A 72,089-nucleotide genomic window follows, 5' to 3' on the forward strand; every position below is an offset into this window, starting at 1 on the left:
CTAATTTATTAGAGAATAAGAAGACAATAGAAGACTTAAATAAATGATATATTGAAATCTTAAATCACAAAACTAATTTAGACATGGAGAGGTTAAAATAAATTCTTATGCCACCTCTCCAAAACACTTACATAACATATCTGTTAAAGTTAAAATGCAATCTAAAGCTAATATTATTGTTAATATACTACATGAAGAAAAAGGTAAGAAAGTTTCGGAGATAGGAGATATTCTAGATGCTTTCAAGTGTCATTTCAAAAATCATTTTAAAAATAACAATAATTTACCAGAATATCCCCTTTTAGAAAATGTGTTTTCAAATACTAAACCAATCCCTGAAAGTTTACAAAATAAATTACAAAAATCCATTACGCACAAAGAAGTCATAGATACAATCAAAGAAAGTAAAACTAGTAAATCTCCCAGAATGTATGGCTTAATCACAGAAATTTACAAACTATTCCCCAAAAATATAACTTCATTACTACATAAAATATTTATTGAAATTCAAATTCATGCATTAATTCCACTTTCATGGAGATCCTCCTTAATCATACCCATTTTAAAAGAAAACACGGATGATAGTCAATGCAGCTCATATAGGCCAATGTCATTATTAAATAATGATTATAAAATATTTATGTCTATATTGGTTAAAAAAATAAAAAAATCATATGAATGAAATTATCAAGTATGACCAAACTGGGTTTATTCAAAATAGACATCCACATGATGACATTAAAAGAATATTGACATTAATTGTTTATTTAAACAAAGAAAATATAGAAACCTTAACAATTGGACTAGATATTGAGAAAGTTTTCAATTCCTTGAACTGGAATTATTTAATTAAAATCTTAGAAGCTTATAAATTTCCCATCTCCTTCATTACATTTATTAAAAAGGTTTATGAAAACAATTTAACTTATGTTAAATTAGGACCCTTTACCTCAGAAGCTATACAAGTTACGAGAGGTACTAAACAAGGATGCCCTATGTCACCCATTTTATTTGCATTAGCTATAGAACTATTGGCAATATTAATACAAAACAATCCAAAGATAAAAGGAATAAATATATTTGGTCAATATAACTCCAAGATCATGCTCTTTGCTGACGACATACCTCTTACACTATTGAATTCAAAAGAAACATTAGTTGAATTAGATAATCTGATAAAGAAATTTCATAAGATCTCAGGGCTCAGATTTAATAAACAAAAGTCTAAATACTTATTATTAATTAAAAAGGATTTTCAAATAGATAAGAATCATATCATAGGGAACATGTATCAACAATAAAATACTTAGGGATAGACTTGTGTGAAAATATTCAAGCTATATTGAATATTAATTATAGAAGGATCATAGCTACAATAGACTCTCTAGTGGGTAAATATAATAAGTTATTTATAGTTTTTGAAGATAGATTACAGTTAATTAAAATGATTCTTCTCCCTAAAATTGTGTACAAACCACTTTGTTAATTCCTGAGAAAACTCACCTTAAGAAAATAACATCAATTTTGCTATGATTTCTGTGGTTTCCTAAAAGAAACAAAATTGCATATACCCATCATATCAGACAATGGGACCAGGAAGGAATAAATTTCCCAGATATTGAATCTTATATAAGAGCAACTTTACTTAAAACTGTGGTTGAATAGATCAATCCAAATTATATGTCTAATTGGAAATTGTTACATACAACTACAACTATAATAATAAATGAAAATAATTTACTTAAAAATTCTACTTTTCTGGAAAAGGACAATATATTATGGTACTCACTGGCCTTAAATTATCAATACAATATAACTAAACTAACTAGGACAAATTTAATAAATCATTTTATTTGACTATTTTAGGAAATTTATAAACATGAATATGGATTTAAAGCTTTGGTTTGTAACATTCATTCCCTTCAACATTACTAAAAACTTTCCAGATAGAATTCATAGAGATATATTCCTCTCCTGGGAACAGAAAAATCTAATCTGTTGGTTACACTGTCTAAAAAATCAGCAAGTATGGGATTTACAATATATGATGTCAACTTACAAAGTGAATTCTCATGAATGGTTAATGCTTCAGAATATATTGATGTACTCCAAGGAACTATGTAGGATAATAAATAATTCTTCTTTTTCAAATGCACCAAATTTTATATCCAGACTGTTTGAAATTTTATATAATAATTGGAAATTGGAAAATGGTACTTCATATTTATATAATCTAATAAAAAATTATAAAACACAACCTAAACCAGCATATTGGCAATATATTACTAAAGGATATATGATTCAGTTAACCTCAGAAAATAAATCTAATTTACTTCTCTCAGTAAAATTAACTTCTTGTTCTCATTATTGGAGAATATTTACCTGGAAATTCCTTCATAGATCCTTTTTAACCCCTGATAAAGTTTCAAAAATCAATCCTTCTAATGATGGGTTATGCTGGAGATGTCAACAGTATAATAAAGCTGATTGGTCTCACATTTTCTACGAATGTATAAAAATTAAACCCTTTTGGGAAAGTATTAACAATTTCTTGCAGGCGATTTATACAGATAATTTTGTTATGACCAAGGCTTTGTTATTACTGAATATAACTGATAATGCTTATTCTTCAAATAAGACTGACCTTCATTTACTTTGGACTATACTAGCTATAGCTTGGAAATTCATAACAAAGAGATGGAATTCTACCATATCTCCTAGCAAAGAAGATTTCATATGTCTATTGAAGAGGACAGCCTTAATGGAAATAAAAACCAAATAATTAAGTCTGTTTCCTAGACCATTATCTAAAAACCCTTGGAAAAAAGTTCTAACTTTGATTAATACTTTGCAAATGGATCTAACATCCTCATGAAGTAAATACTATTTAACTTTAATTAAACTATATATGTGTAATTTATCATGCAAGTTTTAAAATGTCAGGCTAAATGTAAATTTGTATATAGTTAATAATTATCTAACTTTATTGTAAACTGTGATAATTTTTCTTTTATTGTTTATTGCAAAATTAAAATAAAAATCATCTGAGTAAAAAAGGGGAAAAAAAAGTTGTTATTAAAACAGCATAATTTTTATGTATTTTGTAAGCACTGGCAGTAGCCCAAAATAGTAAATAAATTCAAACGGTTTACTGAAAAAAAAAAGTCAAAAGCTATTTACAATATTTACAAAGTGTGAGAGATTGTATGGGAATTAGCTATAGAAGGTTATAGACAGTTATAAGGTGCTTAGGAATGCAGGAGGATACCCTCACAGGGGCTTTTGTTAAAGGGTTCTAGGTAGAGAGAATGCAGTTACATTTCCATTTGGAGGAGAGGTAGGTGTAAAGCTGAGTTTTGAAGTTATTTGTGTTTGACATTGTCCTTAGTGTGGAAGGGAGAGAGTTCCATTTCTTACCTAAGGAAAAGGAGAGGAGAAGTTGTCCAGCAGGACATTTAGGTTTGTGAACAGTAATTAAGTTTTGGTGTTCAGATCTGAGAGTTCTATTTGGGGTGTATGGGGGGAAGGATGTTAGTTAGAGCGGGGCATTTGGTTGGATTAAATATTAGTCTATGTGCTGTCGTGAGCTGGAGGAAGTCCAGGTAATTTGTGAATTCTAATCAGTTGAGGGATTGGAGGGTAACACATTGATGAGTGGAATGTTTGACTTTGGTGGCAAATTTAGAAATGTTGTTATAACAGCTTTCAAGTTTGGAAGTGATGGAAGATGATATGTTAGTTAGTAGCGGGGCACCTTACAGAAGGGAGGGAATGAGGTAAGAGGAGGCCAGAGTATGCCTGGTAGAAGTAGAGAAAAAGTGGTTGTTCCTGTATAGTATACCTAGTTTTTGGTGGGTTTTCTTTATATTTTGCTGAATATGGATGTTGAACTTGAGGTGTTCACCTATAGTTATACCGAGTAGTTTTCCAAAGGGAACAACTTTGATCAAATAGTTGCTTTGGCTAACGAGTTGGAAGGAATTTTTATCAAAAGAGAAAGATTTTGAGGGTGTGAATAGTAGTATTTTAGATTTGTTAGTACTGAGAGAAAGGTGATTTTGGCACATCCAGATTTCAGTAGTTGAGAAGGCAGTCTGAGTTTTAGATAGGAGTTCAGGGAGGTTAGAGACAGAGCAGACAAGTGTATAGTCATCTCCATATTGGATGACTTTGGCATGATAATAGCAAATTAAGTTATTGATAAAGATATTAAACAGCATTGGTCCAAGGATGGACCCCTGTGGTACTCCGGTAGGGGTGGGTAAGAAAGGTGAGGTGCCTTTTTTCCATTTCACAGCCTGAGATCTATCTGACAGATAGCTTGAGAACCAGGAATGAGTGTTATGGGAGAGATTTAGGTTTGAGAGGTGACATAGAAGGTGCTTATGGGAAACAGTATCGAATGCTTTAGAGAGATCTAGGAGCACTGTGGATACTAAGGTCCCAGAATCTCGGATTCGATTGACAGTTTCTAAGAATGAGAGTAGAGCTGTTATGGTGCTATGTCCTGGTCGGAAGCCAAGTTGGGTAGGGGTAAGAAGTTGGTTTTTAGTCAGAAAAGGCATAAGTTGGAGGTGGATGCATTTTTCTAGGATTTTGGAGATTGGAGAGAGAAGAGCTATAGAGCAGAAGTTTGAAATGTTAGTGTTTTTGCCTCCGTTGTGGAGAGGAAGAATAAAGGCAGAACAGCAGAGTTTAGGGACATAGGATTCCTTTATGGATCTATTAATTTGGATACTAATTGGGAGAGCTATACCATCGGCAGCAGACTTGAGAAAGGAAGAGGGGATGTTGTCAGGTGCATTGGAGCAGGGTTTAAATTTGGATAGAAGTCTTTTTATGTAGTTAGCAGAGACAGGTTTAAGCTCAAACATAGGTGGGAAATAATTTGGGGACTTAGATGAGGTGGAATGTAGGAGAGATGGGTTGTTGTTGGGAAAAGTTTTCGTTAGGTTGGATATTGACTCTATAAACAAAGAGTTGAGTAGTGAGGCTAATTCGAGGTCAGATTTACTTGGGTCCTGACAGGGGTTATTTTTGGAACCTGGGTTGAGGAGTGAGTTTATGGAGTTCCAAAAAAGCCTAGGGTTTTGGGGATGGTTGGACTGGAGCTTAGTGTAGTAGAATTTATTTGTCTTTGAAGATTTGTTTTTTTGAAAAGTTACAAAGCTGTGTATATTGGAGAAGGTTTCGGGAAGTTTATTCTTTTGGTAACGCTTCCAGGATTTGTCTCTTTGATGCATAATTTGCTTTGTTTCTTTGGTTACCCAAGGGGCAGTTATAGTTTTTATTCTTTTTTTCCTTGGTGGAGCTAGGGAACCAAGGGGCAGTTATAGTTTTTATTCTTCTTTTACCTTGGTGGAGCTAGGGAGCCAAGGGGCAGTTATAGTTTTTATTCTTTTTTTCCTTGGTGGAGCTAGGGAGCCATGGGGCAGTTAAAGTTTTTATTCTTTTTTTCTTTGGTGGATCTAGGGAGCCATGGGGCAGTTAAAGTTTTTATTCTTTTTTTCCTTGGTGAAGCTAGGGAGCCAAAGGGCAGTTATAGTTTTTATTCTTTTTTCCCTTGGTGGAGCTAGGGAGTCAAGGGGCAGTTATAGTTTTTATTATTTTTTTCCTTGTTGGAGCTAGGGAGCTAGGGAGCCATGGGGCATTTATAGTTTTTATTCTTTTTTTCCTTGGTGGAGCTAGGGAGCCAGGGGGCAGTTATAGTTTTTATTCTTTTTTTCCATGGTGGAGCTAGGGAGCCATGGGGCAGTTATAGTTTTTATTCTTTTTTTCCTTGGTGGAGCTGGGGAATTTAGAGCATCTAGGAAAGTAGAATTAAAGTGGTCTATGGCTTTATCAGGTGGAAGGGTTTTTAGAATGTTCCAATTCATTTGTTTGAGATGGTTACAGAAGGTTTTGGGGTGAAATTTACTAAGGTTGCAGGTCTGAATATATTGATGTTGGTGTGGATGGGAGGTGGTTGCATGGTAAATGAAAGCTGGGAGGTGGTCACTAATAGAGTCAGGGATTGTGCCAGAGCTGGTAATTTTATTTGGATGGGTGACTAAGATCCAGTCAAGAGTGGATCATGGGAGATTTGTTTTATTGGGTCTAGTAATGGAGTGGGTTACTTGAGTAAAGTTAAAGAGGTTAATGGACAGGGAGGGTATGGGACTGTTGATTTTACTCCAGTCAATGTTTATATCGCCTTGTATGCACGTTTCAAGGTTAATTTCAGCTGAGGCCCATTGGAGTATGTCTTCAAGGGTTGAGAAGTTATTTCCGGGTGGGATATAAAGGGCAATGATACAGAGGCTTTTGTGATTATTCATTTTTAATAGACCAACGGTTAGTTCTGCATTGGCGAATTTAGGAATGGGGTTTGGTAGGGGAATTAAGGTAAGTAGATTGTAATAGATTAATGCAACGCCTCCACCTTTTTTCTTTGGGCGGTTACATCTAAGAGTGTGAAATTCAGAGCGTAGGATTTCAGAGTCAGAGATGTAGGATTTGAGCCAAGTTTCAGAGATGGCTACAATGTCAGGTTGGTTATGACTTAGCCATGTTTGAAACTGATGTGCTTTGTTGTTGAGATCTGGGCATTGAGTGCAAAAAATTTAAGAGTTTTGTAGGGGGCTGAAAGGTTAGAGGAAGGGGGAGGGTAATTGTTATTTGTGGGTGGGTTAGGTCCAGGGTTGGGGTGAATGTCTCCAGCTAAGATGAGGTTATTGAAGGAAGTTATTTTAATGTGTTTTGGTTTGGATTTAGTGTATTCTGGTTGGTCTAATATTTGTTTAAGAATAAGTGTCTTAGCAGTAGTGGAAATAATTTTAGGATTAAAAAGGTGCAGAGGGTTGAGCTGAAACAGAGAGGAGGAGATGGAAAAGAAATGATTATTTGTGTGAGGGAGGAGATTGTTTTGTGTGGGAGCATGGTAAGGAGTAGAGAGTGGAAGTTGATTGGAGGTATAGGAACTGGCATGGTATAAAGTTGTTAGGAGTAGTAGGAGGGATATGGGGGTTCAGAGTATTAGAAACAGTAAGGAAAGCATGGTTAGAAAAAGGTAGTTTAATATGGGAGGATTTGTAGTTGGAGAGAAGAGCTGTGGGGTGAGAGGGGGTAGTGAAACAGTTGTTGATGTGTCTTTCGGCTTATCCCGATTAGGGGTCGCCACAGCGGAACTCCGGTCCACTAATGTTTGGTAGTGGATTTTTACGTGCCAAGTTACCAGCCCTGATGCACAACCTTCAACGAAGGCATGCCCATTCATGCATGCCTCCACACAGAAGACGCTCTAGCTGAGAATCGAACGGGACAACGTCTTGCCGTGAGGCAACAATGCTACCGCAGCACCACTACCACGGGTGATGTATTTAATTAGTGGTGTATTTAATTACAGTGGGTGAAAGGAGGATGGGTAAAGAGGGGCAGGCTTTGACGGGATGGTTGTCTTGAGTAAGTGGGGAGTAATTGAAATAAAAGTAGGAGTAATGGAGTTGGGTGGGAAATGGGGGCATGGTAGGGGAGCAGAGTGAGCCCGCAGGGCAAACAGAGCAAGTAGAGCCAAGGAGATGGTAGAAAGCCAGTGAAAAGTTATCAGTAAAGCTGAGAATTAGCTCAGAGCTAAGGAGACACTGGCATAAGGCACTGTGTGTGTGAAATTAGAAGGATGCAGAGGGTTGACAGGGGATAGGAGCTGACAAAAGGGCAGTAGCAGTTTAGCAGAATATTGTATTAATAAGGCTAAAACAGGGCAGTGGTAAAATTCAAACTGGAACCTTAGTTTGAGAGACAGCCTTACAGAACTATCTTCAAGTTATAGAGCTGAGTATATTTTCTGTGTTATTCTGTATTATAGAGCTTAATTGTCTGCTTGATATCTGTGTCTTACTGTTCTGCAAATCTATAGAAAACAGTATATATATTTTTTTATAATTTGCACATTCCTTACATCTGTGTTGAAACTGCTCCCCCACCCCCCCTCCCTATTCTTGGCTGTAGTTTAAATTTGGTGGCTTTTGCAGTGCCCGCCCCACTGTAGATTTGATCTAAGACACTCCCCCAGGACATCTCTTTACCGCATTCTACCTAATAAACCCTTTCTGCACTTGCTTTTAGTCCTTTTTAATTTAATTACATTTTTTCAAACTGTGTGTGGACTAATATTGCTACATATTCAAGTGTGCCAGCTTGCACTGCATGAGAATTGTATTTACTACTGCTTTTGCTACTTTTCTGAAAAAAAAAAAAAATCTTCTGCTTTTACTGTACTTGTGTTTCGTCCTACTTTATTTTGCTTTTGCGTCATCTTAAACGTTCTCAGTTGTATTTATTACTGCTTGGTGTAACTCATTCTAAGCCTTTTAGTTTAAACACTTGGGCTTCAGACCAGTTGTTTTACATTGAGAGGGTTTGTGGTCTGCACTGTAGTGGCAGAACAGGTAGCTTACATCCCTCTAAGTTGGGAACTGTTGATTGAGGGCTCAGTGTCTGTTATTCTAAAAGTGTATTAATTCTGGTTTAAGCACTTGGGCTTTCAGGCCAGTTATTTTACATTAAGAGGGTTTCGTGGTCTGCACTCTTGTGGGAGGAGAGGCTGGACTCTGCCCTTCTGAGCTGGGAATTTCTGGTTGAAGGCTTATAGTGCATGCATATCTGAATTTCTTCTTACTGAAATTGGTACACCTTGTTTGCTGTAGCATAGACTAGATCCAGGCTTGCTGAATCTAGCTTTGTTTGTATAACTTGAGCACTAATCCAGGCATTATTTAAAGTATTCAGTTGTATTTATTACTGCTTGGTAGTAACTTGGTTAAAGTGTAGCTATCATTCTAAGTCTTTTGGATTAAGCACTTGGGCTTCAGACCAGTTGTTCTACATTAGGAAGGTTTGTGGCATGCACTGTGGTGGCAGGACAGGTAGCTTTCATCCTTCTAAGTTGGGAACTGCTGATCGAGAGCTCAGTGTCTGTTATTCTTAAAGTGTATTAGCTCTGGTTTAAGCACTTGGACTTCAGGCCAGTTATTTTACATTAAGAAGGTTCGTGGTCTGCACTCTTGTGGGAGGAGAGGCTGGACTCTGCCCTTCTGAGCTGGGAATTTCTGGTTAGAGGTTTATAGTGCCTGAATATTTGAACTGTATCTTACTGAAATTGGTACACCTTGTTTGCTGTAGCATAGACTAGATCCAGGCCTGCTGAATCTAGCTTTGTTTATATGCTTGTTATTTCCCTGGAACGCTAATTCCACCTAAAAGCGGCTTCTCAGCTTATGTGGATCCCTAGTGATATCTGCATTGCTTACTGTACTTATTTCCTTGCTTCGCTTGAAAGAAAGTTACTGTTTGTCGTTTTTGCATTTAAGTTACCTGTAACACATTGCACTTGTTACCTGGCACTTGCTCACTAAAGCAATTATAAGTCGGCACTAAAAATTAAAAGCACTACACCCTCGCTCCCCATTGGCCCTTGTTTTCAATTATAAAGGAATTCCCAATATTATTCTAGCATGTCCAAAGGTCAGTTGTCAATCTCCTCTCCGGTCCAGCTGGTGAATATGGGAATCTTGAGGCAATGTTACAACTGCCTCATGTACACAGACAACCCTCTCCTCCTCCCAACAAATTCTAACATGTGAGAGATGCAACCATATAGCCAAACTGGAGGCTAAGCTCTCTCAACTCAGTACTGGCATAACCAGTCAGGAGGAGAAGGAAACCACACTCACTACAATTCCAGTCTCACATACACCTACCACGACAGCAAACCAAACACATAATCACACAAAAACATACTCGGAGGCACTAAATAAAGATCTGCCTAAGCAGCAGAGACCTCCAAAGCAGACACCCAAGCAACCGCTACCCCAAAACAAAACACGTGCAACACATATCTCACAAAGCCAGTGTGCCGAACAGTCACAGCCCTTAAGGCTAAACAACACACCTGATACACATGTAATAGGTGACTCTATCGTCAGGCACACTGACGTCCCGCTCACCAGGCTGAACAAGGAGAAGGTCACGGTGAGCAGCCTGTCTGGCGCTAGGATCCGCCACATAACACAAGCACTCAGGTCACTCCAAGGCAAGTACAAATATGACTCAGTCATTGCCCATGCTGGTGTGAATGACCTGAGACGTACCTCCCTGGACTACATGAAAAGAGACATAGAGGAGCTCTCTGAGCATATAGCCCAGGCTGGTATGACCCTGACCTTGAGTAGCATCTTACCCTCACCAAGAATGATGCCACAATATGAAGACAAGATGATCAATTTCAACAATTGGCTTAAGTATTGGTGTCATTCAAAGGGGATCCAATGCCTGTCAGCTTGGGATGATATGCACGACAAGCCACGATGCTTTGCTAGGGACGGCTTGCACCTGTCACCCCTGGGCTTTCGGATATTGGCAAAGGCTCTTGCTACCCCATAGTGCCTTTTTTAGGCAAGGCTCAAAAGACAAACCCACCTCCATAGGTATCACAAGGGATAAGAAACTAAGAGTAATGCTACTCAACGCTAGAAGTCTAAACCTCAAGATGCACGCACTCGAAACTTTCCTTAGCATGGAGAACATCGATATCTGTGCAGTAACAGAAACCTGGTTCAGGACTCCCGAGAGCACCCCAGCACTACCAGGTTATACCTCATACCATGCTTTTCGGCCCCAAAACTTGGACCGAACCATAAAAGGAGGGGGAGTATCGATATTCATCAAAGATACCCACACCTCTAGGTTGGTGGCAAAGCACGAAGCATCAGAGACTATCCATGTGCAACTAACAGTGGGTAAAACTGCTTTCCAGTTTATAGCCTGCTACAGACCACCCTCCCAAACCCAGGAACCCCACTCGGCCTTCCTGAGAACACTGGAAAATATGAAGGTCTCTCCGAACACCATTATATTGGGCGACTTCAACTACCCAAACATAGATTGGGAGCATTACTCTAGCTCCAACACCCTTGCCCAAAGGTTCCTAGAATTCATAAACTCAAATGCTATGGAACAACTTGTTACCACTCCCACAAGAGGGGAAAACATACTGGACCGGATCATCACCAACGTGGGGACTCTATGCTCCAGACCAGAAGTGTATCCCTCACTGGTAAGATCAGACCATAAACTGATCTCACTGGATATTCACATCCCGACCCCACCCCCTGCCCAGAAAACCACAGTGAAAAACTTCTCTAAAGCAAATTTCACACTCCTCAAAACCAAGGTGGAATCCTTCAAAGTCCCCGGGCCTGTGGAAAATACGGCCCAGACCGCAGAATCCTTTATAAATGCATTCTATGAACACCTTCAGGAATGCATGGATCATGCAATCCCAAATAAAACCAAGACCCAATCCTCCAAAGGCAGACGACCTGTCTGGTGGACCCCAGCCATAAACAAACTATACAGTAGAAGGAGGAAGCTACTACATGATAGAGCAAAATCCCAAAAAGGGAAGGCATCTCTGATCAGTATAAGCAAAAAACTAAGGGCACTCATAAAATCGTCAAAGGCCAGCTTCGAGAGAAAAATTGCACAGGACACTAAAGATAATCACAAGGCTTTCTTTAGTTATGTTAGGAACCTGGGTGGGAATTCCCAGATATGCTCAGAATTAGTCCAAAATGACAAAAAATACACTGATCCCACAGACATTGCCAACATCCTAGCTGACGGGTTCAGCGCAAACTCCCCCCCCTCCCCACCAAAAGGGCAAATATGTATCCCAGCAGAGTGCTGCCCCCCCCCCCGACATCTCAGATGCTCAGGTGGGAGCCGCTCTCTCCAAAGCAAAAAACACAGCATCAATGGGACCAGACGGTGCCCCAGGCTGTGTCCTACATGAACTCCAAGAAGAGCTAAACCCAAACATAAAACTACTGTTCAATCTCAGCCTTACTACAGGATATGTACCTAAAGAGTGGCGTACAGCAACAGTGGTTCCTCTCCACAAAGGTGGTGCCTCAATGGACCCTGGAAACTATCGCCCCATAAGCCTGACTAGCTTGGTCTGCAAAGCTATGGAAAGGATCATCATGGACCTCATAAATAAAGATTTTGGGGACCTACAGACACTGGATCCTACCCAGTTTGGCTTTGTTAAGGGCAGATCCTGCCTCTTAAACCTGGTTGACTTCTTTGAAACAGTCACCAAGGCCATTGTGAAGGGAAGGTGGTCCACACAGCCTATCTGGACCTCGCAAAAGCCTTCGATACAATACCCCACTCAGGCATTATAGATAAGCTCACCAGCTTAAATATAAACCCCTATGTCACTAGATGGGTTGCAAACTGGCTCAAGGACAGAACCCACATGGTTAGAATTGCTGGAGCCATGTCAGACTCCAAACCAGTTACAAGTGGCGTCCCACAAGGCTCAGTCCTGGGACCTCTCTTGTTTGGTATATATTTCTCGGTGGTACAGGCCAACACGGAAGGACTGTGGCTGACAAAGTTCGCAGATGACTGCAAACTGGGCGCCATAATCGACTCTCCAGCCGACACAAGCATCCTCCAAAAGGGCCTCATAGAAACAGACAACTGGTGCCAGAGCCATGGCCTCAAGCTAAACGCCCTTTGGCAAAAACAAAGTGCCCACAAATTACCACATAGGTGGTAATCCATTAAGTACAGAAGAAGTCATTAGGGACCTGGGGACCCAAGTTGATAGCAATCTCTCATTTGACAACCACGTGGCCAAAGTGGTTAGAAAAACATTTTATATAGCCCACCTAATCATGAAGGGATTCACATCTAGATTAGGGGAGGTCATCGTGCCTCTTTACTCATCCCTCATCAGGCCCATAATCGAGTACAATGCCCCTTTTGGGATGTACCTTACCAAACACCTGCAGCAACTGGAAAGACCCCAAAAGTACCTCACCAAGAGGATCAAAGGGCTCAAACAGATGCCATATGCTGCCCGGTTAAAGAAACTCCAGCTCTACTCAGTGGCATACCGCCTGCTCAGAGGTGACCTGTGCCTGACGTATAAGGCCATGTCCAACCCGGAATTAAGGGACATGCTGCACCTCAAAAAATCCAAATCACATCGAGCTACCCGCTCGAGAGACTTGAACCTCAGCACTGAAATAAATAGGACATGCTGGAGGGACAGATTCATAACCCAGAGGCTCCCTTCACTATGGAATAAAATCCCAGTCCAGGTTAGGCAGAGTCCCTCATTGACTCTCTTCAAGAGGAATCTTGATGAGTGGATGGGAGATCATAGGTTTACCCCGGGTATCACTTCTGTGTCACTGTTAGACAGAGGCACAGTATACTAACTTCGAAAAAGGGCATAGCAAAATTAATTTAAAATGGGTGGCGAAAGCCAAACATACTCTGGCTAGGCTTATAAATGCCCTAGGGCAGATAGCCTAGTATGAACCTATGAACAGTTACAGTACTTTTGGCTTGTATAGTGGTTGAACAATGCCACCTGCTGGCCTAACTGAGTAAGTACAATGGTAGGCTACAAGCACTCAGAGGAGGGGGAAAGAGCCTAGGAGAGTAAAGGGAGATAAAATCCATGGTAGACTGCTAGCGAATGCACGCAGGGTTAATATACAACAGGGGTAGGTACAGGATATATTTTTATTTTATAATAGGGTACATACACGTTTAAAGTTAGTTCTTGGGAGGCAGAGTGGTTACAGAAGCACTGCAGGATCCCCTTAGGATGAACTTTAGAAAAATAGCAATAAGAATCATAAACAAAAACAATCCCAGGTAGTACTTACCTGCGAGCACACTACTGGGGATTCCTACGAAGCAAGGCAGAAAAGCTATGTCAAAAGATGGTGCCTTTCTACATCAGGTTTTTTGATACCTCTGTAATTAACCAGGAGTGGGAGGGATGTGTGCAGGTTCAAGGTGGCGGAGGGGGTAGACACAAAGTAATACAAGGCTGTGAGTCAGAAAAACTGGACTAGGCCAGCTGCTAAAAAGAAAACAGGAAAACCAAGCTAAGTCACTTCCAGGTCAGTGTAGTGCAGTATCTTCCTAATAACTACAAATCATATGCTACTAATCTAGTACAGTGTGGTGAAAAGGACCACCACTTTTACAGGGAAAAACAATTGAAGTATGGGTTGCAGGTACATAGGTAAACTTTTTAAAAGAGAAAGTAGTTTTAAGTAATTGACCTAGGACTACAATAGGAAGAAGAAATTGGGGGGTGGGGGTGGGCAGTAGTGTGCACGCATACACTAAAAGGGGAAAGAGTCTTCAGTTTAGAGGACAGATTAAATACAACTGCACCATACACTAGTGTAGTTGAAAGCACTTTAGTGTTCCACCAACGCAGGGTTTCACAGTGCAGGGCAAACAGACAGCCTATGGTTTATTGGAGGTAGGCCAAGACATAGGATGAAACTTTTACTGAGGGGAACTAGTGTAGCTGAAAGCACTTTAGTGTTCCACCGACACAGGGTCTCACAGTGCAGGGCAACCAGACAGCCTTTGGTTTATTGGAGGTAGGCCAAGACACAGGATGAAACTTTTACTGAGGGGAGCTAGTGTAGCTGAAAGCACTTTAGTGTTCCACTGGCACAGGGTCTCACAGTGCAGGCAACAATACAGCCAGATGCATTTTCTATGAATGTAGATTTCAATGAGTTTCAAAGGCACAGACGTTTATTGTTGCTCACGCTAGGTCTGCTTTCATTGTGAACTCTTGTATTGTTTTGTTTAGCAAATGGCTATCCGTGTCTGAGCTATAAATTTGAAATAAAAGTTTTAAGATGAATCCAAATATCTGTAATCATTATAGAAGTAAAGAAAATAGTGTGGACACCGACAGGTCTGAACAGTGTTTCTGGTAACTGGGGACGGATGGCCAAGTAATGGGCACTAGAATGACTGGGGCGGTGCTAGCTGGGGGGCCTGGCTGTGGAGATGTTGGCTGGGGAGGCCTGATCCAGTACCCTGCCTAGGGCCACATTTGACCATGATCTGACTCTAGTAGTGAGGAATGATAAAACATCCTTGGATCTGGAAGATATAATCAATTGGGCTAAACAGAAGAATTTTCTAATGACCATAATTGATTGATTTCAATAACTGGCTCAGTTTTTCTTGTCATTCAAAGGAGATGCAGTTCCTATCAGCCTGGGAAGCCATGGTCGACAAACCTCGCTGCTTTGCCAGAGATGGTCTGCACCTGGCACTTCTAGGCTTTCCTCTGCTGGCAAAGGCTCTTGCCTCAGGTCTCAAACAACATTATTGACGTGAAATTAACCAGTCAGAAAAAAATAAGGGTCATGCTGCTAAATGCTAAGACCTTAAACCAAAAACTGCACTCTCTGGAAGCACTTCTATCACTAGAAGATGTAGATGTCTATGCAGCCAAGGAAACAGGGTTCAAGGCCTCACAGAGTACCCCGGCCTTGCAAGCATACAATGCCTTCCACACCTTTAGACTGCAAAATGAATGTGTGAAAACCAAAGGAGGCTGTGTTTCAATCTATATTAGGATAAATTCACTTCCTGTCTAGTTAGACTGGACAACTCCATGGAGTTACACCACTTCCAGCTTTCAGTGGGTAAGACCCTCATTCAAGTCATAGCCAGTTATAGAGCCTCCTCCATGAGTCATGACACACATGAAGCCTACTTGACCAAATTGGAGACAATCCAAATTTTACAGAACACACTGGTTATGGGAGATTTCAATCATCCCACCATCAACTGGGAAACCTATGCTAGCCCTAATTCGCTAGCGCAAAAGTTCCTTGGCTCTGTTAATTCAATTGCCCTTGAACAAATTGTCCGTACCCTGACAAGGGTAATAAACATTCTGGATCTAGTCCTCACCAACATATCAAATAGGTGCACTGCTGAAACTCTCAGACCCTCACAAATCAGTCACCTTCAATCTGGCATTAACATTAGAACTCACAAAGGGTGAAATCAAGCTAAAAAAACTTCACCAAGGCAAACTATACCCTCCTACATGAAGGAATAAATGCATTCCAAGCCCCACCTCAAGCTGGAAATGGTACCTACACTGAAGAGTACACTAAAGCCCTGTACAATCACTTGCTTAAGTGTATAAACTCGGCCGTATCAGAAAGAATCAATGCTAGAGACCCAAGTAAAACAAGCTGCCTTGGTGGAAATCAGCTTCAGCAAACTTTACAATCAATGCAAAAAGTTGCTGTCCAAAAAAACAAAGGCAAGTCCCCAACATTTGAAAAGCACCCTACTCAGCCTCAACAGGCAAAGAAGACAACTTGTTAAATCCTTCAAGGGCGCCTTTGAGAGAAACTTAGCAAGTATAGCCAAGGATAACCACAAGGCCTTTTACAGCTACATACGTAACCTAAAGGGTAGGACCCAAGCATGTGCAGAACTGGTGGCCAACAGTATCACACACACTGACCTCACAGATATAGCGAACCTGCTAGTGGATACTGTGGGTTTGGTGAAAATTTCATTCCCTTATCCCCTCTTAACTTAAAACAAACCTTCCCACAACCCCCCCCCCCCCCCAGCCTTACATATCTGAAGAGCAGGTCCTCAAATCTTTGTCCAAGGCACAAAACACAGCATCTATGGGATCACACAACATCCCAGACTGTCTTCTAAACAGGCTAAAACATGAACTAGCATCACCATAAGTACCCTTTTCAATCATAGCCTAAGCACAGGCTTTATTCCTGTGGAATGGAGAACAGCAACTGTTATTCCCCTCCACAAAGGTGACCTAGCAACAGACCCAGGCAATTACAGACCCATAAGCCTGACCAGCCTCATCTGTAAGGCCATGAAATGTATCATCATCGACCTCATAAATAAAGACATAGGTGACCTCCAAACCCTGGATCCTACCCAATTTGGTTTCGTGAAAGGCAGATCCTGCCTGTTAAATCTGGTGGATTTCTTTGAAAATGTGACCAAGGCCATTGACGAGGACAAATCTGTGTACACAGCATACCTTGACCTGGAAAAGGCTTTCAACACAGTCCCACACTTAGGCATTAAAGATAAACTTAGCAAACAGAATGTAAACCCCTTCATTGTAAGATGGATCACCAACTAGCTCACAAACTGGACACACACTGTCAAAGTGGGTGACTCCACATCAAATAGCAGACCTGTTGCCAGTGGGGTGGCACAGGGGTCAATGATGGGCCCCCCTACTCATTGGTATATACTTCTCAGACGTTCAAGTCAAAACTACTGGGTTATGCCTGACCAAATTGCAGACGACTGCAAACTAGGTGCAATCATTGAATCCCCAAACAATGTCAGTGTACTCCAGGAGAGCCTCATGCAGAAAAATAAATGGTGTATTAGTCATGGTCTCAAAATGAATGTAACAAAATTCATTATCAATCCCTTTGGCACAAATAATGTTCCCTTTCAGTATCAAATCAACAACAATACTCTTAGTGTCCATGAAGTGGTAAGGGACCTGGAATCACAAGTTGACTGCACCCTTAACTTTGACCACCATGTGTCTGCTGTAGTAAGGAAAGCTTTCTATGTAGCACACTTGATTATTAAAGGCATCAACACGAGAGATAAAGAAGTTATAACGTCCCTATACTCGCCACTTATCCAGTCCATAATAGAGTATAGCACCCAGTCTGGCATGTACCATACTAAGCACCTGCAGCAAATAGAGAGACCACAGAGGTTTCTAACAAAGACAATCAAAAGGGGCTCCAACATGTCCTTAAACAGACTAAAGTCCCTGTCACTGTACTCGTGTTGTATAGACTTCTTCTCAGGAGAGACTTACACCTGGCCTACAGAGCAATCCAAGACCCAAACCTAATGCACTTGCTGCATATCTGTAAATCAAATGGGACTAGGGATACCCATTCCAGGGACCTAAATATGGCCTGAGACTTAAATAGGACATCCTGGAGGGACAGATTTATCTCCCAGTGACTGCCATGTCTTTGGAACAGGCTACCAATTCATGTGAAACAGAGCTCCTCTATGACACTGTTCAAGAGAAACCTGGACAAGTGGTTGGGGTACCATAAATATTTACTGGGGATAGAGCCCACAACCCTCTTGGACATGGGCAGTTATCACTAAATGCAACTGTGGGCATTGAGTAGGATTTCTATGGATGAAATGGCTAGGCTTAAAATAACCTCCAGGCCGATAGCCCAGTAATCTCCTATGATCCTATGATACTCAGTGGTCAAAGGAGAGTTCAGTGTCTATAAAAGTACCCAGGTCTCTAATAACCATGTTAATTTTGTGGGGGTGTTGTTTATGTGGTAGGCAAATGCATACTTATGTTTTCCAAAGGTCACAATACTGCACTTTTTTAGTATTTTCTTTTAAACCATGCGTCTGCCAGCATTTGGTTGTACGTTAGCCCCATTTGAGAGACCTGAAAGCCCACTGGAGAGTTCAAGGCAACTCCAAATTTGCAACCATCTCAAATTCCATCAGCCAGAGACTCTTGCTGTCAGCTTTGACACAAGAGAAGTAAATAATAAATAGGAGTGGCCCCAATAATGAACCCTGGAGAACTCTTGTAGTAATAATAGATGAGAATGTGGCCTCAGAGTCTTAATTTGTTGGGTTCTGTCTGTGAGACAGTTAGTTATCCAGTGGGTTACACACATTTGATTAATTTGTTTACAATGCCTAAGTCTGGATTACTATTGGAGGCATTGGCCAGGTTTAGGTATGTTGTTAGTACAGATCTGCCCTCATCCACTGCCACAGTGGCTTTTTCAAAGTCATCCATCAGATTAAGCAAAAAGGATCTGTCTTTCACAAACCCAAACTGACTTGGATCATGAGATTGTAAACTGAGAATATTTTGTTTTATGTGGTCAAGAATGATTTATTCCATTACCATACAGATACAGCTGGTAAGGCTTATCTGTCTCCAGTTTCCAGGATCTGTAGATTGGCCACCCTTGAGGAGGGGGACAACTACATTTGGTCTCCATGCCTCAGGCATGATGCCAGTTGAAATGCCAAGGCTGAAAAGATTCAGACACTGATCATTAATACAGTGCTTCATACTGACACGGTAGCATCCTGATACAATGTCAGACCCCCACAGATAGAGAGATCTTTTAGGGTTTGCTCAGAGGTGATCCCTGGGGGGTTACAGATAAAATGTCATAGAGAAAGCTGGGGTGTGAGAGAAATCAGAATTAAATTCATATTTAAATTATGTACTTACCATAATGTTAGATCCATAATGTTAGATATTCGTCCATTTCAAACATAAGGGTTGTCGGATCTGACCTTGGTGCCAACTTTGAAGCTTCATCAGATACAGAGCTCTGACTCCTCCCCTACCCATAACTTTCTAGGCCCTGCCTTTAATTGAGTTTGCCCTCCCAACTTTGTGAAATATATGGGCACACTACCTACAAGACATGTTTAAGAACCAACTCCTTAATTAAGACAGGCCAAGGTTTTTGAAGAAAGTGAGTACAGTCTTTCATGACTGTGCACAGAGAGGGAATAAAATCCTATCAATCACCTCAAAGCCACAGATGACAACTTGGAAGAGGTCAGGAGGGAGGGAGTTTGAACCAGATGAAAATCAGAAAACTTGGATCTAACATTAAAGTACATAATTTTCATATTCATTGGAGTCTATTTTCATCTATTTCAAACATATGGGACAGAATCACAGTCTATAAAATTGGATGGTATCAGGGAAGAATGTTCCTGAGTATGGTGGAACCAAAGATGGAATGTGATCTGGATTGAGTATCCATCTTGTAGTCAGACACAAAGGTGTGTACTGTGGCCCAAGTGTCTGCAGCACAAATGTTATCAATGGATAAACCTTAGCCAAATGCCGTTGAAGTAAAAACTGCTCTGGTTGGATGGGCTTTAGGTTTACCTGGCAAAGGTAATTTTTTCTTATTAAATACAACAGAAATGCAATCTGAAAAGAGCAACTTTCATAACTGCTTTTCTAAACTTTGGTTTAGAAAAAGAAGTGAACATCCTTTCTAAATTCTTTTGTTCTGTGGATATATAATCTGACCTGCTTGTGTACATCTAACATGTAGTAAGTATCCTCCATTTATTGAATACCTTGGAAAAAACACAGATAAATGTACTGACTGATTTAAATTAAGTTCAGATGCCACCTTAAAAGTAAAAGACATGTTAGTTCTAAGGAAAACTCTATCTTTGTGGAACACTAGGCATGGAAAATTATTACAGAAGACCAGTAGCTCTGAGAGTCATCTGGCCCATGTCACTGCCACTAGAAAAACTGTTTCCAAGTAAGGAATTTTACATCAGTGTAGTAGCTGGTTTAAAAGAGGCCTGAGTTAGGACTTGTATCATAATGGTGATGTGCCATGGATGTGCTGGGTCTCTAATGGGAGGTCTGAGTAGAAAAGCACCTCTCATGAAGGCTTTTAAAATTTTAAGGGAAGCTATCTTTACATCCAACATGAAAATTCGAAATTGCTGCCAACTATACATTGATGGGGGCAAAGCTGTAACCTTTTTCAAAAAGATCAGATAAAAATTCTAATATGGATGGAGCAGGTACTGAAAATGGATCCAGGCCTTTGGAGTTGGCCCATATCGAAAATCTCTTCCATTTACTCTGATACATTTTTCTATTGGAAGGTTTTTGTGAAGCAGGAAGAATGTTCACTACTGTAGGAGAAAGTTTGGCATCTCTGGCTATGCTCAAAATTTGAGGAACCATGCAGTTAACTTCATGGACTTCTGGTCCAGAGGAGGCAGTTTGTAGGTTCAGATAATGATACAACATCCATGGGGGATGATGAAATAATAGAGGCCATATATAGGGGAATCATGTCTGTCGGGGGCAATGAGGAACACCCACGCCTTGCACTGTCTTGCTTTCTGTATCAATTTGTTCATCGGTGCCAAAGGGAGAAAGGCATACAGGAGGCCTGTAGACCAGTTGTGGATCAGAGCATCCCTTGGTGACTATCTCTGTGGAGGGATCAGGGCAAATAACTGCCACATTTATTGTTCAGATAGGATGCAAAAAGGTTGCAGCAAGGCTCACCCTGGTGACTGAACATTACACATCGCTGAACGATTGAGGAATCACTCATGAGGCATCAGAACTGTTCTGCTCAACATTGTCCACAATTACACTGGATAATCCCAGGATGTGTGCTGCTATCAGAAAGCATTGTAAAGACATTGTCCATTGCTATACTCTCATGACCTCTTGAAAAGAGGATAAGAATGAGGTCCTCCTTGCTGATGTACCATACCACTGCCATGTTGTCCATTTGCATGGAAATCACACTCTTCGGGAGGAGGTCCTGAAATGCCTGCAACTCTAGGAGGACTGCTTTAACTCCAAGACATTGATGTAAAGATTGGCCTGTCCTGATGACCATGTACCTTGGATCATTTTGCCTTCAAAATGTCCCTCCCCCCATCTTAGGAGGGAGGCATCCACAGTCACTGTTACAATTTGCAATTCCACCTGGAAAAGGCAGCCATGGGTTACCTTAATTGATGTTATCCACCAAGCAGTGAGATGTTTGCAAATTTGCATAATATGAATTTTTGAATGTAGATGGTGAATGGAATGAGACCACTGCACTGGTAAAATCTACTGCAGTACCTTCATGTAGTATCTAGCTAAATGGACCTTTAGTATTTACCTAAAAGACATAGAACTAAACTCACTGGTGGTGATGGATGATGCAGTGCTTGAAAGACTGTCAGATGAAGTGACAGAACTCTAGACTGGAGAAGGCTGACTATTAGTAGTCTGGTGTCTAGGTGGCATCCTATGAACTCTGTACTCTGTGTTGGAGTTAGTTGACATTTTGGCAGATTTACAGATATTCTTGAGTCATGAAGAAACTGGAGTACATGGTCCAGGTGCTGTAGCAGCAGATGTTCAGTTGAATCAGTGAGAAGCCAGTCATTGAGGTACAGGAAGACTTGGATCCCCAATAGGCAAAGGTGCACTGCTACCACTGACGTGAGCACCCTGGGGGGTTGTGGTGAGACCAAATGGCAGAACACAGAATTGACAATGACAGGCTTCCAGTCTGAAGCAGAGAAATCTCCTGTATTGCCTTGCTATTTTGATGTGATAGTAGAAGTCCTAAAGATCTATGGAGAACATCCAATCGCCTTTCCTCAAAAGAAGTAAAATAGACTGTATTGTGACCATCCAGACCTTTGTCTGTTTCACAAACTGGTTTAGGTGTCTGAGGTCCTTAGATGCAGTTAAGATGCGATTGGCTTTTTGGAGATGTGCTCCTCCACATCAGGATCCTTCCATGCCTGTTGAGCCATAAGGTAGATAAGTGGACCAATGGGAGGTAACATCCAAGAGTATGTTGGTCCAGAACTAAAAGCTTCCAAAAATATACACTCATCCAGAGATAGGGCTTGGGATGATCAACCCCATCTCTGCTTCATTAATTTGAGATTATCACCAAATGTGACATCTTCAAAGTGGGAATTAGGGGAACCCCCCTTCCTCTAAGTCTCTGGTATAAAACTCTGCAGAAGAATCTAAGTGCTTCTGTTTGTGTGTCTGTTTTCTGAGGGCAGCTTCTGGGGCAGCAGTATAAGGTCCAGAATTGGATGAGGAACTAATGAAGGAGACTTCCACAGAAGCCCTTGGTAACAGCTGTCCCTGTCCAACAGGATGAGGAGGAGAGGAAACAAACTGCAGATTGGGTTTGGATTGAGCAGAACTGGCTGAATAAACCTTGCCTTTGGTATTTGCCAAAACCCTTTCAAAGGCCTGAAGCTAAAGCTACCACCAATCTGAGAAAGAGAGCACACTTAAATAATAAACACTTTTGGAGTGTGGGTCTTGGGGTGGAAGTTTGAGCCCATACTCTGAGCACTTCTTGAAACCAGCAGATTCTGACATAATGAAAGCCCTGCAGGAAGACAGTTCAACAGTAAGCACAAAGCAGTAATTATATTTACAACTGTGTGTGTGTGTGTGTGTGTGTACACACACACACACACACACACGTCTATATATATATATATATATATATATATATATATATATATATATATATATATATATATATAAATTATCCTTGTTTCCCATCTTTCCTGACCTAGAGTAGTCCAAATACAGGCTTTGCTGTATTCTGGACTTTTGGAAAGTTCCTGTGTTGCCCATTTCCTTTCTTGGGTAAAGGGAGGCTTCTTTGTTCACCAGTGGCAGTGGGGAGCTTAGAGCAGCCTATCTATCCCTGGAGGAGTGTTCCCAGCACAAGAATCTGGTAGTCTATTGGCCTTTTTGGGACAATTTCTAGCTCTTTCAAGTCCCCCCTGTATAAAACCCACTTTAGCATGGCTTTGTGCAATTTTGCGCATAGTGCAGCATCGGGCAACGTCACTTAATTGGGTTTAAACCATTCTCGGCTCCACAAAGTCTGCTCTTCACTTTTTCCCTTAGAACTGCTCTAGTTCTCATAATAAACACCCTATTCCTACTCTAAAGCCTGGCACTTGCTCACTAAAGCAATTATATAAGTCAGCACTAAAAAAATTAAAAGCACTACACCCTCACAAACTCCCCTTGAGTACCTTGTTCCCCATTGGCCCTTTTTTCAATTATAAAGGAATTCCCAATACTATTCTAGCATGTCCAAAGGTCAGTTGTCAATCTCCTCTCCGGTCCAGCTGGTTAATCTGGGAATCTTGAGGCAATGTTACAACTGCCTCATGTACACAGACAACCCTCTCCTCCTCCCAACAAATTCCAACACATGTGAGAGATGCAACCATATAGACAAACTGGAGGCTAAGCTCTCTCAACTCAGTACTGGCATAACCAGTCAGGAGAAGGAAACCACACTCACTACAATTCCAGTCTCACATAGACCTACCATGACAGCAAACCAAACACATAAACACACAAAAACATACTCGGAGGCTCTAAATAAAAATCTGCCTAAGCAACAGAGACCTCCAAAACAGACACCCAAGCAACCGTTACCCCAAAACAAAACATGTACAACACATAGCTCACAAAGCCAGTGTGCCGAACAGTCACAGCCCTTAAGGCTAAACAACACACCTGATACACTTGTAATAGGTGACTCTATCGTCAGGCACACTGATGTCCCGCTCACCAGGCTGAACAAGGAGAAGGTCACGGTGAGCTGCCTGTCGGGCACTAGGATCCGCCACATAACACAAGCACTCAGGTCACTCCAAGGCAAGTACAAATATGACTCAGTCATTGTCCATGCTGGTGTTAATGACCTGAGACGTACCTGCCTGGACTACATGAAAAGAGACATAGAGGAGCTCTCTGAGCATGTAGCCCAGGCCGGTATGACCCTGACCTTGAGTAGCATCTAACCCTCACCAAGAATGATGCCACAATATGAAGACAAGATGATCAATTTCAACAACTGGCTTAAGTATTGGTGTCATTCAAAGGGGATCCAATGCCTGTCAGCCTGGGATGCCATGCTCGACAAGCTACGATGCTTCGCTAGGGATGGCTTGCACCTGTCACCCCTGGGCTTTTGGATATTGGCAAAGGCTCTTGCCACCCCCATAGTTCCTTTTTTAGGCAAGGCTCAAAAGACAAACCTACCTCCAAAGGTATCACAAGGGATAAGAAACTAAGAGTAATGCTACTCAATGCCAGAAGTCTAAACCTCAAGATGCACGCACTCTAAACTCTCCTTAGCATGGAGAACATCAGTATCTGTGCAGTAACAGAAACCTGGTTCAAGGCTCCCGAGAGCACCCCAGCACTACCAGGTTATACCTCATACCATGTTTTTCAGCCCCAAAACTTGGACCGAACCACAAAAGGAGGGGGAGTATCAATATTCGTCAAAGATACCCACACCTCCAGGTTGGTGGCACAGCCCGAAGCATCAGAGACTATCCATGTGCAACTAACAGTGGGTAAAACTGCCTTCCAGTTTATAGCATGCTACAGACCACCCTCCCAAACCCAGGAACCCCACTCAGCCTTCCTGAGAACACTGGAAAATATGAAGGCCTCCCCAAACACCATTATATTGGGCTACTTCAACTACCCAAACATAGACTGGGAGCATTACTCTAGCTTCAACACCCTAGCCCAAAGGTTCCTAGAATTTATAAACTCAAATGCTATGGAACAGCTTGTTACCACTCCCACAAGAGGAGAAAACATACTGGACCTGATCATCACCAACATGGGGACTCCATGCTCCAGACCAGAAGTGTATCCCTCACTGGTAAGATCAGACCATAAACTAATCTCACTAGATATTCACATCCTGACCCCAGCCCCTGCCCAGAAAACCACAGTGAAAAACTTCTCTAAAGCAAATTTCACACTTCTCAAAACTGAGGTGGAATCCTTCAAAGCCCCCGGGCCTGTGGAAAATACGGCCCAGACCGCAGAATCCTTTATAAACGCATTCTATGAACACCTTCAGGAATGCATGGATCATGCAATCCCAAACAAAACCAAGACCCAATCCTCCAAAGGCAGGCATCCTGTTTGGTGGTCCCCAGCCATAAACAAACTATACAATAGAAGGAGGAAGCTACTACATGATAGAGCAAATTCCCAAAAAGGGAAGGCATCTCTGATCAGTATTAGCAAAAAACTACGGGCACTCATAAAGTCGTCTAAGGCCAGCTTCGAGAGAAAAATTGCACAGGACACTAAGGATAATCACACGGCTTTCATTAGTTATGTTAGGAACCTGGGTGGGAATTCCCAGATATGCTCAAAATTAGTCCAAAATGATAAAAAATACACCAAACCCACAGACTTTGCCAACATCCTAGCTGACAGGTTCAGCGCAAAATCCCCCCCCCCCCCTTTCCCACCAAAAGGGCAAATATCTATCCCAGCAGAGTGCTGCCCCCCTGACATCTCAGATGCTCAGGTAACAGCCACCCTCTCCAAAGCAAAAAACACAGCATCAATGGGACCAGATGGTGTCCCGGGCTGCGTCCTACATGAACTCCAAAAAGAACTAAACCCAAACATAAACCTGCTGTTCAATCTCAGCCTTACTACAGGATATGTACCCAAAGACTGGCATACAGCAACAGTGGTCCCTCTCCACAACGGTGGTGCCTCAATGGATCCTGGAAACTATCGCCCCATAAGCCTGACTAGCTTGGTCTGCAAAGCTATGGAAAGGATCATCATGGACCTCATAAATAAAGATATCGGGGACCTACAGACACTGGATCCTACCCAGTTCGGCTTTGTTAAGGGCAGATCCTGCCTCTTAAACCTGGTCAATTTCTTTGAAACAGTCACCAAGGCCATTGACGAGGGGAAGGTGGTCCACACAGCCTACCTGGACCTATCAAAAGCCTTCGATACAATACCCCACTCGGACATTATAGATAAGCTCACCAGCTTAAATATAAACCCCTATGTCACTAGATGGGTTGCAAACTGGCTCAAGGACAGAACCCACATGGTTAGAATCGCTGGAGCCATGTCAGACTCCAAACCAGTTACAAGTGGCATCCCACAAGGCTCAGTCCTGGGACCTCTCTTGTTTGGTATATATTTCTCGGAGGTACAGGCCAACACGGAAGGACTGTGGCTGACCAAGTTCGCAAATGACTGCAAACTGGGCGCCATAATCGACTCTCCAGCCGACACAAGCATCCTACAAAAGGGCTTCATAGAAACAGACAACTGGTGCCAGAGCCATGGCCTCAAGCTAAACGCCAAAAAGTGTATAGTCATCCCCTTCGGCAAAAACAAAGTGCCCACAAATTACCACATAGATGGTAATCCATTAAGTACGGAAGAAGTAATTAGGGACCTGGGGACCCAAGTTGATAGCAGTCTCTCATTCGACAACCACGTGGCCAAAGTGGTTAGAAAATCATTTTATATAACCCACCTAATCATGAAGGGATTCACATCTAGATCAGGGGAGGTCATCATGCCTCTTTACTCATCCCTCATCAGGCCCATAATTGAGTACAATGCCCCTTTTGGGATGTACCTTACCAGGCACCTGCAGCAACTGGAAAGATACCAAAAGTACTACACCAAGAGGATCAAAGGGCTCAAACAGATGCCATATGCTGCCCGGTTAAAGAAACTCCAGCTCTACTCAGTGGCATACCGCCTGCTCAGAGGTGATCTGTGCCTGACGTATAAAGCCATGTCCAACCCGGAATTAATGGACATGCTGCACCTCAGAAAATCCAAATCCTATCGAGCTACGCGCTCGAGAGACTTGAACCTCAGCACTGAAATAAATAGGACATGCTGGAGGGACAGATATAGAGGAAATAATATTAGAGAAAAATATCTTCATGTTTAATAAGCAATATTTTTTACAATTATCTGGTGTAGCCATGGGTACTCCCATGGCTAACACGTACGCAAATTTAGTTTTGAGTCAATGGGAGAAAACTCATGTATACAGTGATAAAAATTCATATAGAGATAATATTTTATTTTATCATCATTTTGTAGATGATTGTTTTCTCATTTGGAAAGGGACATCTGGAGACTTATTAGACTTTGTTGCTTATTTAAATAGTACCATCAATTTTCTAACATTTACTGCATGTTTCTCTGATACTAAGATTTCCTTTTTGGATGTAGAAATATATAAAAAGAATGACAATACACTGGGAACCACTGTATTTCAAAAGAAGGTTCAAGGTAATAGATATACCCACGCAGATAGTATGCATGCAAATCATGTTTTTCAAGACATAGTTAAAAGTCAATTGTTGCGTGTGAGTAGATTGAATACTGATTTATATAATTGTAAACAGCAAATGGACCTAATGTGTGCCAAGTTTTATAATAGGGGTTACAAAGAGACCCAAGTTAATGAAATTAGGGATTGTATACTGAATAATAGAAATGACTATGCATGTCCATTTTTTGGTGAGAATGTTTATCAAATGGATTAGGCTAATATGTCAGAAAATATAATAAGATACGTTATGACCTATAATAATTTGTCTAAATATGTTAAACAAATAATTTGTAGAAATTGGCATATACTTATGGCCGAACCACAATTAAGTAAAATATTGGGGGTCGTTCCTAAATTTACATATAGGAACATGTATAATTTAAAAAGGTGGCTGTGCTATAAAGATTTTGAAATGAACTTTACACCTATAACCAGCAATAAGCCTGGAACTATACCATGCTATAATTGTAGTTGTTGTGTTGATATATGTAGTAAGAAATCATTTATACATCCGATAAATGGTATTGAATATGTGATAAATTGTCATGCAACATGTAGAACTATTAACGTGATATACTTGGCTACATGTACACAATGTCCAGGTTTTTATATTGGCAAATGTTCTCAATCCCTAAAAGAAAGAATTATTATACATAAATCAGAAATGAGACGTCATATTTTTACCAATGCCTTGGCACAACATAGGAAGGACGAAAATGAAAAACATAATTCAAAGTCCTAAAAACAGTGGTTAAAAGTACAAGGCTTGGTGATGTAAATAATAAGTTGGACGTTGCTGAATACGAATGGATTGTTAGATTAAATGCTGATAAGACACCTGGTTTAAATACTACTATTACCATTAAGCCACTTTTAGAGTTTAGACAGAAACAGTATCATTAATTTTTGTTTTTAAAAAAAAATTTGTTTTACTTGCAAATGTTTACACTTGTTTTATGATTTAGAAATTATATATAGTATATACTTTTTTATTTATTATGCTTTATTCTGTTATACTTAATACAGAGTTTTTATGATGTTTCTATGAAAGTTTGTTGAACTTTTTTATGTGAAAGGTGTAGAAGTTTTATATTTTTGGATAAAATGGTGGTTTCGTTTGGGGTAATATGACCTTAACAGTTTAATTGCTCTTTAATTGATTCACCTTTTTCTCTGTAGGTCGGCTGTGTCATGTGGTTTTTATTTTTTACTATATAAATTGCAAATTTTATCAGACATATACTATACAACACTGAGGAAGGGTTTTTTTCCCGAAAGCTTTGTTATATTTTCTTAATAAAAGTGAGTTTCTATCTCATTCGTGTTTGGATAATCTGGAATTCTTGCTCTGAATAGAGAGGATTTAAACCATGGTTAGAGTTGTTTTTCTATCTGTGATTGCTTTCGCTCGACCAAGGTTGCCCAGCTTTTGTATAAGGACTTTCCACAGGATGACACAGCCGTTGCAAACAATCAAGCAAAAACAACAACAAATGCAGAGTATGGATAATGAAAAAAAATGTTAAAAAATCATTGAGAGATTTTATATTACCAATTGATAATCTGTTAATTTCCCATGTGATGGGAAATAAGAGTTTGAATGTAGAAACCTCTCCTGAGAAAAATGAGCAATTGAGTAACTTATTAATGCTACTGGAAAGAAAGGTAAGACATTTAAGAAATATCAATGGCAGAGACTGAGTTTTTTGGTGTATCTTGAGTTTAATATAGTTCCTAGGGGATTGAGTATATTAAAAATGCCAGCATATGCCAATACCTATCCTGAACTTTTAAAGACCTGGCAGCAATTGAATTTGAAATTAAGTAAGGAGTATATGCAACTTATTAATGACTTCTTTAAACCTATAGAAAAAGAATTGTCGGATGAAATTTTGAAGCTAGAGAATAAATTATTAAGCTCGAGCGTATTCATGCATATATCCAGTGCCTATCAGTTGATGATTAACAGAGTTAATTTGCTTGACAATAAATTACAAAATGCCAAGCAACATAAATTATTGAGAGACATCAATGATTTTAGGCTCGGTCATATTTTTTTCTTGGCCGAAAGCCAATTTTAATAATGTAACATCATTTCAACAAAAGGCTAAAACAAATAGGCTGGATGTGCTAGATGATTTCGCAACTCAACCTACTCTGGGTATACATCAAAGACAGGTTTCACAACAGCGAGTGACCAATGATAGTACAGATAAAGGAGATGAATCAACGCTGCGAGCTCCGGTTAGTGGAAATAGGCTATCCATCCAAGAACAAGTAATAAAAACCACGCCCAAAATTAGAACTGAGGATTCAGCTAGTGAACGTGTAGTGGAGACGCAAGGTGCTTCTAACGTATCTATAGTACATGCTGAATGAACAGATGGTTTTTTAAACCTCACACAGCCAATGGTGCCCAACTTACCCAAGAAGGTAGAAGAACTCGGCTTCAGTCGAGAGGCCGTTCGCAACAACGCTTCAAATTCATCGTCAACAAAAGGAAGAACAGCAGTCCACTACCGAACTCCAAACAGGTGCGGAAATAAATGGTAAGCTGAAATCGCCAATAATGAACTTTTCATCTTGTACTGTGACTGTTGAAATGCAAAAACTCTTGGAGAAAGGACTACAATTTATTGTAAGTGGCAATGATACAATTGTTGAAGCCCTTACTGATTTAAAAACATTCATACGTAACCTTAGTCTGAAAGTATTATTTAAAGATACACGTATTGGTATTCATGACAAATTAAAAAAAGTAGTGTATTTATTCCTAATAACTTACCTGTCTTGAATGCCTTTGATTCAGTATGTGAGGATGATTTAAGACAACTATATGTGAATGTAGTCAAACAAAAATTGAAAGTTCATTGTTATGATATAACATATAATGAAAATAAAGCTTATTTCGGTCATTGCTTAACAATAAGGATATTATAATCAAACAACAAGATAAAGGGGGCGCGACCATAATATTTGATAAAAACACATATATTGAATTGATGCATGATTTTTTAGATGATAGGCAAATTTTTAAAAAGATTACTTTACCTGATGTCAAGAGAATTATTTATGATGTGAATATGTTTATATATGATTTACAGATACAAGGTGATATTAATTTGGATTTATTTAATTTTTTTAATATTTCAATTCCACTTATTCCTGTGGTTTACGGCATCCCTAAGCTACATAAATTGCTTGCCAGACCACCAATGAGACTTATTGTATCTGGTTGAGGTTGGTCAACAGAACCATTATCAATTTATATGCAGGAAAGGTTAAGTAAATATTTAGTCTTATGTCATAGTTATAGTAAGGATACAGGAGATTTTTTAAAAAAATTATTTCAGTGGAATGTAAAAGTTAAAGAACATGAATACTTGTTAGTAACCATGGATATAGCATCTTTATTTACTATGATACCCAATGATTATGGGATTGATGCTATACATCATTTTTTATGTGAAAATACCAACACCTCAGGTAGAGATATAGAGGTTCTATGCAGTATATTGGAAATAATATTAGAGAAAAATATTTTCATGTTTAATAAGCAATATTTTTTACAATTATCTGGTGTAGCAATGGGTACTCCCATGGCTAACACGTACGCAAATTTAGTTTTGAGTCAATGGGAGAAAACTCATATATACAGTGATAAAAATTCATATAGAGATAATATTTTATTTTATCATCGTTTTGTAGATGATTGTTTTCTCATTTGGAAAGGGACATCCAGGGACTTATTAGGCTTTGTTGCTTATTTAAATAGTACCACCAATTTTCTAACATTTACTGCATGTTTCTCTGATACTAAGATTTCATTTTTGGATGTAGAAATATATAAAAAGAATGACAATACACTGGGAACCACTGTATTTCAAAAGAAGGTTCAAGTTAATAGATATACCCACGCAGATAGTATGCATGCAAATCATGTTTTTCAAGGCATAGTTAAAAGTCAGTTGTTGCGTGTGAGTAGATTGAATACTGATTTATATAATTGTAAACAGCAAATGGACCTAATGTGTGCCGAGTTTTATAATAGGGGTTACAAAGAGACCCAAGTTAATGAAATTAGGGATTGTATACTGAATAATAGAAATGACTATGCATGTCCATTTTTTGGTGGGAATGTTTATCAAATGGATGAGGCTAATATGTCAGAAAATATAATAAGATACGTTATGACCTATAATAATTTGTCTAAATATGTTAAACAAATAATTTGTAGAAATTGGCATATACTTATGGCCGAACCACAATTAAGTAAAATATTGGGGGCCGTTTCTAAATTTGCATATAGGAACATGTATAATTTAAAAAGATGGCTGTGCTATAAAGAATTTGAAATGAACTTTACACCTATAACCAGCAATAAGCCTGGAACTATACCATGCTATAATTGTAGTTGTTGTGTTGATATATGTAGTAAGAAATCATTTATACATCCGATAAATGGTATTGAATATGTGATAAATTGTCATGCAACATGTAGAACTATTAACGTGATATACTTGGCTACATGTACACAATCTCCAGGTTTTTATATTGGCAAATGTTCTCGATCCCTAAAAGAAAGAATTATTGAACATAAATCAGAAATGAGACGTCATATTTTTACCAATGCCTTGGCACAACATAGGAAGGACGAAAATGAAAAACATAACTTTAAATTAAAAGTCCTAAAAACAGTGGTTAAAAGTACAAGGCTTGGTGATGTAAATAATAAGTTGGACGTTGCTGAATACGAATGGATTGTTAGATTAAATGCTGATAAGACACCTGGTTTAAATACTTAACAGTTTAATTGCTCTTTAATTGATTCACCTTTTTCTCTGTAGGTCGGCTGTGTCATGTGGTTTTTATTTTTTACTATATAAATTGCAAATTTTATCATACATATACTATACAACACTGAGGAAGGGTTTTTTTCCTGAAAGCTTTGTTATATTTTCTTAATAAAAGTGAGTTTCTATCTCATTCGTGTTTGGATAATCTGGAATTCTTGCTCTGAATAGAGAGGATTTAAACCGTGGTTAGAGTTGTTTTTCTATCTGGGACAGATTCATAACCCAGAGTCTCCCTTCACTCTGGAATAAAATCCCAGTCCGGGTTAGGCAGAGTCCCTCATTGACTCTCTTCAAGAGGAATCTTGATGAGTGGATGGGAGATCGTAGATCTACTCCGGGTATCACTTCTGTGTCACTGTTAGACAGAGGCACAGTATACTAACCTCGAAAAAGGGCATACCAAAATTCATTTTAAAATGGGTGGCGAAAGCCAAACACACACTCTGGCTAGGCTTGTAAATGCCCTAGGGCAGATAGCCTAGTATGAACCTATGAACCTATGAACCTATATATATATATATATATATATATATATATATATATATATATATATGTATATATATATATATATATATATATACACACACACACACACACACACACACTCACACACTAAGTAAATCTACCTTTTTTTACTTTTTTCTTTTTACAAACAAGTAACAACAAACATGACAAAAGAGCCCCAAGGCCTTAGCTAAGTACATTGACTAAACTATGCTAACTATATTATTACTTTCTAAGATCTCCACTGATCCCACAGTAACAAAGTGAGAGAAATCTCTCATGGTAGGAGAAGAGTATCAGAAAAAAAATGTTACAATCGACTGCTTCCAGAGAGCTTTTTCACACTTCCATATCATCCAAGCAGCAAACAAGATCTGAGCATCTAAGGCTCAGGTAGGAATTATGGGCAGGGAAGTAGTCAGAGGAGTCAGAGCTCTGGAATTGATAAAGCTTCAAAGTCAGCACCGTGGTCAGATACATTCAGATCCAGCAACGTTTGAAACAGACAAAAATAGACAACATTGGATTTGATTATGTATCTGAGGGCGATGCTACTCAATGCTAGAAGTCTAAACCTCAAAATGCACTCACTCGAGGCACTCCTTAAAATGGAGAACATCGACATCTGTGCAGTGGCAGAGACCTGGTTCAAAACTCCAGAGAGCACCCCTGCATTACCAGGCTATAATTCATACTTTATACCACACCTTTCGGCCACCTAACCCAAACCAAAACACTAAAGGTGGAGGCGTATCCATATTCATTAAGGATATCCACACCTCCAAGCTAGTTGCTCAGCATAATGCATCCAAGATTATCCAAGTTCAACTAACTCTGGGCAAGACCACAATCCAGATTGTAGCTTGCTACAGACCCCCCACCATGCCCCAGGATTCCCACTCCTCTTTTCCTGATACACTGGAAAATATTAGGGTACAACCCAACACCGTAATAATGGGTGATTTCAACTACTCCACCATTAAATGGGAAAACTACTCATGTACCAACTCTTTTGCTCAACGTTTTCTGGAATTCATAAATTCCAATGCCTTGGATCAACTTATCCACACCCCCAACAGGGGCAGCAATATCCTAGACCTGGTCATCACCAACACGGGCAACCAGTGTTCCACAATAGAGGTCAATTCCTCGTTGGTCAGATCCGACCACAAGCTAATCACCCTAGACATCCATATCCCGCTCCCACCCTCCATTAGGAAAACAACCGTAAAAAATTTCTCCAAAGCCAACTTCACGCTTCTTAAGACAGAAGTGGCAAACTTCACGACACCCATGCAGATGGACAATAGAGGTATGACTGCTGAATCCTACACAAATGCACTTAATAAGCACTTACACGAGTGCATAGATCGTGCTATCCCTAACAGAACCAAGATGCTATCCTCCAAAAAAAGGAAGCCAATCCGGTGGTCTTCTGCCATAAACAAACTCTACAACAGAAGAAAGAAACTGTTGCAAAAAAAGAGTAAAATCCCATGATTGGAGGAACTCCTGGTCAGCCTCAGTAAGAAGCTGAGATCCCTCATAAAATCCTCCAAAGAAAGTTATGAAAACAAAATCACCACTGATTCTAAAGACAACCACAAAGCATTCTATAGCTATGTCAAGAATCTCAATGGCAACACTCAGATCTGCTCTGAGTTACAGCACAATGACACTAAATATACAGAACCAACTGATATTGCCAACATCCTGGCAGATAGGTTCAGTGCTAACTTTATCCCCCTCTCAGCCCCTAAAGGGCCCATCTCTATACTGAAAGAATGCAACGTTCCTGTAATCACGGCTGCACAGGTAAAAACCTCACTCTCCAAAGCCATGAACACAGCATCCATGGGACCTGACAACATCCTAGACTCTCTTCTACATGAACTACAGAATGAACGGCACCCCACCTAAGTACCATGTTCAATCATAGCCTCACCTCAGGCTTTGTGCCCATTGAATGGCACACCGTGACGGTTATCCCACTCCACAAAGGGGGAGCCACGACAGATCCCGGGACCTACTGCCCCATTAGCCTGATGAGCCTGGTCTGCAAGGCCATGGAACTTATCATCATGGAACCTATAAACAATGACACTGGAAATCTACAAACTCTGGACCCCACACAGTTCAGGTTTGCAAAAGGCAGATCATATCTCCTAAACCTGATAGACTTCTTTGAAGCAGTCACCAAAGCCATAGATGAGGGTAAGGTGGTTCACACAGCCTATCTAGATCTCGCCAAGGTGTTCAACAAAATCCCCCCACTCTGGAATTATAGATAAACTCACTAAATTAGGTATAAATCCCTATGTCACAAGATGGGTTGCCAACTGGCTTACTGACCGAACCCACACTGTGAAAGTAGCAGACTCCAAATCAGACTTCAGACCAGTGACAAGTGGAGTACCATAGGGTTCAGTCCTGGGTCTTCCCCTGTTTGGTATCTACTTCTATGAAGTACAGGCTAACACAGAAGTTCTTTGGCCAACTAAGTTCACAGATGACTGCAAACTAGGAGCCATAATCGAAACTCCTAACGGTGTGGACATCCTACAAAAGGGCTTCACTGAGACAGATGCCTGGTGTCAAAGCCATGGTCTCAAGCTCAATGCCAAAAAGTGCATTGTCATCCCCTTTGGTAAAAGCTCTGTACCCATGAACTACCACATAGGTGGTAGTCTACTTAACACTGAAAGTGTGATAAGAGACCTTGGGACACAGGTGGACAGTAGTCTCTCCTTGGATAATCAGATTGCCACAATGGTCAGGAAATCCTTCTACGTGGCACACCTCATAACAAAAGGTTTTTCATCCAGAAAAAAAGAGGTCATTGTTCCCCTCTACTAATCACTCATTAGACCCATTATAGAGTACAATGCCCCTTTTGGAATGTACCTCACAAGACATCTACAACAACTGGAAAGGCCACAGAAATACCTCACAAAGAGGATTACTGGCCTCAAACAGATGCCCTATGCCGACCTTCTCAAAAATCTCCAGCTTTACTCCATCGCATATCACCTACTCAGAGGCAATCTCTGCCTAATATACAAAGCTATGTCAGACCCAGAGCTGTTGGACATGCTCCACTTAAAGAAATCCCAATCCCTCCAAGCTACACGCTGTAGGGACCTAAACCTTGTCACCACAATAAACAGAACATGCTGGAGGGATAGATTCCTGTCCCAGAGACTTCCCATACTCTGGAACAAGCTACCTATCTATCTATGTCAAGCAAAGTTTCTCATTAGCACTCTTCAAGAAAAATCTTGATAAGTAGATGGGAAATAGGAAATACACCCCAGGGATCACTTCTGTGGCTTTGCTTGACGGGGGCACAGAAAAATAATTTTCTTGGGTGACAAAAGCCAGGTTACCTTTTTGGCTAGGCTTCTATAGACCCTAGGGCCAATAGCCTAGTACCTACCTATGAACCTATGAACCTATGTTGGCTAGATCCTCAAGGGCTGAGTTGGTGTTAATTATTATGCATCAACTCCATGCAATCTTGAATAGTTTTAGTAAGATTTCTAACACAGTTAAAATCATTTTTCTTGAAACAAGAGATGATTTTCATTCATGACTAGCCCTGGTAGATTTGATTTTTTTCTAAATTCTGTGTTTAAGTTTTTCAGTTCAGGTTTGTTGTTTGGATCTTAAGTTTATTCATAAGGGTAAGGATGTTTTTTTCTTTTTATTACATAATCTGTTTATATCAGAGTACCACCAAAGATGTTTGTTCCTAAACAAGGTACAGTATTTGTGTTGACTCTGGACTGATGTTTCAATGTAAGCATTAAGGTAAGTAAAGAAACTGTCTGTTAATTCACTGGTTTTGGCTACTGGGTCATTGAGGGGAAAGGAGCTCCTAAACCATGACAGACTGTCAGCTAGGTGTAGCAAGTTAGCCTTAGAGAAACCCAAAAGGTAATAGGGTTTATATGTAGTCCAGGTTGGCCCTTGTCATGATGAGCAACCCTAGTGACCCAGTAATGTCGATAAGTAGTGTCATTAATGTCAGGATACACTAGCATTTTAACCAGATGGGTAACTTTTATTCCGCTTCAAAATGTCAGCTCAGTAAGAATAATGTTAACTGGTCAGTCTTTACAAATACACTGGCACCAGACACAAGACTCAATGCATTATGGGATCCATAACATTCTTAAAAGCCAATACTATACAATTGTCTTAAAGTGGTAATGGCAGCAGTGCATATTCACATTATGCAGAGACTTAAGCAATTCTAGTTATCATCCCAGCACTAATAGTGAACAGACACTGAATGGTGAAAAGATTTGCCAAAAGATGGATTAACTACAGGTCTGAAGTATAATGATGCTACACTTGTGATGACCAGGTCCAGAATATTGGCTCCCCTGGTAGGGGAATGCACTAATCAAGAGGGTTTGCACTGATAATTATATAGTTGAAATCCTTAAGAATAATATTACTTGCTTCAACAAAGATTGCCTCAAGCTTGTTTAGATAAATTTTGTGGGTTGTCAGTAACTTAGAAAAAGTTCTGCAGCTGGCTACAATTTGTTAAGGGATCTTACTGATGATTAATATGACGTGGAGGAGTCTGAGGTCATTATCTTGAAATACAAGTCCAGATGGGATGGAATTTTAAAGTAATATGGATACAGCACTACTGGGGAAAGAGACTCCATGAGAAGAGAGTCTGAGCAAGTGGCAGACAATGAATCCTGGTAGAGAGGATGTGTTATGACTGCACTGGAGTCATTTTTTAGTGCTGATACAGATGTCAATATTTTCTAGGGTCAAGAGAGGTTCCAGAAATGGCAGCTTCTTATTCAAATTTCTAGCACTGAGCAGAGTTGCTTTCATGCTACCTTGATTTGATTTTACTAGGTTGGTAAATGGGGGTTGGCAGACACTAACTAAAAAGACATTATGAGAATGGAGAAAGTCTTGGCCAATAACCAGATGCCATTAGGAGGCAGGTGCAGACCAGAAGCAGGTAAGACTGCAGACCATCTAACTCTAGACATACACACTGCCCTCCTTAGGATAACACTCACATTACACATTTATTCATTTATTCTTAATATTATAACATAATATGGTATATGCAGTTTCTGCCCTATTGCTGTGCATTATTTATGACTGTTTACTCAAACTGCTTTTAATTATTGCAGCTAGGTTGTGGCTAAAAGGGGTTCCCTATTGTAGATCTGACACTTGTAACTGCGAGTCCCAGAGTAACAAAAAGAAAAATGTATGAAACTGGTGGAGAGCAGTGAAAGTCGAACATTCTTGTTCTCCTTTTAAAGATGGTTTTGCCACAGTATATACCACAACTCCAAGATCACCATACATCTATGAAAAGGGAATACTCAGATACAAGCCACACTAAACCTTGGTATATACAAGTCCGCATTTTCTCTCCTTCAGTTTCACTATTCCAAAGTTTGTAGTTACGAGTCTGAAAAATGTCAAATGGCTACCCTGAAAAGAGGCCTACATTTTTCAGTCCACCTACCTTCTAAAAACAAAATAAATAAAATAAAAATAAATAGATAAGAAATGGAAAGAGATATAATATATGTAATAGTTACTAGTGTTGAAGGTGGTGGTGGTGACGGGGAAGGAGTTTGTAGATCCAGAGCACCCTTCCTGAGCCAAAACCTAGGAAAAAGTGATTTTTGAAAAATGTAGCGTTTTTATTCAGTATGGAACTATTATTTCAGTAAAGGTGTGAAAGACTGAGGGAAACAATGATTTTTATGCCTAATAGCAACACTGTGTTCAGACAGTGTGATAATGTTAATCTGAAGTTGCTCATTTTACTGGAGATTTGCCATGGCAATTTCAAAGTGTTAGATGCAATAACATTATTAACTGAATGATAAATTTTGAAAACAGAAATGGGGCATTTCTTTTCTCTCTGGTGGTGTAACATCAAACTGGGACCATGTAAGTGGAGGGATACAAACAGCCTCCATACTGCGATGAGGAGAGTTTGACCCACTTCAAAAAAATATGGTTTTGTTAATTTTACTTTTGTAATTTAGTGCTTTTGAAAACCTTATTTTAAGACACAGTGATTTACTGCAGAAATATCACATGGCATTATAATCAGCTACTTTTGCATAAACATTATCATTTCAAAATCACTTTGAAGGAAGGAAGGCTTTTTGTTGTTCACAGCTACAAGAAAATAGAATTCCAAACTTTTTTGAGAATTTCTTGCTCCTTTGCATCATCCAATGGCCTTCCTACCTAGTGCCGCACATCTATTCTAGGTCTGCCAACTTTTCCATCCCTGCAGACGTCCTCCAATATAGCTGGGGAAAGGTCACAGAAGCTAAGGCCATCCTGTGGGTCTTGTCCATCACCATCAACTATTTTTTTTTTTTGTTGTTGTTGTTTACACTTGGGCCTACTCTGTTACTCATGCTATTGCTGTCCTCATTGTTGTTTCTGAAGGAAAGGCATGCAATGGGGGCATGTGGCATATTGCCCCACCTCCTCTGTAAGCACAGCCAGGCCAACCACCCTTTTTTCCAATGTGACATCCTCAGTATCCAACAGGGATCACTGGGAGGAATGTCAGTGCAACTGTCTGTCCCTGCTCCACCATTTCATCAGTCACCCAGGCTGTTAACCAAACACAGATCATTTGAGCCATAGTCAGGGCTTTAGCTCTCTACATCACAGGAGAGGCTTAGAGTTCCAAAACCTTTTGGCATATGCTGGTTAACTCTCTGGCCTACTATTTAAGTCAAAGCCTTATTTATCTTAAGTCTGTGCTGATCAGAGAATCTAAGACTGAGAAGTGCTTTGTGGCAGCTGGCACACTTGACATTGGGAACCTCTTTATTAGAAAGGTTCATTTGGCACAGTGATTTCAGTACTGAAAAAAAGATGAGTCTGAATTCCATCACCGATTTCAAGTTTGAGAAACACATTACATGCATTAGTTATTATCATGATTCTATGAAGGACATTTGGAAGCAAAATTACGTCCAGAATTTTCCCTTAGACTCTGGGGCCAAATGTATCTTGCTCTGTATAGGGCATCTAACTGGTCATGGACCAGTATGATATTATTGTCAATATTTTTGGTCTGTATGTGCACCTCACAGGATCATAGTAGGTTACTAGGCTAACAGCCCTAGATTCTTTTTAAGCCTAGCCATTCATGGCCCAATTTTCTCAATTATCAGTGGCCATAGGGTAGAACAGCTTTGATATATGCTGGTGCCTTAGGGCATCTACAAACTGTCTCTATGCATAAGGGCCACAGGTGACAAGCCAAAGTTGAATTTGCAATTTGCCATTCACATGACTGGACAGTCTTGTAAGAGAACTAGTATTCTGTCTCCATTTAAATTGTTGCTAACATGATAATTAGCTTGGGAAAAAAGCTGCAAAAATAATATAGAGCAAAAAGAAATATAAACGGTTAATTAACAAGTGTGCTCGCAAAACGAGCTTAATTAGATGTTGGCATCCATACAGAAAAAGGACTATGTTATTGAGAAACAAACTTTGTAAAAATAGCTATGGCCAGAAGATGTCAACAAGATAATGAGGAATATCAGTAAGATAACCTTGGAACATTGAGTTTTCAGAAGTCTTTCCATGGATCATCAAACTACAAAGAACCAAGGACAAGGGAACAAAGGAAAACTGTTATACAAAGAAAGAACTGTTATACATCAGACTTTGAAAAAAAATATCAGACTTTTGTATAAATATGAGTGCGTATAAACAAGCTTTGGAAATTTGCCATGGAGAGCTGACAGTATTCATGTTACATGCTTGTAGATCCAAAAGTAGAATTGTAAAAGTAAACATATTAACTGAAGCAGTTTGTCTCATTGTATTTATTGTACTTAGTACACTACAGTAATAAGACTAGTTGGTCACAATAAATAGTTAATATACTGTGGTATGCATGCATGTAAATACAAGTAACAACAAGAAACCAACAGAAGATGTGATATATAATGTTCAAGTCTGTTCCAGAATAGGGGTAATCTTGGAGACATATATTTGTCCTTCCAATGTGTTTTGTTTATGTCACAGACGAGGTTTAGATCCTTAGATTGGGTAATATTAGTGCTGTTTGCTTTGAAAATGTGCAGCAGATCCTTCAAGGCTGGACTGTGACTGCATTATGTGTTAGTCACTGATTGACCCTCAGTAGTCTGTAGGAGACTGAGTACAGGGACAGGGCTTTGAGGAAGTCTGCACAGGGCATATTATTTACATCCTGTATTCTTTTAGTGATTTACCTCTGTGATCACGCCAGCTGCTGCAAATGCCTGGTCAGGTACATGCCGGAGGGTACACTGTACCCAATTACTGGTCAAATGAGGGCTTAGTATAGTGGGACTATGATCTCCTTAGATCTGGATGTCATGTCCTAACTTATAAGTTGTGCCAGATAGAAGGATTTTCTTAGTACCATGGAAACACGGTGATCAAAGTTCAGGTTACTGTCAACCTGAGTTCCCAGGTCCCTTACCAGTGGATCTACTCTTATGGGGAGTATTATCAATGTTGTAATTTTCAGGGGCAGTTGTCTTCCCAAAAGGTATAATTATACATTTTTTTGCTTTGAGTTTTAAGCCATGGTTCTGGCACCAGTTATTTGTTTGTGTCAGACCTTTGTGGAGGATATCTACATCTGGAGGATTCAATGACTGCATCTAGCTTACAATCATTATCAGATTTGGTGAGTCAATGACCCTCTACATTTGCCTTGATGTCACAGAAGTATAGTCCAAATAGGAGAGAATGCAGTACACAGCCCTGTTGGACGCCATTAGTGACAGGCGTCTTGGTAGAGGTGGATTCCTCCACCCTATATTTATGTGTCCTATATGTTTGCCATTTGAGAGTTTGGCTATAATACCCAAGTGAGATATTATATCAAATAACTCTGCCAGGTCAAGGTAGGCAGTATGTGCTGTTTTCCCTAATTCGTAACTCTAGTGACCTTCTTGAAGAAGTCCACCAAGCTTAGTAGGCATGACCTGCCCTTGATGAAACCAAACTGGGATGGGTCCACTGTTTGAAGATTGCCTATGTGTTTGTTTATCAGGTCCATAATAATTCTTTCCATGGCCTTGCATATAAGACTAGTCAAACTTTTGGGTCTGTAGTTCTCTGGGTCTGTTGATGGTCCACTTCTGTGTAGACGGATGACAGTTCCAGTCCTCCATTCCTTAGAGATGAAGCCTGTCTGGAGGCTGTAGTTGAATGGAGAATCTAGTGGATCTGACAGGTCATGTTTCAAGCTATTTAGGAGGCATCCTGGGATATTATCAGACCTATTTTAGCTCTGGAGAGCGCAGTGAGAACCTCTTCTTTAGTGATAGTTGGAGGAGAAATGGTAGAGGGTATTTCCTGGGGGGAACTGGGGTGATGGGGGTGAAATTGGAGCTAAATCTATCAGCCATCAAATTTGCTATATCCCCCAGTTTGGTATAGGAAGTTCCATTTGCTATTAGTTCAGCACACTGTTGGGGGTTCCGTTTAAGGTTGGGTACATAACTGAAAAATGCCTTATGGTTATCCTTAGCCTGGGAGAATATGTTTGCCTCACAGTTGGCTTTGGTGGTCTTTATTGGTCCAGAGTTGCTTGTTGAGACTGCTGTATGAGTTTTTTGTTTGTCTTTTGGGCATAGCCTTTCCTATTTTTGTACATTATTTTCTTTCTTTTTTTGTTGTACAAACAAAACATATGTACTTACCATAACAATAGATTCACAGGTTCATAGGTTCATAGGTGTGTACTATGCTAATGGCCCTGGAGCCTTTACAAGCCTAGCCCATAGAAGTGCTCTGGCCCAACGTTAGTTCCCAGTGCCTCTATCAAGTTGAGCCACTGGAGTGATCCACGGGGTGAACTTTCTATTTCCCATCCACTCATCAAGATTTCTTTTGAAGAGGGCCAGTGAGGTGCTCTGCTTGACATGTATGGGAAGTCCATTCCAGAACATGGGCAGTCTCTGGATTATAAACCTGTCCCTCCAGCATGTTTTGTTGATTGTGGTAGTGAGGTTGAAGTCTCTGGAGCATGTGGTGTGGAGGGATTGGGATTTCTTTAGATGTAGCATTTCTAACAGAGCTAGGTCAGACATGGCTTTGTAAGTCAAGTAGAGATCGCCTCTTAGTAGATGATATGAGACAGAGAATAGGTGGAGTTTTTTGAGTCTGTCCATGTAGGATATGTGTTTAAGACCTAGAATCTTCTTCATGAGGTACTTTTGTGGCCTTTCCAGCTGTTGCATGGGTCTAGTGAGGTACATGCCAAATTGGGCATTATACTCGATGGTTGGTCTAATGAGGGAAGAGTACAGAGAGAGAGATGATGACATCTTTCTTCCTGGATACAAAACCCTTGGTAATGAGATGTGCCACATAGAAGGACTTCCTAACCACAGTGGCAATATGATAGTCGAAGGAGAGGTTGCTGTCAACCTGCATCTCCAGATCTCTTATAACACCTTCAGTGTTCAGTGGGCTCCCATCGATGTGGTAATTAGTGGGAACTGAGTTTTTCCCATCCATCTTGACAATCCCCCCTCCCTTATCAGTGGGATGAATATATGGTACTTTACATAAAATCAAATCATTTAAAGTCTCAAATTGTTTCTTGTCCATGTTAAAAAATCCTCTAGTGTTCATTTTACTAAAAAGTTCATATATATTATCTTCACAAAGTTTAGCAAATGCTTCTACAAGGGGTTGGGTAACATGTATATAACTACTAGGCTTCTTGAATGCCATAGTAGAAGTGGTCCCATTCCCATGCATTAATCTCAAGGTAATATTCCAAGTAAACAACTTTAAATCCAGTTAAACATCAACAAACTCGATCCCTAGCAAGTATAAAAGATAAGCCAAGGTTCAATACCTCTCACTGTTCTTTGGTTGATATAACAGAGGATATGATGACTATCAAATCTTTAGTATTTTCCTATGCACTGCAGGTCCCAACTCCAACTGGCCATCCAACTTCAGCCATTTGATCCTGCTCCTCCACTGTCCCCTTGTTTCCTGTCTCACAGGTTCCAGTAAATGCAGATGCAAAAACACTGCTGACTGGCTGATGTTAGAGCATCCCCTTCCAAGTCTTGAGCTCATTGTACTCAAACTCTCAACTTTACTTTGTTCATTGGAATTAACAATGTTTAAACATGAGGCCATTACTGTATTAGAATCACAAAGGTTCAGCTGAACATTATTCATTCTCTTGATCACTGACAACTGATCCAATACATCAGATGGAGGTTGCAAAATTTCTGACGAGCCGGAATCTAAAACAGATCCATCAGAATCATTCCAAATAGGCACAACGTTCTGATGTTAGGAATGCCTTAAGTAAACATTCGGTAAGTGTAGGTGGTTCTCATGTTTTTAAATTGTTGGTGCTTGATCAGTATTTTATCACAGCTAGGGGTGGGGATGTTAAGACCAGAACGGAGCCTTGACATGAGATGTATTTTGCTGCTCTGTGCAACTAGAGGTAAGGGGTTGAATGACTGTATCCCTTTAAGACCTGCTCAGAAATCATGAGGTCTTAGGCACTAGTTTTGAATGTATTTAATTTTCAGTTGATGTTTTGTATTCAGATCTGACAAAGCACCTCATTTTGGTGTGAAAGCGCTCATCAATTTTACTTTGTGCGTTTTTAATGTTTTACTTTATTACGTTGTTTTATTAAAGTTTTTTGCTGCCTTTCACTTGGCTGGCTTTTCTTTTGTATCTTAATGTACTCTAATATAAGGTGTCGAGGACATATCTGACCAGATCCGATAACCCACACATTGAATTGGATGAAAATAGACAACATTGGATCGTATTTATACTGTCTGTCCACCAAAGGGGGCTTGTTTTTGGAGTTTATTCTAAGTTTATTTTGGTTTGGTACTGCTGTTTCTATGCAGTGATTTGCATGCTTGTACAGAGTTTCCTTAAACACTTTGGCACAGGCCACTGTGTTCTCTGAGATTGGGAGAATGGGGCTTCGAATTTAGCAATGCCTTTGCTTAATAGGACGCAGTTAGTCTTCGAAAAGTGCTTAAGGTTCTGAGGTTTGCAGGGATTTCCACCTTTATATTTATTTCAAGGGTTAGCAATTTGTGATCTGATCTGACCAGTGAGGACATTACACAAGGGGGGTGCAACGTTCCCTCATATTTGTGAGTACCAGATCCAGGATATCTGCACCCCTAGTAAGTGTACAGACCAGCTGTTCCAGGGTGATTGCATTACCAAAGCCAGGAACCAGTGAGCCTGCATGTTAGTGGTTTTGTATGTGCCACAGTTTATGGTGGAATAGTTGAAATAACCCATGAATATGGTGTTGGACTGAAATGTGAATGACTCCAGTACATTCAAGTATGTGGTATGGTTATTCTGGGTCATAGATTGGGACATATAGCTAGCAAGGATATGGTACTGAACTTTACCTAATATTAGTTGGACATAGAGTAGCTCAAGCATGTCATATTGGTTGACCAATCCTGAGGTGTGCTTACTTTTTATGTAGATTGACACACCTCCACCTCTTGTCCCTTCTTGTGCAGTAACTGGTCCAAATGTGTGGAAGGCATTATAGCATTGTACTGCCGGGGTACCTTCGACAACTTCAAGCCATGTCTCAATAACTGCACAGATGTCAATACTCTCCAGGGTGAGGAGTGCTTTCAGGGAGTGGTGCTTCTTGTTGAGACTCCTAGCATTCAGCAGCAACATCTTTAGTTTATTTTAAGTAGTATTTACTATGCTGGAAGGTTTATCAGATTGGTATAGCCTCAAAATGGCACTATGGGGAGTGGATAATGTTTTGGCCAATATCTGAAAGACTAGGGAGGACAGGTGCAGACCACCCTTGGCAAAGAAGTGTGGTCTGTCGATCATGTCCTCCCAAGCTGACAAATATTGGACCCCTTTAGAATGACGCTACTAACTAAGCCAATTGTTAAAGTCAATCACCTTCTGTATATATTGTGATATCATCCTTGGAGAAGATAGAATGCTGCTCACTGCTTGGGTCATAACTGACTGGGGCACGTAATCTGAAAGCTCTATCATGCCTCTCTTCATATAGTCCAGGGAGGTATGTCTCAGGTCATTAACACTCACAAAGCTCTACTCGTATCATGATTACATCACCCCAGCTGAGATGTGAACCCACAATCTCTGGCTTAGGAGGCCAATGCCTTAGTCAATAGATCACTAATGTACTTGAATGCTGAAACTAAGTTTAGACAATATGATCGGCTGTAGTAAATTTTGAGAAGATTGTATCAGTTTTGGGGAAGACTATGCTTAGGAAAATCGTGCCTTGCTCTCTGTTAGAAATGATACAGCTGCATTTAGCCCTGTTAAAAGATGGGTGAAATTGTTAATAAACCAAGATTTAGTGACAGGTAGTCATTAATCTGTACGTGAGAACTTAGTCATCAGCATATTGTCTGTATAAGGGCAGGTTACCCTGTGTTTTCACTCATCTGATATGTGAAAATTAAAGCAAAATAACAGGTCCATCACAGAACCTCATGGTACAACAGCAGTGATCCCTGGTGACATGAGGAATGAATGATGGTCAAAAAATAAGAAACAGACCAGTATTATTATATACCTGTATACGAACAATATTGCATGTGTACATTTCTTATGTATTAATCTAGCCTAATATTGATATTGTGTGTTTTCATGTGATTACCTCTTTAAATCTTTTTTTTTTTTTTACTTCCCCTCTTTATCAGCTTATCTCCTTATTCACTGGACCCACCTTAGCATCCCTGGCTCAACACAACCCTCATCCAGAGCAGGTAAGATACTGGATGCTAACATATAACATCAAAATGCTGCTGAGGAGTGGGCCCTAATTCCCTTCCAGACAATGACAGCCTTGTGAGCTCCACAGTTTCTGCCTACAGGAGGTGCATGCATACTTCCTTTCATGTGCAATCTTCCAACCAAGTGGCATACTGCTTGCAACATGGAGCCTGCCTGGCACTCTGGCACGTAATGTTGCCACTACAGTAAGTGTTCCTCACACCAGCATGGACCATCCTCCCCCACTCTGGTCCTTCTACCACCCATGCTGCTAAGTCAACCTGGTTAATCTAGGGTGTCGTGCCATGCGGCTGCAGAGCCACTGACAACTAGGTTATTACCTAGTGACCCAGCAATCACCTACCTATAAATAAATTATTTAAAACTCCCAAGTAATGAACCAAAACAACAAGAAAATAATGTGCTCATGACTGTCACAGATGCAAATGTAAACGGCGACGACTGCTCAGTTTCCTTCTTTAGAAGTAACAAGTTATAAGTTCGGTGTTAGAATAAATCAGATAAAGCTATCATTTATAGTATTGTCAACTCACTTTTTGTTTCCTAAAGTGTATGACAGAATAAAAAAAAATGAATCACATTTTTCACTATTTAAAAATCCAGCTGTCTGCTGAGAAAAGTGTATCATGGTTAAGGCCACCTGGAATTGTACTACAGAAACAAATCTGATTTAATTACTGCTGTTTTTATGTGCTTAAATTAATTTAACTGAACTACTGCTGTTTAATGTGCTAAAATAAATTTAACCCAGTAACTGCCTACACATTATAAGATAATTAAATATCCCACTGACTGCAGACAAACTTAGAGTAGTGGACCATGCAAAAGCAATCATTTGTATACTAGGTGTTTAATACCAAAAAGTGGCATGCTAGTGGAGTTTAAGGCTGATCTCTTTCAAGACTAAAATTAAAAAAAAAAACAGTAATACTCAGTGTGCAGAATCTGGTCAACAATGAATTATTAATGCTAGCGACCTTGGAGTTTTAAGTTATGCATTTCGTAACATCTTGAACTGCTCATCTTGTATGTGCAATCTTTGCTTATTCTCATAACATGCCTCATAGGAGAGAACATCTTGTATGTGCAAGATCTGATTTAATGCTCCAGTAATGACTTGGCAGTAATACAAGCTGCTTCTTCGATAGTTAAATTAAATGCATTTATGCCTGCTAGGCATTAACAAGATAAGTCCTAGCCACCCAGAAATAACCCATCTCTAGACTTTTTTATTGTGGCAAATACAGATGCCTATACTACAAATATTATGCACAGATCATATCTTCTTACATTACAAATTAAATCTTGCCCTAACTGCTACATTAGGAAATAAAGTAATTCTGCCTACAAGCAGAGCCTCTTACTTTTGAATTATACCTGCCTTAGGCACCGGGAAAATGATCCCTACAAAAAGACAAAACAGCTTATACTCTATAACTTACAGGGTAAATATGTAGTATCAAAAGGCAGGTTTTCTACAATGTGTACCTCAGCCTTGGCCTTGACAGTATCAGTCACCCCAAAATGCATTCACTTTTGTTCTTCTCAGCCCCATTGGGCTTGGTGTTCCTGGAAATGGGTCGCAAATGTTATGCATATGGGAGAAATGTGGCTGGGATACCTGGGAAATTACTCTGGTTTACCTTTTAAAAAGTGCTCACAGATCTATAATATCTACTTAAAGTACCACTAACTCAGGCAGATGGGACATTGGCTGAACATTTCATCCAAAAGATGGTAAGTTTCAAGGGTAACATCACCTTTCATGCTGCACAGCAAAGGTAATATTGTAATACGAGTCCAAGCACCTGGAGTAAAAACAGAACCAGTGACCCTCTGATCTTCTAGGTGCAGTATCAAAAGCACCTGGACAACCTACAGAGCCACCAACTGGGTAATAGCTAAGTCCGGTGTTACCAAATATCTCCACCTGCATGGCCAGCAGCATTAGAAATTTGATGTAAAAACGTCAAACAAATTTGGATGATATGTGGATATGAGGGTATAACACTTGAAGACAAATAGGAGAAAGAGAACAAATATATATGCAAGTGGTAACTTCACCTCCACGTCAGCGGAGATGCTTCATTTTCACATGGCAAGCAGCGTCCATCTTTGCCACTGACCAGCTAAGTAGTACTAGAACATTACTTCTGGATGAGCTTATCACAAGTCTTTATTTATTTGATAGGTTGTTGGACTAGACCACATGGCATCTTTTCATCCAAGACCTATACGCAGTGAATCAAACTAAAATCCGTGAGAAAATTAAACATGCAGCAATACAGTATCAGATATTACATACACAAGCAACATCTTTGTATTTATTAACTTTCTTTTAAAAAGTAAAACAAAATATTGCCAAAGCTATACTAGAAAAAAAACAAAGTAGACAAAGCACCCCATTTTGTTATTCCCTTACCAGAAATGCACTTTACTTACCTTCACATTTGTTCTTAATCATTCCACTGTATCTGGCAAACTCTGAACATGCCAGAGAAGTTTCCAGAACTGTGGACTTGGTTACCAAGCACTATATGGTCTTCAGTCTGCTCCTGGCTAGTAACGTGACTTTCAAACGTCTGGCATGGAAACTAGTCAAACCATCATCTGTAAATGCAAATCTCTGTTCCTTGTTAGCTCAGTTATTACTATGGCTAACAAGCAAGCCCAGTAAGAATCTGTTCCTGAGGTAGGCTGGCACCAATTACCACTCTCACACTAATGTCATATGCATCATTTTAATGGCATACCTCTCGACTGTTCAGATTTTCACCTCATATTTTTGGTCTCTTCCTCATAAAACGTGTGGTTTTCTAGCATATCCCTGAGGACAAAAGTCACTAAATAATGACACACATTTGAGTTTCAGACTTCATTTTGTTCAGAAAATGCATGCCAACACAAACCCTTGTAAGTTTATAAGAACAATATTTAAAATCTGTCCCTAATTTTGGGCTGTTGTCCCCCATTAGGCTTTGCCCAGATTTGTTGCACTAAGAGGTTGAGAGTATGTTTAACGATGAAATACTCTGGTAAAGCAAGGTGAGATATGAGAAGGATTTAAAGAATATATAAAGTAAATCATTCCACAACCAGAACTAGTAACTAAAATTAATTATAAACCAGCACAAAATGCTTACGTAATCCACTTAGTCTGTTTACCAGACATAAAGTATGGTCATTTTAGCTCAATAATTTGGTGCACAGCTTGTATCCCTCATCCAAACCTTTTGGGACTGCAGCAAGATTAAATATTTATGAAAAGAAATTAAAACTTTTTAGAACTTTACAGCACTCTGAAAAAATGAATTTGCAATCAGCTGCTTTAGGTTATTTCCCCAAGGAGGAGCAGCGGCCTGAAGCAAAGGAATGCTGTATTTTATAAGCAGGGCTACAGTCGGTTTCATTCTAAGATATTCATTCAGTTCTTTCACAAAACATGGGGCATTTTATCAATGACTTTACAATAACTTTTTTTTCTGAAAACAATAACAACATTTGTATTTAATCAAGTCTGGGATGAAAACATATAATCTATAAAACAAAACCATTTATACTTTCTACTAAGTAGTCTGAAAAGCTTAAATATTTCATCTAGCTAAGGTGATTTTATTTTCAGTGGATTTGTTTATATCTCTGTGTTGCATACATTTTACACAGATTATATCGCTTTTTTATATTTTTAATAAATGCACTATAACATATAATTTAGTTAATATGCATACAGACTTAAGATTCTCTGTATTTATAAATCTGTAGTGTAACTCTGTAACATGCTGGAAGATGTCTCAGAGCTAACAATTTCTGCCTCCCAGCTCCGATGTTCACCATTTGGGCCTGACCTACCATCGCTCTCTGTGTGGAGTTTGCATATTCACCCAGAGTCTGTGCAGAACTTCACTTACAGCAGTTTCCTCCCATATCTCAAGATGCATGTCTTGCGTTTCTCCCTGGACCTCTGCTGAAAATAGGTTCTGTCCTAGTCGGATTTTCCCGGTCAACAAATATTAAATGAAATAAATTAAATGAAATCTCAAACATTTAGGTTTGACTACGCTAAACTATAGATACATGCTGCATTTGTCCTTGTGGCCTGGGTCATAGATGAAGGAGGTCTAAGACAGATCAGTTGAGATCATTCATTTTATTGTGCAGTTACCTGCTTAATCCAGTTCAGGGTCACAGGGGAGCCAGAGACAATACGAGCATCCAATGGGTACACGATAGAGAAAGCAATCCTGTGAACGTGATGTCATCCTAATGATATCCTCTGATATGCCAAGCTTCCAAATGTAACTAACTCATAAAAAATAGTGCAAAAAACAGGTTAAAACTAAATGCTAAAAAATCCAGTATCATCACATTTGCTAAACAATCCCTTCATCCATGTTACAGTATAGACAATAAAGTGTAAAAAAAAATATTCAAAAGTTCTCTCTGTCTTCCAGAAAGGCAAGACAAAATAGTCCAGGGGAGAATTTGAGGCTGCCTATCCAGTTATCTAAATTTACATTGAAACTGGCAAGAGTGCTACTCTGCTTGACATGAAGTTTATTCCAGAGGTGAGGGATACATTGCAATATGAATCTGTCATGACAACATGCCTTATTTATATGTTGATGACGTTTTAGATCCTTTAACCAAGTATTTGAGGTACCATTAGTTCTGCATAAAATTAGGAGGTCAAACAGGGTTGGATCTGTCATGACTCAAAAGGCTAGATATGCATCTCCACAGAGGAGTCTGTAAGAGACTTGAGTCTGACCATCACAATGCAGCAATAGTCAGGAAATGCTTTTACCTGATGCAGCCGATTGTAAAAAGTATTCTGCAATTATCAGAACTATTACTGAATACAACTCCCCTTTTAGGATGTATCTTAGTAGGCTTACTAGGCATATCCAGCTACTGGAAAGCTCCAACAGGTTTCTAACTAAAAAGATCACATGCTTAAAAGACAAGCACTACAAGGAGAGTCAGGAAGCACAATGCCTTTATTCAGTGTCCCACATTGCCTTGCTCTTCAGGCCATTAGGGCTCTAGTGGTCCAGGCCCACTTATATCTCCACAAAAAACTGTTCCAGAAACACTAGAATCAGGGATCTAAACCTGCTTTGGCAAATAAACAAAATTTGATGGAGAGAGATTTGTCATGCAGTGCTTACCCCTTCCCTGGAAAAAACTTCCTCATCAAATTAAATAACGTAACAAACTTTCTTCTTTTAAAGAGTTCAACAACTGGATGGGTATCCACAAATTCACCCCTGGTATGGGTGACCTTTTGTTCCATGAAAAAGGAGATAAAGTCTAAGGGGGATGCTGGCAAGGTGTAAATTGTCACAGGGCTCCACTGCCTTGTACGTTGCATAATTCTGTGATTCTACGAATGGGACAATAGTTCTTCACAGCACACATCCCCCCCCCCCACGCACACACTTTCTTATACACTGAGTCCACACCTACAAACAACGGTTCACTTACTACATGTCTTTGGCATGTGAATGGAAACAGACACACCAAGCAAAAACCCAGTACAGACACAGGAAGTACTTGCAGATTTCACACAGAAGGCAGTCCAGCCAAGAACAAGGCACTGAGAGACAGTACTGCAAACAACTGACCTCTGTCCATCAAACTAATATGTTACATTAAATTAATGTTTTGGAATGCATGCAACAATATTTTCTCTGGTGTAAAATGTTATGTGACATATCTTTTGTGACCATTCCCCACTGAAATACTTTCCCCATGAAGGACTGCTCGTCAGTACATACACTCTGTATCTACATTACTCAAGACACATCTCTCACCAAATTTAGAATACAGACATTTGGTAGTTCCCATACACTGCAAACTGCCAAAGCAGCCAGTGTACACCTTAATTGTAAAAGTTTTTCAGCGTTTAAGCTTGCTGCCAACTATAAAATCAAGTAAGATAGAGCAGCTTTATGGAAACAATGCTCCAATCAAATATCTAATGGCAGAAAGACATGAAACATGAGACAAACAAACAAGAAGGCCTTTCAAGAACACATGTAATTCAGGAATAAATGTATAGCAGCTCTAAGAAAATAATTATTTTTCATACGCTTCAAGGTTAAGCACTGACAAATTTTCAAACCTTCATCAGCTACTAGGCAGGGGGTATCCTTCTCCACCACGCCTCATACCATTTTTGTTTCATTTTATTTGTTAACTAGGTGAAATTAACTAGGTAGGACCACTAGACACAAGTGTGGGATTTTTCAGGGGTGACCCAGCAGCAGTGGCTGATTAACTAATGTGCTCAGAGTCACATAGCATGGAAAAAAGTGTGATGAGGGAATCAAACCTACGACATTAGTATGAAGTCTAACAGCAACATATACCCTTATTCACCTGTAATAAACTGTAACATGATACAGTTCTTAGTCTCCTTAAAATATATGTAACTACTGCTCCTTCAGTCAGCCCCTTTCCACCTCCGCCCAACACAGTACCCACAATCACATGTCCTCTGCCAAACTATAGGTAACTAAAGAGTTTTATAGATTCATATGGAAAAGCCTACCTCTCACCCGCAGGACTAGTCAACCCCCCCACTACCACCACCACCAACACACTCATTCCCATCACTGCCATGAAAACAGCCTCCCCTTTGGCTTTAATCATTAATGGTTCATTTATGGAGGTCCATGTACCTAAATTGTAAAAAAAAAAAACCTTTATTACTCCCCATTTGCAGTAGTGAACCTGTTCTACGAGACACAGGGATTATTTTCAAATGCACAGCAGGAATTCTGGCCTACTTATGAGGTCAACAGCCCTTCTCAGAATGATTAAATATATCTTTTGGAAAACAGAGCCAAAGGTGTATTATCTCCCGGAGAGTCTAAAACTTTCAACCTAATGAGTTACAACCTCTTGTTGCAGAAAGGCAAAAACTTGTCCTACGGCTGACTAGCTTAGTTTTGAATATACTCTGGATAGCATGAAGCAGAGAGCCATGAAGACGTGAGCCATCTCAACAAGCAAATAGATACCTGTTGTGTGCTACAAGGATTTCTTATTATTTCTGGATTATAACTTGTTGTGGACAGACTGCAGTCAGGCAGACACAGTGGTTTCACTTTTTTTCTGCTGGTAACATTTCAAATATGCAGGGGAAACATCAGGAAGGGTTGTAGCAGATAAAATCCTGACTGAATGACAGTTAAAGGTCCATAGTTACTAGGCATGCAGTCCAAGAGACCATGAAGGAACCTAGCACAAACTCCCAATTGCCTCAAAGCACTGTTTGGTTAAGTGACTTGCAAAAGGTCAAAGAGTAAGAGTCAAGCCCTGTACCACAGGAAGTAGTCTGTTAGCATCCTATAGTCTTAATGCTATGTACTAAGTGCCTTCATTCAGTGCAGGATTTGTGCCAGAAAAATTAATGCACTTACAACAAAAGCATTGATAAAAACAGCATTATTCAACTGAAAAATACAGCTTTATCAAAAAACGCAAAAATCTAATTTTTGTGGGAGGAACCTACAATACATCCCCCACCCCAAAATACATGCACCTTATTTAAATAAACTAAATTTGTGCAACCACAGACAAAAGAGAAGAAAACACCTTCTCCAAAAGTCTCTCCCACTCCAGTATGAATATGTTTTTGCAAATCAATGAAAATAAAACTGCAGCAGGAATTTCAGCAAATCATGAAGCATTTCACACATTTCAAACAGCATGGATCTTGAACCAGTGTGTAACTAGAGTGACTGTTTCATACAAATCCTTAAAAATACACCATTCACTGAAACTGTTTTTCAATATACAGGACTCTATATAAATGTGATGGCACATACATGTATGTTGCCAAGGAAGAAAACAAGGTTTAAACAAAATTGGCATGCTGAATATTCAAAATGTAGCAGCAGAACAAAAGGAAGCATTCCATAGCTGCAAGTACCTAGGGTTGTGCTATTGAAGCACATAACCTTTTAATGACAATATCAGTTTAAGAGTAAACACAAAAATAGCAAGATGCATAAAATAAAAGCATGCTGTCACATGAAATGTGGCGCCTCATCAGAAGAACAATATACCTTAGGTTCATAGGTGGTTATGAGGCTTGCAGTCCAGGGGACTACTGAGGAATATAGCCACAGTTTCTATTTACACCTAAGCACTGTCTTGTTAAAGGCCTTGCTTAAGGTCACACAGTAGGCAAATGAGGGTTGGGGAAACAAACCCTGCACCACAGGAACTACAGCTCACAGCCTTAACCCTCTGTCCATATATATCTAGGGAAATGTATACTCACCCCCTTGGCTGTTCGATTTTGAAAGAATTACCTATGCCTATCACAAACTGGTACAGATGGGCGCACGGGAAAAGAAATAGCAGCATCACTTCACTGTAGCTGCCTGAAGTACACAGATGCAAATTTTACAGTAGGCTCTCTGGCAGTTAACACAGAAGGTTACGGCTATGAGCTGCTAATGAGCTTCATCTTGTCCAGAGTTTGATTCTCTTAGCCTCCATTTGCCTACTGTGTGACTTTGAGTAAGTCATTTAACCAGACAAAGCTCATAGTTCAGCAATGAAAAGACACTTACGGCCAGTGGGTTTACCTGGCTAACAAAGGAATAAAAAAATCAGCCCTGCCAACACAGTAGTCCATACCATCAGCTGCACATACCTAAGCAATACTGTGACCATGCACCCATGACTAAAGAGGTCAGAACCTCTAATCACCTCCTGTTAAATATCCCAAGGACCAAAAGAGGACTGGAGGAGAGAACAATCTCCTCCTCTTCATATCATGTGATCTTCTGGGAGCCTTCTGCACTGTAACACTTTAGCTCTTCTTTATGCACCTTCATATGCACGTCTAGTTCTAGAAATCTCAACCTCCATATTTATTTATTTATTTTATTTTATTTTATTTTACATTTGTTGACCGGGCTAGTCTAACTGGATACATGTCCATTTTCAGTAGAAGCCCGGGGAGAAAAGCTCCAAGACACATACAAAATTCAATATAGAAAGTTGTAGCAGACCAAACTTAAAAGAAAACAGCTATTGTTACATAAAAAAAAATGTTATTAAAAAATACAAAATACAATACTCATAATGAGCATAACATGAGCAGTAAGCAGGAAAGGGTAATGTACAATAGAGGGAACTATATACATAAATTTTATTTGCAATAACATGCTATATTGATTCTTTAAGGGTAAGACTATAAAGATGTAGAGTGATTATTAGTGTGAAGGAAGAAAGTTAGGGTTAGTACAGGAGCATAGCCAGTGTGTATTGAGAAATAGTTTAAGATTATTTTTAAAAAGTGAAAGAGAAGTCTGAGTTATGAGTTCAGTGGGTAGTAGATTCCATAGTTTTCCAACAGTATTAGAGAACAGGGAGTCATCTGCTGAGTTGTTGGATCTGGAAGTATTGATCAGCAGTTTGTTTGAGGAGCGTAAGTTCTTAAGATTATTGTAAGGTGTAATTAGGCTAGAGAGTATTGGAGTGTTGGTGGGTTGATACAGGGTCTTGTGGGCTATAGCAAGCTGGTGAAATTGAAGCTGGTTAGGAAATTCTAGCCAGTCTACTTGTTTTAGATTAAGACAGTGATAAGTTCTGAAAGGAGAACCTGTAGCAAATCTAGCAACATTATTACAGGATGTTGCCAGTTTGTTGAGGTTGTTTTTAGAAAGATTAGTGCATATAGGTGAAGCATAGAGTAGAGTGGAGATTAAGTGAGTTCTGGCTATAGCCGTCCTAGCTACTGGTGTAAGAAAGGGTTTGATTCTATAAAGGGATCCCAATTTTCTGTTGACTGATTTTATTGCGCTGTTTATATGAGTATCGAAGTTGAGGTTGTTATCTATTGTTATTCCTAAGAGTTTAGTGGTTAGGTCAGGAGAAATAAGAGTACCATTATTAGATGTGAGTGTGAAATGTATAGGGGTGGACTTTCGGGTTGGTGTGAAGAGTAACAGTTTAGTTTTTTGGGGGTTTAAGAAGAGGCAGCGGTTTGAGAACCATTGTTCTACAGTATCGAATGCTTTTTGAGTAAGAGACTGAAGTTCAGTTTGAGAAGTGGCTGAAGAAATTATAGTAGATTCATCTGCATATTGAATACAGGTGGTGTGTGGAATTGCTGATTGAAGGTCATTAATATAAATGGAAAATAGGAGTGGGCCTAATATGGAGCCCTGTGGAACACCAAGGGAAATGGGAAGGTGATTAGATAGTTTATTTTGCCCGAGTACAGTCTGCTGTCTGTTTTCTAGGTAAGATTTGAACCAATTTACAGCTAGAGGATCGAGTGAAAGGGATTTCAGTAAGTGTAAAAGGAGTCGGTGATTAACCATATCAAAAGCTTTAGATAAATCAATGAAGACTGCAGAGGAAAGAATATTTTTGTTACAGTTTTTGTTAAGGCAGTCTGTGAAGGATAGCAGGGCAGTGGTGGTACTGTGGAAAGGTCTGAATCCATGTTGACAGTTGGCAAGTAAGTTGTTATGGAGAAGGTGGTTAAGTAGTTGCTTATGGATGCACTTCTCCATTATTTTTGCAAGAGGAGATAGCAGAGCTATAGGACAAAAGTTAGAGACGTCATTGGAGTTCCCACCTTTATGTAGTGGGATGATATGAGAAATTTTCCAGATAGATGGGATAGTTCCTTCATTTATGGATCTATTGATCAGAATGGAAATGGGATAGGCAATGGCTTTAGCTCCTTTTTGCAGGAATTCTGCCAGGAGTTGGTCAGTTGAGGGGGTGGTAGGTTTTAATTCTTGGAGAAGGGAGCAAATAAAGGAAGTATTTAGGGAGGAGCACTGCTCATGTGCTGTGTCCCTAAACCAGTGGCAGAAGAATAGCGTCCACAAATGATTCCAAGTTCTCACGCATTTTCAAACTGATGTCATACCTTCAAGAAAACAAACTTAGTGACAAGGTTAAGAAGTGCCAAACTTCAAGTTTACTTGCAGGAGGTCCTGCTACCACCATGTTAGTTGCTTGAATGTCTTAAGCAAGGTGCACACAAACCAGAAGAAAGTGGATACTATAGTTGGATAGGATTCCATGCAGTCTCCTTCAAAATAACACAAAGGAGGCAAAGGTCATTGAAAAGGCAGGAGAACTCCAGGTCATAATATCCCAAAGAAAGGTCCTCCCCAGCACACTGTAATGGAGTGAAGATGCAACTGACAGAGCTTGATGAAAGAATGCACTTAAGACGTCATGGCTAAAGCTTATATGTCCATCTCGTACATCTTCCTGAAACATGCACAAGAGGCAACCACACACCACTCTGAGGGAATGATGTGTTACTGCACTGGTTAATGGCAAAATATTACTGTGGAAATGTTGGAAGACCATTTGGATAGCACTTGTTGGGTGTCTCCTATGGCTTCCTTACCAACAGCAAAGAAAACGAACAATGGATTATTTTTCTGACACATATAGACAAAAACGATCATGGAATTACAGAGTACAGAGAAAGATTCTCTCATTGTTTTTAGTTTCTTATAAGAATACAGGGCCACAGTTGCCATTAACCCTTTCAGTTCTGCACTGCTTTTCCTCCTTCTGATATTCACTCATTATTTGATCCTTCTGGATACTTGATGATGACTGTTTGTATTGTATTACATATCTTTTGCACAGTAACTCTACGGCATATTTATTTCCTTATGCATATTGCTTGGAGACTGGATGCATTTTTAGCTTTTGAATATACTCTCTATGTCATAGTGTATTTAAATCCTCCCATTTTATACTTTTACTATCACTGTACTTGTAATTTTATTTTCTTACTCAGGGCTGAGACTAAAAATGGTCGGAATTAAACAGGATCTACCTTGGTAAACAAATTCAAGGAAGGAGGAAAAGAAAGAACAATAAATCAAAGAAAGAAAGAAACGTGAACTAAGCAAGTGCTCCAAGATTATCACTGGGAAGAAATGAAGATTTATTCAAAGGCAACCCTAGTCCTTGCAAAAGCCTAAATAAGCCTCTTTATATGACAAGAACCTGAGCTTAGAAATCCAGTAAGATAAGGAGATAGCTACCAAAAACAGCACATTTTCATGTACAGAAATGTCAGCTCTGTAGACTTATCTGGCTCAGTGGGTAGATATGACAGCATATCCATTATGAAGTACATATCCCAAAGTCATGATGATGCCAATGAAGGATGCCCTTCAGAAACTGTTTACTCGATTTATACTGTGCCAGTTCTACTTCACCCCCAAATTTGTACACCATGATCGCTGAGACACGTGCCTTCATGAAAGAGTGACTGAACTGTACATTAAAAAGATAAAAGAGACAAGTAAGGAAAAGTTCAGGATTTACAGAATGAGAAAAAGTTTACTTCTTGTCCCAGAAAAAAAAAACGTTTCCTCCACTTGCTGTCACTGAATGGCAGAGCTCTGAACTGGTAATAACTGGCCCACAGCCTGAAGAGCAGAAATCTCCTGGAATGCCTCTCTATCTTGATATGCTGGTAAGCATCCTTGAGGTTTGTTGAGCACATCCAATCATCCTTCTTTGGCAGAGGAAGAAAGGATAGCACCATGACTATCCAGAATTTGATCTGCTTAATGAAAGGCTTCAATTTGCTCAAACCCAGAATGGGCCTGAGGTCATTATTCTTCTTTGGTACCAAAAAGAACCATGAGTAGGCCATGTATCCTGTTTGGTCTGGTGGGACCTCTTGGATGACTTGATTTGTCAGCAGCTTCTGAATCTCTGTCATTACTTGCAGTCTTTAACAGGGTGGGATGTCTGGTAGATGTTTGTGATGGAGCTTTGGAATTTTTAAAAAGGGAATGGTATAACCTCTGAATATGAATCTTAACACCCACAAATCAGAGGTGATAGCCACCCAAGCTGTTGAGTGAAGAGCCAAGTGACCCTCAACTGCCTCCAGAGCAGGACAGACAGGCAACCATTCAAGATCACTGAAAGGGCCTACTGGAGAAGACTCCACAGAAGACTTGCTTATGCAGACCACCCTTGCCCTGTGGGTGGCACCAATTAAGGTACTCCCCCACCACAGGTGGACCCCTCAGAAGGAGCTTCCTGAGAAGACTGCTGTGATTTTCTAAAGAAGAGATGTTTCTTCCCCTTCTGATTTCTCAAAAATGTTCACCGATGGGTAGCAAAACACAATCCTACAGCAGACAGTGTCTCCCCTTCTTGCTCACTCCTAGTAAGAGTTTATTTAATCTTTGGCCCAAACAAGAAGAGTAATAGAAAGGGGCATTTACAAAGGAACCCTAGAAGCAACCCATAAAGCTGCACAGTCGCATCCAAGTGTGGCATCACATTGCAATGCCGATGCTAGTTGCTTGGGATGCTCCATTGGCTATGTCCGAAATGAGCCTCATGAAACCATTGGCAATAGATTACAGAGCAGACAGTTGAGTCTCCAACTTCTTCTGATTCTCTGGAGATTGCTGTGTCTTAATATTCCTTGTCACTTCAGCCACAAGACTGCTCTGAAGTCTTGTCAATTGGGATAAGTAGTTAAGTGTGCACTCAAAGCAAATGTCGCTGAGGTGTAAGAATCCTTCCCTAGACAGTCCAAAGCCTCTGATTCTCTGTTTAGGGGCTGGACTGAGGAACTCTCCTAAGAAATTTCCTTACTACAATCGCATCCATGGCCATGCTCTTACTCCAATGTGTCCGAACCTTGGGAAGAGCGAGAATTTTGTCAGGCCTCTTAAGAATAGGCTCTACCACACTGGGTTCCTTGCACACACTCCAAGATACTAAGTCTATGAGAATATCTGGAGGGGGAACCACCCAGGGAGTGGATGGGCCCACACCAAAGGCCTCCAAAAATACTTACTCCTCCATAGAGGGGACTTTGGTAGTCCAGCCCTACACACAAATAAGCCCCAAGAGATCACCAAAAAAGGTGCCATCCTGTGATGACTTTGGGGACCCCTCTCCTTCTTTGCGGTCATATCCTTGAGAGATTCCTAAGAGTGAAGGTGCTTCCTCTTGTATTGCCTCCTGCCTGAGACCTCCTGCTCTGGCAATGCTGGAGGAGTGGGGAAGCAGCAGATAGCCCCACCAAGAGAGTGGATTACAAGCCAACCAGCATGGGCTGAAAAGGAGCAGACTGATGACTGGCCTCAGGCACAGAAGAAAATTGGGATGAAACACTGGTTGAGGAAGACTAACCCATCTCAGCCACTCAGAGTTGAGTTGGAAGCTGGCTTTCCAGAGCCAAGAGTCTCACTTTCCAAATTTACACAAGACATGCCCAAATCCAAGAGAACTATGCCTTGCCCTGATGATGAGACCAGTGCCAAGATGTTGAAGGCCGAGGTTCCAAGCAGGATGGACAAACCCCAAGCTTAAATTGTTGAACCTGACCAGGAAGTGCCAGCCTTGATGCCAAGGCTTGGAGGTCTGCTTGGCTCCGAAACAGTTGGAGTCGATGAAATTAATGTAAGACTTGGTGTCAATGAAGGCTAAGCCATCAGATCTGACCCAGAGGGTGGGAACACAGCTGGGCCCAAGGACCTCTGATCCACAGGGACCAAGGGAGGAAACTAGGGTGATGTAGCCAAAGCTCTGGGAAGAGGTCCTCGACCTAAAGGGATAAGAACCAATTGTATCTGAGTCTACAAAAAAGACCTCATAAGCTGCTCCATGTATGATGCTTTGAAACTGCCCACGGAGCTTGATGACTGAGTGAAAGATGCCACCAATGGGGGCTTGGAGGTTCACTTGGAAGATGAAGAACCTGCCTGCTGGATGTAAGCCATAGAAATTTTGAACTTGGGGGGAGACACTCTGGTAACATCTCCAGTGGAGTGGATGCAGAGAAGAGGAAGCTACCCTACCAGACAGAGCCCCTTTGACCAGAAATAGCCTTGGTACACTTAGCACTAGAACACAGCCTTGCTTGTGGTCAGCATTGAGGGCAATCAGCTCCAAGAAGTTGCAGCCTATGCCACTGGGGCACAGGAAGGTATGGGGACATTTGGGTCTGGTGGGCTAGAAGAGGGTCCATTTGTGGAGATTGAAGAGCACCTCTAACAACCCCATCTAGATGTATTAAAGTCCTTGGAAGGGTGAGGGTTGTTGGAGCTGTACTCCTGTGCCAAAGAAGATGAACCAGTGGGAAGGAGAGTCTTAAGGACTAACTTAGCCCTTCTCTCATTAACTGCCCTAGACACAAACCGCTCTAAGATCAAGCAGTGGGAATCAAGGTGGGCAGAACCCAAGAAAAAGACGCACTTATTATGTGCATCTTGCAAGGGCAGCTTGTGCCCATAAGTAATAAATTTTTAAAGCCCTTATCCATGGATAAGATCCAACAACAGATACAAATACTAAACCTGCTAAAAAACACGAACCTAAACACACCCTAAAGAGAAACTACCCTACCTAAAAAAAAGAAAGAGAAAGTTATACTGCAAAGAACAAAGGCGGGAAAAGCCCACTACTAAATATAACTCCACACACTAAGAAAAACAGTTCTACACCTTAACCTGGCCAAACTAACTAATGTATCCTACACGTAACTGATAAAATCGTTCATCTAAAGAGTAGAGGAAAAAAACGGGAGAGAAGAGCTTACACAAAAAGCACCAAAAGGATATGTATTTTGGAGCCAGGGATCGAGCTGTTGACAGGAATGGGAGCAAACCTGATCTGGGGTGTCTGTAAGGGAGTGGGGGATTGTGGGTAGACGATGCAAAGCCCGGCAGACAGGCTGAACCAGATAGAGAAGATAACATTGGATCTGAAGTTACATAAGGGGATATCACCTCCTTGGGACTACAGCACTGTGACATAAGTCTAGTTACATAAGGGGATATCAACTCCTTGGGACTACAGCACTGCGACATAAGTCTAGTAACATAAGGTGATATCACCTCCTTGTGACAACCACACTGTGACATAAATCTAGTTACATAAGGGGATAGCACCTCCGTGGGACTACAGCACTGTGACATAAGTCAAGTTAAATAAGAGGATATCAACTCCTTGGGACTACAGCACTGTAACATAAGTCTAGCTACATAAGGGGATAGCACCTCCATGGGACTACAGCACAGTGACATAAGTCGAGTTACATAAGGGGATAGCACCTCCTTTGGACTATAGCACTGTAACATAAGTTTAGTTACATAAGGGGATATCACCTCCTTGGGACTACAGCACTGTGACATAAGTCTAGTTACATAAGGGGATATCACCTCCTTGGGACTACAGCACTGTGACATAAGTCTAGTTACATAAGGGGATATCACCTCCTTGGGACTTCAGCACTGTGACATAAGTCTAGTTACATAAGGGGATATCACCTCCTTGGGACTACAGCACTGTGACATAAGTCTAGTTACATAAGGTATATCACCTCCTTGGGACTACAGCGCTGTGACATAAGTATAGTTGCATGAGGAGATATCACCTCCTTGGGACTACAGCACTGTGACATAAGTCTAGTTACATAAAGGGATATCACCTCCTTGGGACTACAGCACTGTGACATAAGTCTAGTTACATAAGGGGATATCACCTCCTTGGGACTACAGCACTGTGACATAAGTCTAGTTACATAAGTCTAGTTACATAAGGGGATAGCACCTCCTTGGGACTACAGCACTGTGACATAAGTCTAGTTACATAAGGGAATATCACCTCCTTGGGACTACAGCACTGTGACATAAGTCTATTTACATAAAGGGATATCACCTCCTTTGGACAACAGCACTGTGACAAAAGTCTAGTTACATAAAAGGATATCACCTCCTTGGGATTACAGCACTGTGACATAAGTCTAGTTACATAAGGGGATATCACCTCCTTGGGATTTCAGCACTGTGACATAAGTCTAGTTACATAAGGGGATATCACCTCCTTGGGACTACAGCACTGTGACATAAGTCTAGTTACATAAGGGGATAGTACCTACTTGGGCCTACAGCACTGTGACATAAGTCTAGTTACATAAGGGCATAGCACCTCCTTGGGGCTACAGCACTGTGACATAAGACTAGTTACATAAGAGTATAGCACCTCCTTGGGACTACAGCACTGTGACATAAGTCTAGTTACATAACGGGATATCACCTCCTTGGGAATAGAGCACTGTGACATAAGTCTAGTTACATAAGGGGATATCACCTCCTTGGGACTAGAGTACTGTCACATAAGTCTAGTTACATAAGGGAATATCCCCTTTTTGGGACTACAGCACTGTGACATAAGTCTTGTTACATAAGGGAATATCACCTCCTTGGGACTACAGCACTGTGACATAAGTCTAGTTACATCAAGGGATATCAACTCTTTGGGTCTAAACCACTGGGACATAAGTCTAGTTACATAAGGGGATATCACCTCCTTGGGACTACAGCACTGTGACATAAGTCTAGTTACATAAAGGGATATCACCTCCTTGTGACTACAGCACTGTGACATAAGTCTAGTTACATAAGGGGATATCACCTCCTTGTGACTACAGCACTGTGACATAAGTCTAGTTACATAAGGGGATATCACCTACTGGGGACTACAGCACTGTGACATAAGGGGATATCACCTCCTTCTGACTACAGCACTGTGACATAAGTCTAGTTACATAAGGGGATATCACCTCCTTTGGACTACAGCACTGAGACATAAGTCTAGTTACATAAGGGGATATCATCTCCTTGGGACTACAACACTGTGACATAAGTCTAGTTACATAAGGGGATATCACCTCCTTGAGACTACAGCACTGTGACATAAGTCTAGTTACATAAGGGGATATCACCTCCTTGGGACTACAGCACTGTGACATAAGTCTAGTTACATAAGGGGATATCACCTCCTTGGGACTACAGCACTGTGACATAAGTCTAGTTACATAAGGGGATATCACCTACTTGGGACTACACCACTGTGACATAAGTCTAGTTACATAAGGGAATATCACCTCCTTGTGACTACATCACTGTGACATAAGTCTTGTTACATAAAGGGATATCACCTCCTTGGGACTACAGCACTGTGACATAAGTCTAGTTACATAAGGGGATATCACCTCCTTGGGACTACAGCACTGTGACATAAGTCTAGTTACATAAGGGGATATCACCTCCTTGGGACTACAGCACTGTGACATAAGTCTAGTTACATAAGGTGTATCACCTCCATGAGACTACAGCACTGTGACAAAAGTCTAGTTACAGAAGGGGATATCACCTCCTTGGGACTACAGCACTGTGACATAAGACTAGTTACATAAAGGGATATCACCTCCTAGGGACTACAGCACTGTGACATAAGTCTAGATACATAAGGGAATATCACCTCCTTGTGACTACATCACTGTGACATAAGTCTTGTTACATAAAGGGATATCACCTCCTTGGGACTATAGCACTGTGACATAAGTCTAATTACATAAGGGGATATCATTTCCATGGGACTACAGCACTGTGACATAAGTCTAGTTACATAAGGGGATATCACCTCCTTGGGACTACAGCACTGTGACATAAGTCTAGTTACATAAGGTGATATCACCTCATTGGGACTACAGCACTGTGACATAAGTCTAGTTACATAACTGGATATCACCTCCTTAGGACTACAGCACTGTGACATAAGTCAAGTTACATAAAGGGATATCACCTACTTGGGACTACAGCACTGTGATATAAGTAAAGTGACATAAGTGGATATCACCTCCTTTGGACTACAGCACTGTGACATAAGTCTAGTTACATAAGGGGATATCACCTCCTTGGGCCTACAGCACTGTGACATAAGTCTAATTACATAATGGGATATCACCTCCTTGGGGCTAAAGCACTGTGATATAAGTCTAGTTACATAAGGGGATATCACCTCCTTGGGACTACAGCACTGTGACATAAGTCTAGTTACATAAGGGGATATCACCTCATTGGGACTACAGCACTGTGACATAAGTCTAGTTACATAAGGGGATATCACCTCCTTGGGACTACAGCACTGTGACATACGTCTAGTTACATAAGGGGATATCACCTCCTTTGGACTACAGCATTGTGTCATAAGTCTAGTTGCATAAGGGGTATCACCTCCTTGGGACTAAAGCACTGTGGCATAAGTCTAGTTACATAATGGGAAATCACCTCCTTGGGGCTACAGCACTGTGACATAAGTCTAGTTACATAAGGGGATATCACCTTCTTGGGGCTACAGCACTGTGACATAAGTCCACTTTCATAAGGGGATAGCACCTCCTTGGGACTACAGCACTGTTACATAAGTCTAGTTACATAAGGGGATATCACCTCCTTGGAACTACAGCACTGCGACATAAGTCTAGTTACATATGGGGATATAACCTCCTTGTGACTACAGCACTGTGACATAAGTCTAGTTACATAAAGGGATAGTACCTCCTTGGGACTACAGCACTGTGACATAAGTCTAGTTACATAAGGGGATAGCACCTCCTTGGGACTACAGCACTGTGACATAAGTCTAGTTACATAAGGGGATATCACCTCCTTGGGACTACAGCACTGTGACATAAGTCTAGTTACATAAGGGGATATCACCTCCTTGGGACTACAGCACTGTGACATAAGTCTAGTTACATAAGGGGATATCACCTCCTTGGGACTACAGCACTGTGACATAAGTCTAGTTACATAAGGGGATATCACCTCCTTGGGACTACAGCACTGTGACATAAGTCTAGTTACATAAGGGGATATCACCTCCTTGGGACTACAGCACTGTGACATAAGTCTAGTTACATAAGGGGATATCACCTCCTTGGGACTACAGCACTGTGACATAAGTCTAGTTACATAAGGGATAGCACATCCTTGGGACTACAGCACTGTGATATAAGTCTAGTTACATAAGGATATATCACCTTCTTGGGACTACAGCACTGTGACATAAGTCTAGTTACATAAGGGGATATCACCTCCTTGGGACTACAGCACTGTGACATAAGTCAAGTTACATAAGGGGATATCACCTCCTTGGGACTACAGCACTGTGACATACGTCTAGTTACATAAGGGGGTATCACCTGTGACATAAGTCTAGTTACATAAGGTGATATCACCTCATTGGGACTACAGCACTGTGACATAAGTCTAGTTACATAGGGGATATCACCTCCTTGGGACTACAGCACTGTGACATAAGTCTAGTTACATAAGGGGATATCACCTCCTTGGGACTACAGCACTGTGACATAAGTCTAGTTACATAAGGGGATATCACCTCCTTGGGACTACAGCACTGTGACATAAGTCTAGTTGCATAAGGGGATATCACCTCCTTGGGATTACAGCACTGTAACATACGTCTACTTACATAGTGGATAGCGCTTCCTTGGGACTACAGTACTGTGACATAAATCTAGTTACATAAGGGGATATCACCTCCTTGGGACTACAGCACTGTGACATAAGTCTAGTTACATAAGGGGATATCACCTCCTTGGGACTACAGCACTGTGACATAAGTCTAGTTACATAAGGGGATATCACCTCCTTGGGACTACAGCACTGTGACATAAGTCTAGTTACATAAAGTGTATCACCTCCTTGGGGCTACAGCACTGTGACATAAGTCTAGTTACATAAGGGGATATCACCTCCTTGGGACTACAGCACTGTGACATAAGTCTAGTTACATAAGGGGATAGCACCTCCCTGGGACTACAGCATTGTGACATAAGTATAGTTACATAAGGTGTATCACCTCCATGGGACTACAGCACTGTGACATAAGTCTAGTTACATAAGGAGATCTCACCTCCTTGGGACTACAGCACTGTGACATAAGTATAGTTACATAAGGGGATATCACCTCCTTGGGACTACAGCACTGTGACATAAGTCTAGTTACATAAGGGGATATCACCTCCTTGGGACTACAGCACTGTGACATAAGTCTAGTTACATAAGGGGATATCACCTCCTTGGGACTACAGCACTGTGACATAAGTCTAGTTACATAGGGGATATCACCTCCTTGGGACTACAGCACTGTGACATAAGTCTAGTTACATAAGGGGATATCACCTCCTTGGGACTACAGCACTGTGACATAAGTCTAGTTACATAAGGGGATATCACCTCCTTGGGACTACAGCACTGTGACATAAGTCTAGTTACATAAGGGGATATCACCTCTTTGGGACTACAGCACTGTGACATGAGTCTAGTTACATAGGGGATATCACCTTCTTGGGACTACAGTACTGTCACATAAGTCTAGTTACATAAGGGATATCACCTCCTTGGGACTACAGCACTGTGACATAAGTCTAGTTACATAAGGGGATATCACCTCCTTGGGACTACAGCACTGTGACATAAGTCTAGTTACATAAGGGGATATCACCTCCTTGGGACTACAGCACTGTGACATAAGTATAGTTACATCAAGGGATATCAACTCCTTGGGACTAAAGAACTGTGACATAAGTCTAGTTACATAAGGTGATACCTCATTGGGACTACAGCACTGTGACATAAGTCTAGTTACATAGGGGATATCACCTCCTTTGGACTACAGCACTGTGACATAAGTCTAGTTACATAAGGGGATATCACCTCCTTGGGACTACAGCACTGTGACATAAGTCTAGTTACATAAGGGGATATCACCTCCTTGGGACTACAGCATTGTGACATAAGTCTAGTTACATAAGGGGATATCACCTCCTTGGGACTACAGCACTGTGACATAAGTCTAGTTACATAAGGGGATATCACCTCCTTGGGACTACAGCACTGTGACATAAGTCTATTTACATAAGAGGATATCACCTCCTTGGGACTACAGCACTGTGACATAATTCTAGTTACATAAGAGGATATCACCTCCTTGGGATGACAGCACTGTGACATAAGTCTAGTTACATAGAGGATATCACCTCCTTGGGACTACAGCACTGTGACATAAGTCTAGTTACATAAGGGGATATCACCTCCTTGGGACTACAGCACTGTGACATAAGTCTAGTTACATAAGGGGATATCACCTCCTTGGGACTACAGCACTGTGACATAAGTCTAGTTACATAAAGGGATATCACCTCCTTGGGACTACAGCACTGTGACATAAGTCTAGTTACATAAGGGGATATCACCTCCTTGGGACTACAGCACTGTGACATAAGTCTAGTTACATAAGGGGATATCACCTCCTTGGGACTACAGCACTGTGACATAAGTCTAGTTACATAAGGGGATGTCACCTCATTGGGACTACAGCACTGTGACATAAGTCTAGTTACATAGAGGATATCACCTCCTTGGGACTACATTGCTGTAACATAAGTCTAGTTACATAAAAGGATATCACCTCCTTGGGACTACAGCACTGTGACATAAGTCTAGTTACATAAGGGGATATCACCTCCTTGGGACTACAGCACTGTGACATAAGTCTAGTTACATAAGGGGATATCACCTCCTTGGGACTACAGCACTGTGACATAAGTCTAGTTACATAAGGGGATATCACCTCCTTGGGACTACAGCACTGTGACATAAGTCTAGTTACATAGGGGATATCACCTCCTTGGATCTACAGCAGTGTGACAGAAGTCTAGTTACATAAGGGATATCACCTCCTTGGGACTACAGCACTGTGACATAAGTCTAGTTACATAAGGGGATATCACCTCCTTGGGACTACAGCAGTGTGACATAAGTCTAGTTAAATAAGGGGATATCACCTCTTTGGGACAACAGCATGGTGACATAAGTCTAGTTACATAAAGTGTATCACCTCCATGGGGCTACAGCACTGTGACATAAGTCTAGTTACATAAGGGGATATCACCTCCTTGGGACTACAGCACTGTGACATAAGTCTAGTTACATAAGGGGATATCACCTCCTTGGGACTACAGCACTGTGACATAAGACTAGTTACATAAAGGGATATCACCTCCTTGGGACTACAGCACTGTGACATAAGTCTAGCTACATAAGGTGATATCACCTCCTTGGGACTACAGCACTGTGACATAAGTCTAGTTACATAAGGGGATATCACCTCCTTGGGACTACAGCACTGTGACATAAGTCTAGTTACATAAAGGGATATCACCTCCTTGGGACTACAGCACTGTGACATAAGTCTAGTTACATAAGGGGATATCACCTCCTTGGGACTACAGCACTGTGACATAAGTCTAGTTACATAAGGGGATATCACCTCCTTGGGACTACAGCACTGTGACATAAGTCTAGTTACATAAGGGGATATCACCTCCTTGGGACTACAGCACTGTGACATAAGTCTTGTTACATAAGGGCATATCACTTCCATGGGACTACAGCACTGTGACATAAGAGGATATCACCTCCTTGGTACTACAGCACTGTGACATAAGTCTAGTTACATAAGGGGATATCACCTCCTTTGGACTACAGCACTGTGACATAGGTCTAGTTACATAAGGGGATATCACCTCCTTGAAACTACAGCACTGTTACATAAGTCTAGTTACATAAGGGGATATCACCTCCTTGGGCCTACAGCACTGTGACATTAGTCTACTTACATAAGGGTATATCCCCTCCTTGAGTATACAGCACTGTGACATAAGTCTAGTTACATAAGGGGATATCACCTCCTTTGGACTACAGCACTGTGACATAAGTCTAGTTACATAAGGGGATATCACCTCCTTGGGACTACAGCACTGTGACATAATTCTAGTTACATAGGGGATATCACCTCCTTGGGACTACATCACTGTGACATAAGTTTAGTTACATAAGGGATATCACCTCCTTGGGACTACAGCACTGTGACATAAGTCTAGTTACATAAGGGGATATCACCTCCTTGGGACTACAGCACTGTGACATAAGTCTAGTTTCATAGGGGATATCAACTCCTTGGGACTACAGCACTGTGACATAAGTCTAGTTACATAAGGGGATATCACCTCCTTGGGACTACAGCACTGTGACATAAGTCTAGTTACATAAGGGGATATCACCTCCTTGGGACTACAGCACTGTGACATAAGTCTAGTTACATAGAGGATATCACCTCCTTGGGACTACAGCACTGTGACATAAGTCTAGTTACATAAGGGGATATCACCTCCTTGGGACTACAGCACTGTGACATAAGTCTAGTTACATAAGGGGATATCACCTCCTTGGGACTACAGCACTGTGACATAAGTTTAGTTACATAAGGGGATATCACCTCCTTGGGACTACAGCACTGTGACATAAGTCTAGTTACATAAGGTGATATCACCTCATTGGGACTACAGCATTCTGACATAAGTCTAGTTACACAGGGAATATCACCTCCTTGGGACTACATCGCTGTGACATAAGTTTAGTTACATAAGGGCATATCACCTCATTGGGACTACAGCACTGTGACATAAGTCTAGTTACATAGGGGATATCACCTCCTTGGGACTACAGCACTGTGACATAAGTCTAGTTACATAAGGGGATATCACCTCCTTGGGACTACAGCACTGTGACATAAGTCTAGTTACATAAGGGGATATCACCTCCTTGGGACTACAGCACTGTGACATAAGTCTAGTTACATAAAAGGATATCACCTCCTTGGAACTACAGCACTGTGACATAAGTCTAGTTACATAAGGGGATATCACCTCCTTGGGACTACAGCACTGTGACATAAGTCTAGTTACATAAGGGGATATCACCTCCTTGGGACTACAGCACTGTGACATAAGTCTAGTTACATAAGGGGATATCACCTCCTTGGGACTACAGCACTGTGACATAAGTCTAGTTACATAAGGGGATATCACCTCCTTGGGACTACAGCACTGTGACATAAGTCTAGTTACATAAGGGGATATCACCTCCTTGGGACTACAGCACTGTGACATAAGTCTAGTTACATAAGGGGATATCACCTCCTTGGGACTACAGCACTGTGACATAAGTCTAGTTACATAGGGGATATCACCTCCTTGGGACTACAGCACTGTGACATAAGTCTAGTTACATAAGGGGATATCACCTCCTTGGGACTACAGCACTGTGACATAAGTCTAGTTACATAAGGGATATCACCTCCTTGGGACTACAGCACTGTGACATAAGCCTGGTTACATAAGGGGATATCACCTCCTTGGGACTACAGCACTGTGACATAAGTCTAGTTCCATAAGGGGATAGCACCTCTTTGGGACTACAGCACTGTGACATAAGTCTAGTTACATAAGGGGATATTCCCTCCTTGGGACTAGAGC

Source organism: Protopterus annectens, chromosome 8.part0 (assembly GCF_019279795.1).
Source record: "Protopterus annectens isolate FY-2018-M chromosome 8.part0, PAN1.0, whole genome shotgun sequence".
Classification (NCBI taxonomy): Eukaryota; Metazoa; Chordata; order Ceratodontiformes; family Protopteridae; genus Protopterus; species Protopterus annectens.